The sequence below is a fragment of the Molothrus aeneus genome, chromosome 6, assembly GCF_037042795.1.
Source record: "Molothrus aeneus isolate 106 chromosome 6, BPBGC_Maene_1.0, whole genome shotgun sequence".
NCBI classification, from domain to species: Eukaryota; Metazoa; Chordata; class Aves; order Passeriformes; family Icteridae; genus Molothrus; species Molothrus aeneus.
In genome coordinates this window covers 32902149-32974237 of record NC_089651.1, presented here as the reverse complement: position 1 = coordinate 32974237, position 72089 = coordinate 32902149, and the positions used below count along the sequence as shown (strand labels likewise).

At 38.3% G+C, this 72089-nt stretch overlaps 2 protein-coding genes across 3 annotated transcripts; both read right to left on the bottom strand.

Moving 5' to 3' along the window:
• Positions 1–39278: 39278 nt before the first annotated feature.
• On the bottom strand, positions 39279–41287 carry LOC136558185 (ciliary microtubule associated protein 1A-like). Its single transcript, XM_066552503.1, has 6 exons — positions 41179–41287; positions 40863–41063; positions 40533–40634; positions 40058–40179; positions 39498–39635; positions 39279–39387 (listed from the first exon to the last, which is right to left on the bottom strand). Exons 1-6 carry the CDS (start codon positions 41282–41284, stop codon positions 39292–39294), a joined length of 765 nt encoding a protein of 254 aa, XP_066408600.1. The 5' UTR covers positions 41285–41287; the 3' UTR covers positions 39279–39291.
• A 1998-nt stretch (positions 41288–43285) lies between these two features.
• LOC136558194 (ciliary microtubule associated protein 1A-like) lies at positions 43286–47355 on the bottom strand. Of its 2 annotated transcripts, none has more exons than XM_066552514.1 (6): positions 47262–47355; positions 44859–45059; positions 44526–44627; positions 44057–44178; positions 43497–43634; positions 43286–43396 (listed from the first exon to the last, which is right to left on the bottom strand). In XM_066552514.1, the coding sequence occupies exons 2-6, from the start codon at positions 45052–45054 to the stop codon at positions 43301–43303; spliced, it is 654 nt and encodes a 217-aa protein (XP_066408611.1). In that variant the 5' UTR covers positions 45055–45059; positions 47262–47355; the 3' UTR covers positions 43286–43300. The 2 variants fall into 2 exon arrangements, with proteins under 2 accessions (XP_066408611.1, XP_066408610.1); XM_066552513.1 differs by lacking the exon at positions 47262–47355 and adding an exon at positions 45175–45590.
• Positions 47356–72089: the final 24734 nt, after the last annotated feature.

Genomic DNA, 72089 nt, shown 5'->3' with positions numbered 1-72089 from the left:
GTAGAGATCTGATACTGTCTAATTATTATGGGGAATCAGATTCTTAAACAAAATGCCAAAATCTGTAAGCATCAAGGAGGTAGGCAACACTGGCAGAAATGCATTTTTTGTTTGATTTTAACATAAACATTTGACTAAGCCTTATATTGACTCTTCAACAATAGGGCATTTATCACCTTAATCTAAGAAAGCGTTCTCTAAATTAATCTCTGATTAAATTAGTGAACAGTAGAGATGTTGGATAACTACACGGAAGTCTGAATTTCTTTGCACCATCATTTTTTTACACCATCATTACAAACAGTGTATTTTATAAAAAATACATTGTTTTCCTTACCTTTGTCAAAAGCCCATCAATATTGTTTGGATATGAAAAGGTTTGCCTTACTATGAGCACTTTATTGAGGAAAAAAAGCTCCTACAGTGTTCTGCTGATGCCCAACAGAAAATTTCTGCATAGAATAAGTGACTGACTCAGTGAATGACACCTGCATCAGCTTTTCCTTTCCTCTTCCTTGGCATAGGGAATGAGTTTGAAATAGCACCTTCTAAATCTGCACATTTCTTAAAAACTTGTCTGCCACGAGCTAAATTGCCTTTGATAGTCTGCAACTGCCTCTGCAGGTTTGATGGCAGTCAGCAATTCGGGAGAAAGGCGATGCCAGTTTTCACAACCAGTGTCAATGTTCAGGAATTTGCAGCTGCCCTATTCTCTACAGACCAAAACTTGTTTGATCTCAGTCTCTACCATCTGCTGCTGCTATCTCATGACCAAACCAGAGGAGTCATTTCCCAAACTAAGTAATCATCATCTACAATAATACAGACTTGTGTTGGTACACCCCAAGAGCATTTTAATCTTCCCAAAGGTCTGATATTGTACTAGACATAAAAAGGTTTTGTAGCTTATTCTTCTACACTGGCTTTATTTTTAGGAAGATGAAAATTGAAATGTCTTGGTATAAGCAAAAGCCTCTAGAGCTCTATCTGCTCTATATATAATCTGAACAGAGTTTAAGTGGTCATCAATGTCACTTTGTGCTGCGCAGACTTCACTGGTTGAATTCAGTGGTAACAACAGATGATCTTACTATCAGGCACATAAAAATACATCTTCTGAACAAGCTATGCATACAAATACATAGACCTGATAGAAATAAAAGATTGCCTCAATAATGTGCAATGTGTTATACTAATCCCTTCATGTGATGCATCTCAGCAAATATTAATAAACAACCTTGGGTATGCATCACAACACAATTTTTCATTTTTAGAATAGTTGTTAGCTTTTTTTCCCAAATTGAAAAATATTCACAAGAAATGCTTTTGAGTAAATCTGAGCAGTTTATGTGTTCATCAGCAAAGGATATTTGCAACCACATGGGAAACTATTTTTCAGGACTGCCATCTGATTTCGTAGACTTACCTGGAGATGTCAGATAAAACCACTGTATTAGAAGATCAAAACTCGAGGTGCAAGATCCAACAGGCAAAAGACAATTAAGAATGACTAAAAGCAATAGCTCTGTCTTTGCTAATATAATGCTTCAGTCCAGTGTAACAAAATACTAATGAAAACATTGCCGTGGCACTGATAGACAGATTTCACATTTACTCTAGGATTACACTAATAATTATCACTGAGGTCCAGGCTGAACATGCCCTGAATAATCTGGAATGCCTGGCTGTCAGGACTTTTTACATACCAGAAGACTTCCCTAACTAGAATAAAAAAAATAATTTAGGATGGTAAGATACTTGTTAATTGTTTTAATCCATTATGATGGTCCTAGAGCTATTGAACTCTGGGGCTGACTTTATACAAAGTATTGAGGCTTGGAGTAAAGCCCACTGATATAAGGGAAGTGCAGTGGAAATAAATGCTTTGCTCAAGGGAAAAAAGAATGACATTTGATCCCACTTCTCTGTTTTGAGGGCCTCACAAGGAGCATTTCCAAAACAGACCAAGTAGAAAGGGTGCTTTTTATGCCTTGGTGAAATCCCAGTAGAGTTTATCTGAGATTAGTTCATTTTAAAATGAGTGGAAATTAAAATAATCTTCAAGCATACAAAATATCAATGTATGTAGTACTGCTACATACATTGATATTTTGTATATGAGATATAATAAAAAGTGCTGTTTCCTGTATGTGTCTTGTAGATTGGTTGGTTACTTTAAAGATTTTTTAATGGACTTAAGAAAATAGGTCTGAGCTTAATCAAATTTAGCACCAACTATTTTTTAAGTCTGCAGTCTATGACACTGCCAGTCAAAGCAGGAAACAAACTGACAAAGAAAGCAAATTATTCATTTTGTCCATTCTTTTAACTTAAAATATAGTTTAATATATCTCTATAATGGGAACACATCTTTGCACATTTATAGTACTCATTGGGATTTTGAAGTCTAATTTGAAATTTCAGTTGTATACTTAAATAATATAAACAATCAAGCAATGTAAATTTAAAAGACTAATTTCTCTTTCAAATACATTTTCAAAGTCTAAAACATAAGAACAGTTTTGTTTCTTCTTGCTAGGGAAATATGTGAGATGGAATAAGTTGGAATAGCTATTTTATAACAAAATATAGCTGAAAAATATCCTGATACATAAAAAACTAAAACAATTCACTGCTATCAAGATAGGCTTTTGCTGTGACTCTTGCATGTCCTCACTGAGTAAGTCAATAATCTTACTTTAATATCATCACCACTCTCCCCCCTTTTGCCTTTTGTTTTCCTGTTGCTTCTGCATTTTCCTATGGAGGATTAGACCAAAATATCTTTGAGACAGGGTCCTCACTCTGCTTCTGAATACAAGACGCTGCCTTGGCCAAACAGGGGATGTGTGAAATAATAAACAAGCCGGTCAACCAGCCCTCACACTTCATCATCTCACAGTGGCTTACAATATTTGAATGCATTGTTCCATCTCATAAAATCTGGCCATAATACAGGACTTTGGGGAATCAGGAAGTAATGAAATTTCTGTCACTGTTGGCTCTCCCTACATTGTACAGGGGCTGAGTCTGATGTGGCTAATGGACACAGATACCACGACTGCTGTGTTTCCTCAAATAAAAGTAGACAAGACAGGTCACAGCTGATATTTTTCACAGACCTCTGTGATCTTCCCTCTTGCCCCTCAGCAGACTAAAGGCCTACCTAGCTAGTCAACCAGAATTTTACATTCTCTTGGTTTTCTTGTCAAAATAAAAAAAGGAAACTAAGCAGAAATTCTGATTTCTAGGACATTCCAATTAATAGCTAAGAGGTAGCAAGGAATAATATTGGGCATGGATTTAGAGCGCCTGCAACATGGTCCTATGCTGATGGTCATTGAATTAGTACAAACCCATGGAGAAATCATAAATTACAAATTAGTGGACAGGTTTTATTAATTCAGCTGTTAACTTGTTTTTGATCACATATCCCTGGGCAGAGAGTTGGCAGATGCCCTATCCCTGGAACTGTTCAAAGTTGGTTAGACAAGGTTCTGAGCAACTTGACCTAGTTGAAGACATCCCTGCTTGCCTATGTTTAAAGGCCCCTTCCAAACCAAACTATTATATGATTCTATGATTCTACAAAAAATGAAGCTAAGAAGCATATCTGAGGCAAAATATACAGTCTTATAGAAAATATACACACTAGAAGAGCTGTGGGTGGAATACTAATAATCCCCGAATAGTGTCTTTAGGAAAGATGTGGTGTTTTTCCAAGCTTTGGAAGCCATAGGCTTTCCTTCATTTATCCAAATGTTGCTCAAGAACACTGGAAAATCTAGAGATTACACTCTTTCAAGTGAAAAAGAGGAAAAAAAGTAGAAAATAATAACAAAATCTCCACTCAACTAGCCTTTCTCCCTCTCTCTCAAGTTATGCCTCAATAATTTTTCTTTCTTTCTTCCATAATAAACTCCTCCTTCTTTCTTAAAGCAATAATAAATCACAATATTCATTGGTTTATTTTCCTCACATAGAGGATTTTCTGAGCATACTTTTAAATGCCATCTTTAAAAAAGACCTATCTTCAAAATCTTGTACTTTTCTAACCATGTCAGAGGTTTCAGTGTAGTTACTAGTTTCTTAAGAGCCCAGTTGGGTTCCACCAGACAAGAGGAAAAACTTTATTTCAGCTGTGCCATGTTTCCTTTTCTCTTTGTAGTCCCTCTGGGCTGCTTAGAGACACAGCAGAACCCTATGCTTCCTCATTGCCCCCACTCTCTGCATCCTGAAAGGCCAAACACAGATATATAAATGACACATTCTTTGACTTCCTAATGAGCAAATTTATCTAATAGAAATGCCTGCACATACAACATTAAAGAATGAAGAGCACATAATGCATAAATAAACAATAGGTTCCACTTTATATACTCATGAATTTATGCATGGAGGAATCTAAACACAAATACAGCAAAGCTAGGAAAACATGAATCAAAATATGTAATCAAAATCTTCCCATTCCTCTGCCCCCCTGAGTTTTCTTTTAAGTATAGGAAAAGCTAATTTATGACCAAAAGCTTTTCCATAGTATTGTAATGCCACTTGAATTGGACTCCAGATCTTAGTTTGCATTTCAGTGTTTCTGGCCTATATTAACATGACAACACATCCAATTTCCCATAGTATTGATAGCTTCAACTTTACATGGATCATAGTATTTTGCATATTTCACCTATATGACTAAGTAAGTCTGATTTTCACAATCTTGTAATTTATATTTTAAATTGTTGGAAGTAGATAATTTAAATGCTTATAAGTAGTTCTACATTACATATGGATTCTGTATACCTCTGGATTCCATCTGTGGACATATTGAGACTTGCCATTTATTATGGAAACCTTCACCTTGCATAATATTTGGAGACCTAAATCATACATTAAAAACAAGACTGTACTTGCTTGCTCTCTATTTCTTTATATAGGGAAAAAGTTTTAATTTTTTTATAGGCATTCACCTAGATGATCACATTTTGCCAAAATCAGTAGATTTTTCTCAGTTCCATAAGGAAAGTAAGGAATTGCAAATAATCTAATTGCAAATTTTAAGCACACTGCTATCAACTATTTTGAAGATGAGAAGTCAGAATTTATTTCAGTCTTAACTAATCTCTCTTATCCATTGAGATGGGTCTCTTCTACAGAAAAATCTACTTTTCCCAATAAAGATACCCGAGCCATGTCACAACATGATGCACCACTAGTCATGTTTGGATTTAAGATGAGGCATAGCTAGCAAAATAATACTCTGTAACAATACCACACGTGAGTTATGTTTATGGTTAGCTATGGTCTGTTCCAAAGGAAGAAAATCAGTTGTACACTCTTATTTCTTAATATGCAGAGCTATGAACCTTCAGCCAGACAGGACTGAAGCACAGCTGTGCTCTGCAGGTACAAAGTAGCCTTTTACAGAACATGGTGTTATTCATGTCTTTCTTAAAATACAATATGAACAATTTAGCAAGCTTCTAATCTGTTTACTGGACTCCACATGCAGAGGTGTTATTTAACATTTATCTTTAAGCTGACCTGGCTTATAATGACATATCATATTGCAGGAAATGAAAAATTGTATTCCCCTGTTTTTTGTTGTGAAAATAGAAATTTATGTTCAAAGATTCTACTTTTCTCTACTTGCTACATGTAAATATGTCAGAGATACATTAAAATGGCATTCAATATAGACTACTATTTTAAAAACAAACTTGTCATTCTCCTCCTGCTGAATTGCTCATAAATTCAAGTATGAATAAAGATATCAGATTACATTAAATGCATTTTGTATCTGTAACTTTCTGCAATGAATTAAAACTGGCTGATCATGTCTCAAGTGCATTTCATTTTCCGTTGATTCATGTACTGCAATATAACCTTCAAAATTCCCTTATGCCAACAAACTCATTCAGATATGCTGAGTGCAGGAGCAGATTAAAGTGGCTATAAGATTGAAAACTACATCAAGACGTCAGAGAATGCAGTAGAGGTATAATGAAAGTGTAAACAAAACCTGTAAATATAGAAATTACCTTTCATATAATCCACTACTGAATTCAGTGGAGAGTTTTGGTGTAAGAAGAAGACATTAAACTAGAACAAATTGGTGCCATCACTATATTGAGACTGTTTCATTCTGCTCCATTTAAGAATTTTCACTTCAGGACTCAGCACTGAAACATATTTACTCTTCTGTTCTCTGAAAATAAACTGTATCCCAAAGTAAAATTTAAAGCTAAGGTGTTTTAAAGGTAGAACTAAAAGAGCATTGCATCTTTGTCATCTGGTTTTTTTGAAGTTACTTTCAAAAATAACCTTTCTTACTTTCCTTGTATACGAGCTTTTTGCTGCTGAGTTGTGAAATCCAATCCATCCTTTAAAGGCTTTTTTAAGCAAAAGTACATTATTACTGATTTAGTAGCTTCTATTTTTTCAGTGGTAGCTATGGCTATGGATGAATGCTTTCAAAAGAAGTTAAAAGAGAAAATGAGTCATTAATGATACCAAATCAGAGCCTTGTGTGCTTAGTGAAGCCTGACATAATCTTCAGGGTTCACTTAGCACAGAGAGCTTACACAGGGTCTTAGTTTTCCACAATGAAAATATCCACAAAAATGTTTTCTTTCATAACTTTTATCTCCAAGATTCTATCAGCAGAAGTTACCTATGACACTAAACAGTTAAATGACATGAATGGGGGGCGGTTGGAGATGAGAATGAAAAAAGAAAAAAAAAGGCACATCTGGCAGCAAGGAAAATAAAACAGTTTTTGTAATTCAGTATCTCTGTTTATGGACCTTTTGTTGCCATCCTCCTCATTTCCTGTGGACTTCTCCTCCCCAAAGATTGCACTCATCTAACATACCCAGACAGCAGCACTTACGCACCTAGTAAAGGATATGTTTAAAGAACTGGTTGTTCTTAATCTGTGCATTCATGTTAAACTGTGATAAAATACCTTTGCCTTGTAGCTGTGTGGATCCTTTGATTCTGAACTAGACTGTTTTTGCATGCATGGAGATGATTTGCAAGTGGGAGATTGGGGATTCAGACCAATGCATCTGCACCAACTGCTGGCTCAGGGCAGCTCTAACTGCCATGCATTTGACCAGCTTCATGCCACTGCATTTCTGAGCTAGTGTAGTAATGTGCTGAATCAAACCCACCATGAAAGGCACGGCATCAAAGGAGGAAATGTAACCACTCACCCAAGTGCCTGCCCTTTATATAGCTTACCTCCTGCACCAAGTAGATTAGGGCTGATAAATAGCTGGAGTGCAATTTCAGTCCTAGTAACATGCTATGAAAACATCTTGCATTCAGTGGCTAATCCAGACTTCTCCCTTCCCTGCCGGATCACAAACCTTTCATCATAAACTTCTCCATTCATCTTACACTGCCATGAAGAGGCAACCCATATTGGATACATCTACAGATGTTTTATTAGTAGCACATGCTTTGGATGCTGGAATTATATGAGAACATACTGTGATCCAGCTGCAGGTGTTTACTAAATAGGAAATAAGTAGAAATATCATGGAGGCACTCTAGGAATGGAGCAATTCAATATTAATTTAATTTACTCAGTGTTTATGTTAGCTGATTTAAATCTAAATCTGCTGTTCTTCTGAGTTTATTCCTATTTCCAAGACACACATTTCCCTAGACATGGTTCCCTCAGTCCCCTGAGCACCCCTCCTGAGCCACTATTGTAAGTAAGGAAATGCCAGCTCCACATGGACGGGGTGCTGACATGGGGGGTTCTGGGAGCCCCAGGGGAGGCCAGACAGCAACAGTCATGGCTGTGCATGTCCTCAGAGGCATGGCAGATGTTGTGCAAAAGTTTAGATGATTCTATATTTAGATTTATGTAAGTAATATCCGTTTCCTGATTTTTTTTTTATAAATGGTCTCTACATGCTAGACAGATAAAATTGGGTGAGGTGGTGTAGGGGGAGAGGGGAGTGAAAAGAAGAGTTTTAATGCCATTAACAGCTTATTGAGTTATGATTGTTTCTGTTTCAAAAACCCAGGTGACAAAAAGGGTTTTACAAGTGAAGTGTCAGGTAATCAGAAGAGAAAATATTCATTTCCTCTTATCACTCATAGTTGTAATAGCTTTATCCATTCTCCATGCAACTTTTGTCTTCTAAAACATAGCTGTTATCCTGAAGGAAGAATAAAGCAGAACCCTTGTAAATTTAATAACAAAAGGCCACGAATAAATATCATATCTGTTCTGGAATATACACTTTAATTTAAGAAAGACAACTATAAGCTCTTTAATAGCTGCTATCTTAGGTAACCACATAGGATATAGGGAAGAATCAAATACCATGTTCAAACTTGGAGCAATCCATGTTCAGATACAACACAAGAAAACCCAGTTATGAAATCAAAGCATGAAAGACAGCATTTCCTTTTATTTCATACTTTTAAACTTTAAAATCAGATTATTTGCAACAACTAAAAGTTTTTGGCCCTTAATTGTTAGCAAAATGAAAACATTTGTTTAATATGCTCATAATAGAAGGTTTATTTTTTCATTCACTAACAACATAGTTAAACACAGTTAATTTCAGTCACACTCCAAATTCAAGGAACATATATTAAGAAAACAGGCAATTTAAAATTAGACTCATTCTTATTAGAAGGTGCATCCTGTAAGCTGTCAAGACTTGTAAATATGTGACAAAACATACATCAGTGCAGGGAGGTATGTCAGAAGTTTAACAAAAACAAATTTCCTAGGGTTAAGAAGTGCTTAAACTGATGTTATTAATAATAACTTCTGATTATTTTATGAACACACAATAAGCATCTATACTATCATTCCTGAGACTGTGGTGGAACTGCACACAGTATTCAAAACAATTACTCTATAGTAATGATATTTGGGGCTTATTTCTATTAAGGTAATTTACCACAGTGTTTACCTTTTTTGCACCATGAATTGAGCTGATGTAAGCTGAGAAACAACTCCAGAACATCTAGAGGTGCAACAAGTATTTTATAATCTATCACTTTTATCCATAATTAGGTTATATATTTTTATGTGAACTGGTTTTATACAATTATTTTTAAATTCTTAAGCAGTTCTTTGAAGAGTTATCAATAACTGTCTGGCTTACTTAATTAGATATCCATTTTTCTCTTTCAGCATAATTTTTCTCAGTTATATGCAAAAAAATTAAACACAGGAAAGCTTGAGAAACCTCTTTTCATTTTGAACTGCTAATGAATTCCTAGTCTCTGCTTCCTAAATTTAGTATGTCGTCAATCTGTAAGATGACCTTCCTTCTTATGACAACTTATTTTCTGCAAAAATTTGTAGTGAGAGATTTTATCTAAAGGTGTTTTCTTAAAAACAAAACTAAACTTTAACAGTCCTATTATTCTTCACTGCTTTCTTTGTGTTTCTTCAAACATTTAATGATAGCCTAAGGTGTGACACTTCTTTACAAAAGCAATGTTGGCCTTTAACTGGCACATATTAATTAATGTATTGTAATTCTTTTCTAATTATACCCTCTGTATTTTACCCATGATCAAAGGTTTGTTAGTTGATATTTCACCACATAATCTTGTGATGCTGTTTAAGATCATTTGCCATCTTCTATTCGTCTCATAAGGTACATTGTTTCTGTGAGACTAGAAACAAAATCACAATTCATCACATTGCAACTTAAACCTAACAACACCTAATGGCTTTGGGACTCACAAGAAATATTCAGTTCACATTTTTCTCTAGGCAGAAAAATATTTATCTATTTAGCAAGGTAGTTACACATTGCTCTTTTGAGGACATTATCTATACTTATTGTCAGAAATACAGAACATTGTCTACTAAAACTATTTTGTAAATCTCAGTACACCTGCAGTTCAAGACTGAACAAAGAATGTTTAAAATTGATGTAAAGACACACTGTATCTATTTCCAGTGGGCTTTTCTTGTCTATATTTTCAGGTGACATATTAAAAACTATTTCCAAAGTATCAGTACTTGTGGTTGATGAAGATCATGTACCCTTTTATTCATAAAAACAGTGGGCTGACTTCCATAGTGACATTTCTTGCACTAATTGAGACCTATAATGTATTACACAGGAGTGCTCACCCAGGCTAATTTCTTGTGTCTAATGTGCAGTAAATATACACAGCAGATTGGTGCACACTAGCAGCCTCATGTTAGACAAACAATCTCAGGTAAAATGCAGAAGCCAAGAGTTTCTAGTTTCTAAAAACCAAATATGTGTCAAACAAGCCCTTTGTTCTATGACCAATAAAACCCTTGACTTTGTTCTTCTATATGACTCTCACTTCATTTTATGGTCTTCATTTCATTATTTCTAATAAATCAAAGGAGAGACTGACTCATCATGGAAAATAGTGTAAAAGTGGGACAAAGATAGAGATAAATCCAGGAGATGTGGATGAAGGAAAGAAAATTGATTTATTTGCAGAAAGTTTTCTGTGGAGTAAGCCTGGAAATGAGAATGTGTTGTGAAATGTGGAGGACATTAAATCATGTCTCAACCTAAGTTAAAACACCCAGTACACGGAACTGTTTTAAGTGAGTCACAAAACTTTCAGATGAAATTACAGTGCTAAAAAATACAGGCGAAATTAATGTGTGAAGGCCAAATATATGGTAACTTCACTAGAGTAGGAATGGTACTACTTCAAACTCTTGTCTTTAATTATTTGCCAAGTTTTACAGTTGAGTTGTATAGCTTGAAAAAAATGCTGACATCCTGCAAGTTTCTACTGCAGTCTGTAGGATGAACCCCAGGAAAATATGTATTGTGCTAGAGGTCATTTAACAAAATTTGATAGAGTCAATCTTTGGGGGTAAAATGCTCTAAAATCTTCCTGTCTAGGATAGATAGATAGATAGATAGATAGATAGATAGATAGATAGATAGATAGATAGATAGATTGATAATTGGAACAGATTCCAATGCCTTGCTGACCATTTGATATCCTTTTTGTATTGAAATTGGAAAAGTATCCTTTCTTTTTCTTTCTTTTCTTTTTCTGGTCAATAGAAAGTTGTTTGCAAAGGCACGAAACAGTGACGTTCATCAGTCATGTAGAGTACAATGTTCAGTATTTAGTATCATCAAATTACTTTTTTTTTTTAGCATTTAGAAGCATCATAAGTTGGTTTGGGGCATAATGGAAGCTTTATAAACTGTATGTAATGGAAATTATTAAAAAATAATTTCCTTATGTGATCTCTTTATAATGACCAGTGGTTCAGGTTCACTTACATGAGTTTTCTCACTTTCAAAGATAGTTACTAGGGAAAAAAACCCACAAACCATAAATAGTTTTCAAGTTATTTATTTGATGATGTATACAAAGGGAGACACAGGCTTTGGTAACAGCAAACACTGTAATCTCTGATGCTTGTGATTACCACTCCAGCTGGGCTGTTCTGTTCTAACTTAAACAAAATCAGGAATGCATTCTGTCCATTGATCTGTGCTTGAAGGTCTGCAAAGACACTAACATTTTATGCAAATATGCAATCTTTACATTTGAATTTTTGTCCATAGGTGTTGACATTATGTATCCAGGTAAAATGGCATCACTTGACTTCAACAAAATAGCTAATTCTGAAATTATAAATGTACAATGTACAGGGAGAGAATTGTATCGCTTATTTATTTCTTAAATATCCCACCTTAGCGTAGGTTAGACAATATTAAAATTAAAACAACGTCTTTGTTCAGGAAAAACTTTTCCTGTGAAACAAGTGGGATTCCTTGTGATGGAAAACTGCAAAATTGGGGACCAGCAGTAGAAAAAGGCTTTGCTCTTTGAATGCCATACATCCTCATGCCTCCACAAAATACAGGCAATGCATCCCACAGTACTCTTTTACACTCTGCCATCTTCTTACATTATTTCAGGCATTTTCAAGTGTGTGAAAAATTTTGCATTATTTCTCCTGCAAATCTTTTAGATGCAAAGAAGGTATAGAACCAGAAATAGTGTATCAGTGATGTGCTCTTTTCTGTTCACAGGGTTAATTTTTTGCCAATTGTTGATTTTGAAAACAAAATAGATCTTATTAGCACTGCATATATTCACTTAAATCTTGTCATGTACTCTCCAGTTCACGCTGTTCCCAATACCCAGTTTGCAATTGTTTCTGCTGTGGGGGGATTTGTAACAAACTGAATGAAGTTTTTTATTCAAGGAGAAGCATTTTTATTGGTTTTATCTAAACCTTATAGTAAGAGCTCACAGTGTTTTATAAGGGAATGAAATGTGAAGTGAAAATGCTTGATTTTTGTCACACATTTATGTGACCTGCTTATCTAGAACCATTACTGTAATTACTAGCATAACTGAAAGCCTTGCCTTTTAGGTTCATGTTTCTCCATGTGTAGCAGCTGTAAACCACAAGTGGAGTTTCTTATGTTAGACAAGGTGTAGCCATTAGTTCCGCTATAAAGCTCTAGCCACCAGTGCTCATTGATTTCTAGTTTCATATATCTTTAATGAGGAGATTAAATACTTGTTTAGGAAGCAGAGTCTGGCTTAAGTGGTGTTTGCTCATACAGCATGGACAGTCAAAGACCTCTCTAATATTTCCTTTTGGTAATAGAAGTGAAAAAACCTTTATTGCCCCAAATATAAACCATTTAGCTCATCCTGCAGCAGCACTGAATGTGTTATTATGGAAAAAAAGTAATTAGAGATTAAATGCTGCAGAAAAAAAACCCAACACTTTCTAATTGATAATAGACCTTTTCTCCCTGTTCCTTTAATTCTTTATGAACACCAGGGAGTATGCTAAATTACCATTTCAAATCAATAAAAGTAAAAAAAAAAAAACAAAATACAAAAAAAGTCTCAGGTAAGCTTCATTTTCTGGTGAGTCATTAAAAAGCATAAAGGCTCTGTCCCAGAAAAGTAAGTTTAATGCAGTTGAAGAAGTGTGGAGATGCATCAACTAGTTCTCACTGAGGACTTAGAGTGAGAAGAGTAAGGAAAAGTGGGACAGACACTGCAGTAGCAAATACTTCCGTAATGAGTGTCAAAATATAAGACTTGAGAAAAGCACAGAATCTCACTCTGTGGCAAAAAGCAACTAAAACATTCAGAATCTGATAGGGATACATGGTGAAAAAAAGTAGGGCTGTACTTTGCCTCACTAAATTCACATCAAGTTCCTTTGCTTAGGGTATCAAAAAGCTTTGGTAGTGACACAAAAACCCCCGACAAAATACCAGAACCCAAACATTTCTTTTGTCTGTATTATTTGCCCCATATCACAGCAATTTTCACACAGGATCAAGAAGTAGAAAATTGGTAGGGGAGAGGGTGAATCTTGGAGATCAGCATGCCACTAAATTGATACCATGTAAACACCATATAGTATTGGAAAACCACTGCTGGGGGTAAATGAAATTAATTCACTGGGGCATCTAATCCTATTTCTGGAACACTTAAAGTGTTTAAATGCACTGGAAAGCAAACAAACTTCAAAGTGATCATTATACCCCTGACACTAGTACTTGTGTGGCTGAAATCTTTATGAGATTAAACCCCTACAGAGAAAGGAGTTGAACACAGTCAAAACCACTTTGAAACTGTCAGGAGGATACCAGTTTGAAAGCTCAGTGTAAGTCAGAAATGAAGCTAAATGTTGAATATTAAAGACAGTTCAATATGCTGCGTGGAACTGCCTAATACACCTTCAAGAGCCATAGCCATAAAGTGAGCCACCTCCATGTCCACATTTTGTTCCTTACTGATTCTGTAAATGCTAACATCAACAAAAGCTGATGTAACATCAACAATTTCCTGCTAAGCGAGAAAGCTGGATGACTCAATCACAGTTCAGACTAAACACATACATACATGAGTTACCCTGTTGCAGTTCAACACTTTTTCTGTGATGAAAAAGCTTAAAAATGTACAGCAAACCCAGCTGAAAAGAAGCTATTAAAACACTTTAAAATCTTTCCACAATATTAGAATTTCAATGTTAAAAACATTTCCACTGAAGGCATAAATAAATTTAAATATTGAGCGCCTGGATTATATGTTTTTAGCATGTGTGCATATGTGTGTATGGGCTAAAAAAATCTACCACAGTTGTGCATAAAAGATATGTTTGCACCTTGAAAAACAATGAAACACTAGTTTATTTATTACTAGAAAACATGCTTCAAACATTTTTTCCAGCCTTTTAATGAACTGCACTTAATGTTCCTTCTGTTTTGAAGAGAGTGCTCTTTTTTGCTTTTCAGTCTGAAATCTTATCAATATTTGCTACTCTAGCAAAAAGTTTTACACAAATGAACTGGTGAAATGGAATGTTAGCCTATAATAAAAGTCTGTCACAAAACAGTCACACTGGAGGAGACCTACCATTGATTTTTCAATAAATACAGTGAACAGTGAAAAATACAGCACACATTCCTCAGCAGTAAATATCTTGGTGACTATTTTTCTTTTCTGCTATTTTCAGTTCTTTTGTCTTCTGGCAATACTTAATAAAATACGGTTTCTTTAAATATAACTTCAGTAATGTGACAACCAGTTGGGAGCTGTATGGCAAGAGGATAATTACCAAGCTACTCTTACTGCAGGGATGTTTTGCACTTTCATTCATTGGCAAAGCAAAAAATAACAGATTGTCGGTGATGTGGATGGAATGTAAAAACAGAAAAATCATATTAACTATTCTAAAAAGGTAATTTAATTGTGAGTAAGGATTGAAAATTTTTAACTCTAATATAACAGATTTATACTTCTGAAAACTGCATATATGCATTTTTAAACATTTGGACTATCTTCACTGATATAATACAGAAATAGCTATATATGTGTTTTTTTCATTTCCTATTGTACTGACTGCTGAGATTTTGGGGTCCAGATCCAAAACTCATTGAATGAATGAATGATGGACTTAGAAACCTCACTGAGCTGCAGATGTTGCTGCAGGTAGCCCCCAGTCCAGCCCTCAGTGTTTGGCCCCATAACGTGTCCGACTGCCCCTGGCGTCTTAGGGTATCCTTAGGGTCTCTCTTCCGTTCCTACAGAAGAGTTCAGGAGCTCTAGAGGGCTTCTCCTGTCTCTGAAACTCATACTGCCAATGCAAATTCCAAATTTTGCAAGATTCTTCTGGCCCTGATAATTTTCAAGGTTTAAATATTTGTGTAGATAAAATGCATGATGGTGCCATAGCAAAACTATTTTCAAGTGACAACTCCACCCCTCTATATACGTGCATAACCAGCTGTGTACACACGGCTCTTGTACACACTACTCCATAGATCCTAACTAATGATACAGTTGAAGCTTATTTGAAGGCCTTCTAAAGTGGACAAAAAAGCAATTCTTTTAAAATATATATAAATCCGTAATTAGCATGTATTATTAAAGGTCCCAGTGTATGCTATGGTGTAATGCTACTTGAAGTATAAGAATTTTTTTAGGTAATTTCCCTTAACAAGCAACACTTCTCTAAACTACACTTTAAGTGCATAAAGTGTCAGTAGAAGCATTCATTGCACAGGACTTGTTTTTCTATATGAAGAGGAAATATATTCTTTTAACAGGTTTGCTCTTCTGTAGCCTACTTGTTTAAGAGGTGTCCCATGGCATTCATTTAGCTACAATGCTTCATCATAAAAACACATGAAAACTGAGCCTCTTATTTACAACAAGGCCCTGGAGAGAGAAAACAAAACACAAGGGAACTACCATTAAGAACACTTCTTATCACCATGGCACAAATAAACATAAAGGGTTGGCATCTCTTGGCGGACTTTGCAAATTAAGAGATGATTGATCAGAAGCTATGTGTGTTGTCTGCAATTTAATTTCCTCAATATTCGTTGTATCTTCCAAGTCACTTGTGCATCATGTGTTTGTAATGATTAATTAAGATGAGTAGCGGCAGTAAGTGACGAGACACAGGAATCTAATTAATGAAATGGAAAAAATACAGTTCTTTCAAAATTTCTTTAGTTGACCTTTTCTTGGAAAAACACAGATATACACAGGATCTTTCTTCAAATACAGTGGCCTCTGTCACTATTTCATCTCTTGAATTGATTTAATCTACATAGTAAATACTATGGTAGTCTATGCCAAGCACTCTTCCATTGCTTTACAGTTGGATTATTCTGCAGTATATTTTGTAGTATAACCTGTTTAGGGAAAGACTAAATTGACGTAACTGGTTTGGAAGCGATCCTCCCTGCTGTGACTATTCCCAAAGGCTAACCTCAGCCTAGAAAGGACAATCTCTCCAGGCTCCCTCTAGTATAAATCAGGAGAGATCACTTGAGAGAGATCTCCTGCCTTAGAAGAAATAGTGCAGGAGCTTATATTTTAAATCATTGTCTAGAATAACCTGTCTGTCACCACTGACTGGAGGCTGAGGCTAGGCAGACTAGCAGCAGCACGCTGACTTGCGTCACTATGATCGTTTTAGGACTAGTGAACATGACTTCCTTTCTCCTGCCTCCAAAAGGGTAATTAAAAGAATACGAAACCTATTTTTATGTAAACTGGCAAACCCACACACACTTGTAGGCTTCGGAAGATAAGAACTTGGTGCTGACAGAAAGCTTCACTGTTCAAAATCATGGAAAATCTTCCTTGCCTAGGGCATCCATCACTATTAGAGTGGAAATCACAGGCAAGCCACCTTCCTGCTAAACAAATAAGGAAGTCAGCTTGTCCCAACTCATTGTTCTATACCTGAATGTAGAAAAAATGAAATACTGGCTTTTAACATCAAGATAAGAAGTGAAAAATCAAATCTCCTTAAAATTTGCACCTCTGTAGGTGTTATGTTGCTTCTAGCCTCTAGTTTATTTGGGTAGAGGAGACTTGGAAGCAGAATTCAGTACAGGATGAACAAGGTGCTTCAGCATAAAATCATGTTTGGAGCTAACTCTCTAAGCTCAGAAGCTCTTAATTGGAAGAATTGTGTTACAAGACACATTTGTAACACTGGTTGCAAATGGTGGGTGGCAAATGGAAGCAAATGCTCTCTATTTCAGTGGCTGGCTGTGCAGCCTGGTGTTCAAGTGTCCAGCTCAAGCTCATAGCCAGCTGGTAGCTGGCTTTCACTATTGTCATGCCTCACACACCACACAAGTCATCTTCTCTGCTATGCAGGTTTATTGTATGTCTTTTAATGCTGCAGAATTATTTCCAGAAAGTAGGCTCAAGCCCAGAAGCCATGTAGGAAGACATGGTATTAATTAGAAAAAGAGTACCTCTGGCCTGGTGTTCTGCTTCTGCAGTAGTCACAATCTTCTATTAATTCAAAAGTAATACAATCACTTTTATAGAATAATCTCCTTTTCAAAATCCAGCAGTAGAATTAGCTCCACAAACTCCTTCTGAAGCCCTCCCATTACTACGCCATCTATGCACATCGAAATTAAGAACGCTACAAAGTCAAAGGCTGTTCCTCATACATATGAGTTTCACAGATCTTAGCATTTCACTATGTTTAGAAAAGAACTTCTGCAAAAAATACTAAACACATAAGTTTTGGAAACAAAACCTAAAGAAAGTAATATTTTTAAGGGTTTTTCAAGTCCTCTTGTTACTGGTTTTAAGCAGTGTTTGGTATATCTTCCCTATTCTGTTCATCTCTATACGTCTTTGTCTTTACAAAATTTTGCTGCATTTTAACAATACACTCTGAAATGTTTCCTGCTTTTTTAGCTTTTAGGAGGGATGGTTTCTAGACACAGGTATTTAGTGTGAAGCTGTGCTATTTATTTTTTTGTTACAATTTTTTCTCTCTTCTGAAAAGTAGTTCTTCATAAATTGCTTGCTTTTAAAAATTTCACTGTATAAAGAATACTTTCAATCAGCTATTAAAATGATTGCACAGAGCACTCACTGCTAGTTCAAAAGCTCACTAAGCCCAGCACTTGTTGCATTTTCTTCAGTGTGTTTTACTTTTATGTTACAACACTGCACTGCCCCTACCATCACATTATCTTTTGATCATATCTTCCAGTGTATTCAAATTTTTTTTCTTTTTTGACCAATTTAAATATTGTGTCAAATAAAAAACTTCCTGCTTCACTGGTAGTCCTTTCCCATCTTCATCAGTCCTGAGATAGGATTTTAATATTTTCATGTTTCAACTGTTTGTTGCAACTCATCCTCTATTTCTCCACCTACTCACTTTTCTGAATCATTTATCTATGAGATTTTATCATAAGAGATTAAAACTCCAAATAACCTACTTTTTAACCCATTCTCTTTTGAGAAGTAGTTTTCTTCACTAATTTTGCTTGCTTGTCTTTGTATTCTAAAATATTTTGTTTAATTTTCCTGGTACTGAAAAAGGTGTGGATCTGTGTTGCCCTGCATGATTCTTCCTTCAGCTATAGGAGGAAAAAAAGCTGCTACCCTCTAATCCTCTAGCATAGTGACCAGTTTAAATCAAAGACTCTGTATTTATGTTAGAAGTTCAACCACTCAATCCTAAAATACTTTGGAATTCCTTCACTTAGAGTATCCCATTGCAAGTACTTTTCTTCCTTTAATAGATCTGCTTGATCCAGTACATTCCCAATTGAAATTTTAAATCCTTGACAGGCCTTAATTTTTCTTAAATGGAAACATTATTCTTAATATACTCTATCAAAAAAGACAGTTTATCATTTTCAATACTTTGATCCTCCTTAAAGTCATTATTATTCAATTTGCAGATCATCAACTCACAGTTTTTGCTTTGTTGGTTTTAATGCAGGTATTCTTTAGTAAATACAGAATCCACAGAGAATATAAAAATGAATCTCTAATTTACATCTATATTCAAATTTTTATTTTGATACAATTGTGTCACTGGTATTAGGGATTTTCTGCTTCAAAGGAAGCATTATTTATTTTTAAGTGTTTTGTGTTAAGAAAGTGGATGAAATAATTAACCCAAATATGAGTCTGGGCTTCCAAAAAAAATTACTCTGTGTTTTGCAATCCATAACATTCCATACATTTTTAATTTTCCAACTGCAATGAATTCTGTATTCAACTAACAAAGCAAAATATCATTCTAGCAGGTTGGTCATATTTTATGTGTCCTTGGACATAGAATGGACCCACAGGTTTTGTGTGGACACATCAGGGTTTTTTCTTTGGTCCAAAGGAGTTGCAGCAGCTCAGCTTGCAGTTGTGTTTTGGGGCAAAAGGAAGAACAACCAGTGTGAAAATAGTGAGTTATGTTCAAAACCATTGCTCACAGCAGGGAAAAAACAATTGCTGGTTTTCCAGTTCCTGGTGACTGGCCACATGTGCAGATCACAGATCATAGTACTATGGTGTAAACCCAAAATTACTCATTCAACATGGCTTCCTTAAGTTGTTGCTGGTTTCCAAAAACCAAGTAAAATTAACGAAATTACCAGATACCAGAGTCCTGTAAACTACAGCATGACATTGAAATGCTGCCTGTAATCATGAAACACTAAAACTTTACCCAGTTGATATTCCCTATGCAAAAGTATAGTTAGTTTGCAGCATCAAAAAGATTCAGGAGTTCAGAAGAATCACCAAGAAAATCTTAATTTTTAAGGAGACATCATACAGAAGAATTCTGTACAGTGTTTTTACTCCACATTTTGGTATTGAGGCCTTAGATACAAAGTGGCAGTTTTGCATTCTTTGCTTTTCATCTTCATTGTTTACTATCTAGAGCAAATTAGGCAAATCAGTCATCATTTTCAGAGCAGGTGACAAGGGAGACAGAGAGGTTTATTAATATTTGTTTGTAGAGAGATGTTATTTGGATTAACTTTTATCTTCCAATTTAAATAGGATTAAAAGGATTAGCTTCAATAATGGAGGCATACAGCACATTATAAATACTTATGCTTCTTTTAATTAATAGGTTTGGATATGAACATAAGATACATCAAATTATTCCAGAAAGGTCCATAATTACATTATTTTTAAATAATAGAAAAGAAACTCATGAGTCATTAATAAGAAGATGACTTTGGAAAAAGGTAAACTCATTCAGCAAATTTAATGTTTTACAAGTCATATTATCTATTTATATGTAGAGTTAATAACATCTATTATGAAGTCTCCAACTTAGAAGCCTGTGTTTGCTGAGAAAAGTACTTTAACAGATATTTAATGACATGGTGTGAGACTCCTCTTGGCTATATCAAGAGGGAGGAAGTAATTTTTGTTTTAATGAAACGTTCTGAAGGAAAGAAACAACTTTAGTTAAATATTCCACAAGTTTCAAGCTGTAGAAAAAGCATTTGGATTTCAGTTTGTTCTTCCTGACATACACCAGCATAAAAATGACTAAAAACTATGTTACATGTACCATATTATGCAAGATGACTGCACAATTTTTGTCTTCTTTATTCTTCGCTTCAGTTTTTTTTATAATGGAAAGAGTAATGGCATCCTGAAAACGTACTGGAGGGAGGAACATGTTCATTTTAAACAATCTCTAAAATGCTCTTACAGCAATTTTGTTAAACAAAGCCAGTGTAAGAAGAATATAGGAACCTGAGATAAGGATGTAAGATGGACATACCCATCTGTATTTTACTTTTTGTTAAAAAATTGACATAGCTCCCCATAAAGCATGTTGAGAACAGGAGAAATAATAGAAGCTCTAGACAAACCATATTGCAGGGTGCTTGTCATTTCTAGCAGTCCTTTGCCAGAGGATCACTTTGAGATGGTAGAAAACTATAATAAAGAACTTATGAGAGTAAAACCCACATAAAAAAGTGCATTTGGTTTACCATAGGAGGACTTTCCTCCACTGATTCACCACACCATCTTTATTTTACTTTATATCAGCTTAATTATCCTAAGAGATGCTGGAATAAGAAGCCTACTGTGAGTTAAGTGGAAGCAGCAGCAATATAAATTTTTTACACCATCCAAACCATCTGTTTCAATTCTGCTCAGGCAACACCAGGAGATCAAGAGAAGGATTAGTCCATTCTTCATGTCCTCCTATCTTCTGAAATTTCAAAGTTGTCACTTAGTGTTAGCTGTGGAGGAAGCTCATGGTGTGGTGGACTGTACAGTAGTAAATGCATCAGCATCATGAGAAGATTTCATGAAACAACCAGAACAGATGGAAAAAAATTTCAATCACTACGATTCTATGCTGGTTTTGAACCACTGAGCTAGAAAAAGGAGGAACACAGTTTCCTTAACTAGCCCCCTTTAACACCCTTTCCCCCCTTTTTTGTCTGTATTTTTATTATGAAGAATAGCTCAGTTTAAAAATGTGATGACTACAGCTGCCAATAAAAGTAAGGAGCTGTAGGAGTTGTGAGGAGCTGGCTTACATTTTCTTTCTTCTTCCACCACTACTTCTTTCTCCACTCACGTGCTGTGCAGTTCTTCATAAGGACCTTGACAGAAAATCATAGAATGGTTTGAGTGGGAAAGGATCTTATGGGTTATCCAGTTTCAACCCCCTTGCCATGGGCAGGGACACCTTTCACTAGAACAGGTTGCTCAAAGCTCCATCCTGCCTGGCCTTGAGCATTTCCAGGGATGTGGCTGTTCTCAATCTGGCCATTGCCAGCCTGGGTGGATACCAGGGGTAGTCTCAACTCAGGTGCAACACCCTACACGTGGTCTTGTTAAACCTCATGAGATTCCCATGGGCACACTACTTGAGCTTTTCCAGATCAGGAGACCCAAATGCTCACATATGGCAGCAACAGCTTCTGAGGGGAACCACAGGCTTCCCCAGTCTGGGCAGAGGGCATCTGCATCCAGCTCTCACAGGCCTGCTGTATGGTGCCAACCTTGGCCCTGCCTGTGGTGCTCATCTCCCATCCCAGAGTCCACCCTTGAGTCACTGCAGCAGTTCAGTCTCTCCAAAGAGGGGCAGCAGCTCACACAAACCAGCCCGAATCTGCCCACAGACCAGCCAGCTGTGGCCATCGCAAGTTACTGATATATATCAGATAACACCTTCTTGGCTGCCCCAACACATTACTCATTTCACTATTCAGCAGCTGACCTTTTATTGAGTTTTTTAAAAAATAAACCAAGTTTTAACATAAGAAAAAGGCAAACAAATTAAACTGCATGCTCAATGTAATCCTTTTCCTTACTTCTAGGTCATTTTGGATTCGTTGCTTTCAGTTGGATCTTGAGAAAAATTTCTTGCAAAGCAGTTTATGTAGCCACCTCAGATTCTTTTTTTTGTTGTTGTTCTGTGAGATTTTAAATGGTTTTAAATTAAGATTATCCACTTTAAATTCATAGGAGTGGATTGCTGAATGTAATCAAATGCAATAGCTATTGAATGTCATGTGTGTATGCAACAGTGTGCAATTAATTTCAGTAAGAGTTCATTAGCTGTTGAGTCTTCATTTGAAGCACAGCACTCAGTAAAATGTTGTAGAAAAATTCAAGACTTTGTGGGCATGCACAGATGCTCACATGCACACACATTCATGCATTCACACATGCAGAGTGTCCATTTTGCATTTCTGGTATTTCATTGATTCTCAGATCACACTGCCATGCATTTTTGCATTAAGTAATACATACTTTTTGAAATTCATTGGATTCAGGTAAAAGAAGTTTATTTTAAAATTATAAGCAAATGGTTTTGGCATTCCCATTTGCTTTAAACATAGACTAAAAAGGGGAGAGTGTATAGGGGGAAAATTCTCTGCTGGAAAATATACCTCCTATGATTTTGCCGAGTTTTAACCCAGAGGGAATTTCTAGCCCTAAGTTATAAATTCCAGAAAATAGGGGCCTATAATAGAAACACTGACAGAACCTTAACTACAGCATTGCTAAAGGCAACACTGCAATAAAATGGAATGACCTGTGAGATAAAATGTTTAATCTTTTGAGTGAGATGTGGCCTAATAATTCAGAGGCAGAGATGGGGGAGGATTCAGGCTCTTCCTTGCAGCCTCTTATATGCCCTTTATGAAATTCACTGTCACTCTCAGCTGCTTTTCCCTTTCAGGCTGAATTTTTTTTCACTCCATAACCAAATGGACTAGAAGGGTCATAAAGAACCAATTTATGGTCCCTAACTTTTCAGCAAAAACTATTTTTCAGAATGTAAATTAATGGCAACAGAAGCGGAAGGATCGGGAAAAACACCTTTGCACATTACACAAATAATAGAGAGACAGAAATGGAAGGTGCAGATGTGGGTTTGTGTTTCTCTACTATTTCCCAGTCGTGCCTTCCCAAGAGAGAAAATCTGCATTTGCAGCTTTCTTTATTTCAATGTAAACAGTTCTGTGAAACTTTCTTCTCAAGATCTAACTTTTGTTTTTGTGCTATTTTTATATCACAAGGAGGGCAAATAAAACACCTGCATATTAAAAGTTTTTTGAATTACATGATTGACATAAATTTTATATGACATATTTGCCTATGCTAGTAAGTGGAACTGGGCATAATGACTTAGGAAGTCTTTTCAAATGCTATGTTTCATCAAATAAAGAAAGATGTAATCAGTAGGCCTGTAGTGAACTCTGTCTGGTCAAAAATCTGAAATTAGTTAGAATTTTGCTTATTCAAACAGTGCCCTAGGCCAGGATAATGGAATGCTGCCAACATTACAGTGGTAGATTTAGATTTAAATTTTTTTGCTGTTCTAAAAGTAGGTAAAAAAGACCTACTCTGTCTTGATTGCTTCTAATTCATAGAATGCTTCTACCTGAAGAAGGTAGAAGGTCATATGAAGTAAATTCTTTGAAAGTTTGTGGGCAATTTTTCAGCTGTGTACATAAGGAATCATTATTATAATCATGATTCCATCCCATTAAGAACAGCTGGAATTATATATGTAATTCCTTGCATGCCACCCAGAAAATTTATCCATAGCCTCTAGTCACTTCTGTTCCCCAAACTTCCCTCAGGCTAAAATCACTATGAAGAACATCTGGGCTGTGTTCTTTGGGGATTTCTATTTTATTCTATCAATATTTTCCCTTGTTTTAACAAATGAAAATTGTAATTAGACATTCCCATATTAGGTATATAGGAACATCCATTGCAGATGATGCTCCCAGGAAAAACTGGCTTGTGAATCTCCAGTACTGGCCATTATTATAGCTGTCATTTCTGATTCAGTAGCATTTTGCACCTGTCAGTCATAGCTAAATGAGGCACTACATATTGAGGATGTTTTTGGTTGCTCCCAATGCTTACATGTTGCTGGATTGCACTGGCCTCCACAGGGGTGACTTACAAACTCACAAGATATTTAACTATCCAAATGCTCCCAAATATTTAAAGCAAAAAAACAACCAAACAAAACAACCAAACAAAGACAACAACAACAAAAAAATCACACACCTGTATCTGTAAATGGGGAATAGAGTGAGGCTAAAGGGGTTAAAAATTAAGATTATACTCATGATTTTGTATTACTACAAGAATAAATTTATTTTAAAAAATAACCAAGAGAATTGGAAAAATGGAGGATCCATAAGTAGTCAATAAGAGTTCCTAAATATTCATATACATGGAAGTATATTTTTAATATGTATTTGCAGGTATATATATATGCATATATGTTAAAATACGTTTTCTTTATCTGAGCCCCTTTACTATAACTGACCTGTAATTAACTCTGGAGATTGCTTTACTACTATTATACTCATTTCTTCTGCTACTTGGCTAGAAGGCTCTACTAGACAGAATGTCAGTGGAAGGAGCCCAATGTTTACCCTTTGCTCACTCAGAAAAACAGAATTGGGTCTTATTATACATAAGAAAAGGTAAAATTTTAGCTGTCTGAAAAGGAAATTTTTTCTAAAGGGGACAGACACATTGCAGCAGAATGTATGCTAACATTTGCCATTCCCTCAAATTTGAGTAAGATAGCTTCCAGTGTCAGAATTATGATTTAAAAAGATGTAGAAGGACCTATTTTGGTCAGTACTCTGTGTTTTCTTGCTTTGTATACTTAAAAATAAAATAATGCCAAAAGCCAGTTCTAATTAATGTCAATGTTTTTATTTCTCAGTTATGCAGACCAGTGTGCTATTCATCTGTGAAGATCTGATTGGAAGTGATTTCTGATTTTACCTGATGCAAAGGAAAAAAATACATAATTTATTTGCTTTCAGATTACAGCTTTCAGATCAGTTGTTGTTTTGCCTCATTTTCAAATTTTAAAAAAATGTACATTTTGAAATTATGATTTAAAAGGATTCTAAAATTATATTTAGAATTTTATCACAGTTGACCTTGGAACAAAATTTAATCATGTTAAAACACGACAGTTTGCACTGATGGACATCTAATAAAAAAATTCACTCCTGTCTGGAATAAGATTGTTTTCAGCCAATCAATGTTGAGTTATCGTACTTGAACCTCTAAATTCACCTCCAATCTGATATGCAATCCAAATTCTCTCAAAGTGTTGCACAAGTAAGTACAACATGCATACATATTGGTGTTATGTGGAAAGAGATTATCAATATTGACTTCTACATCTAGTGACATTTTATTTTATATGCATGACTCTAAAATTAATACGGAAAAATACCGAACTATGGAAATAGATCATAACCATGGCAGTCACAGCAGAAAACCTTTTAACTATATTTTGTAAAATTCTTCTGTTCAGCAAAGAGCTTGTGCAAGTGCAGCTCTATATATTCTCTACTTCAGAAAGCAGTTTTTTATTAAGATTACATGGAATCTTCTGAAATGAACAGTGTATGCGTGTTTGTATACACATATTTGTGTGCTACACAGGTTTTTGTATGAGCTTGGCATATTGCTTGTTGCAAGCTGCTGAAACATGAATAAAGACAGTAGGAAAAAGGCAATGCACATCCTGCTGGTAATCTAGGGAAGGAATTGCTGCACACTTACCTTGTGCCAAATCTCACGGTTCACCCAGAAACTCCCAAGATAATTTCTCAGCTCCTAGATTTTCATGTTGAATTATCTTTCTTGTTTGCTAAATGAACCTGCTTCTTATTTTATTTAAACCACATGAGGTAGGTGTATTTGACTTCCTAGTAGGAAATGAAATATTTAAGTAATTTTAGTATGCACAGCCATGAAAAGGTGAAGTATATTTTGTGAACATAATTCGGGGGTAATTTTAAATGGCATACCTTTTCTTCCAACTCCTTTCCACAGCCTGAAGCTGGAAACATAAAGTGTAGCTCATGTGCTCTTTACAATTTACTCCTGAGAAACACTGACCACAAAAGTCAGTAAACATTCATCATGAGCTTTAGGCTACTTTCCTTGGATTTGGCCTCAGGCTAAGCTGAGGGCTAGAAACATTTCATGAGGGGGTTACGGTTTTAAGAAAAATAAATATAGTGCTAGTACAGCATGGTTACTCAGCTTGGTCTCATGCTGTAAAAATTCCTTCTCCCAATAAATACACAAGATTTTATGTTATCCATCCACCACTTTATAACTGATACTGTGGTTTTAAATCACCAATATGCTAATCAACAGAGCTGTTGTGACCTACTTACCACATATTTCTGCCAGAGCTTCCCGTAACATGTCACATTGAATCCTCTCTTAGAAGTACAAACCAAATCTACTTCAACCCATTTAGCACAAAGATTCTGGGGAAGGGAAAAAAAAAAGGTAGGGGGCGGGGCGGGGGGTGGGGGGAAGAGGAGCACAGCAAAGCAAAAAAAGCTAGGTCAAGTTCTCTTGTTTATCCTGGGCCTCTGTGACACGAAGCCATGTTTGCCACCATCTACTGTCATAAGTAATGACATGATTTCTCATGAAAAGGGCTACAAATCGAGAGGACAAAGCCCCTATCTAATACCATTTCCTGTATTGCAGAGCAAAGTTGAAAGATTCCTCACTAAATGGCTGGCTGCCTTAGTGCAGTTGCTGATCTCTTTCAGCTAAACAATGCTTGTAATAAAAGGGTTGATGTTTTAAAAACATCATCTTGAAATTTTTGTTTAGTAAAAAAAACCTATCTAAGGAAGGTCTCTTTAACTTGAATGAAAAAAAATCAGAAAGAATGATGTGAAAATATATCCTTTTAACTTCTAGAGATTTTAATAATGTGTCCATAAAGTATTTTATTTGTTCTGGGGGGAGTTTAGCATTGCTTTTTTATTTTTAAGTCTAATATATTTTGCTTTCATAATATATTTTTAATATAGGAAAATTATATGTCATACATATAATTGATCAATATTTATTTATACATTGATCAATAATTATTTTACTGTTAATATTAATTTAGACAGTAACATCAATACACTGAACTTACATCAGGAGGAAAATGAGCTAAAATAAATTATAAAGCCAAGTCTTACCTCAGATCACCCAACTGATGTTGCTGGGGACCCTCACACTGTTCTGTTTTAAATCACTATCTAGGATATTAGAGATGTCTAGGATGGAATACTATTATTCTAGATGAAGTGAAAAAGGAGGTTTCAATCTGTAAGGAAGATCTCCTAGACCATTTTTACAGGACATGTCTTTAAACCTGCTTCCCTGGACAAATTCTAGCCTAGAGAGCTACAGCCTCCTTTCCTGAGTTCTGAGTCTCCACTGCACTCATATAAGAAGTGCACAGTAGAATGTACTTAGACACAATTTTATAGAATTGGAAATGCTGTTATTGGGTGAACACTGCAAAAGAATATCTGAAAATACTAATTACAGCTTAAAGCTCACTGTGTCTTGAAAAAGAGAACTAACTGATGCACAGTTCCTCTCCAAGTAATTTCTTGTTCTGGTCCTGATGGTCAGCCCCAATGTTGTGAGGTCAAATACAGTTTTCCACTGCAGATATATGACTTCTAAAGAAAAGAGAGTTTTACTTAGGCAGCAAAAAGCAGAACTTGTCTCTCTGTCTCAAATTGGGTGCTTTAAACTACACTGCAATAATCACAGATGCTCTGCTCTTGGCACAATGAGAAAAGCTTGATACAGATTCACAAAATAGCTCCATTAAGTAAAGACGCCATCAGTCTTTATTACCACTATTATCATAAAGCAAATTTCACCTAACACAATATCGAATTAAACCTACAAAAAGAATGAGAAGGAAGCTATGAATTAATATAAAATGACTAACAACAGAGGCCCAGGGAGTTTAAACCTTTATCAACACCAAAGCAAAGACAGGAATCAAAGATGTACAGCACCATGGTAATTTGTTCCTGTGTTGACTAGAGCAGCAAAAGTAACAGTCTATCATGTCAGCATCTGCTAGTGAGTTTAAATGCCTGTAAGCATAGTTTATAGCTGACATTTGTTCAAAGTAGCTTTTTTCAAGGAGATCGTTTAATACTTTAACTTTGCCCTCCTAACTCTATTTAATTTCACAGGTTATGTCCAACCTCATCAGACTTCTTTCCCCTCTGCTTAAAAGATAAAACAGTATGGTATATTACTTTCAAAAACTCTAGTTATTTTTAGAGTTAAATAAAATTGCTGGTTTTAGAAAGACCAGTTTTTTCACTCCAATGGCCATTATCATGAGATAATGTCCCATGTAGCCTAAAAGGATGTTTCAGGATTTTCTGAACTATGGGATATGGCTTGTCTGTCTTGCCCTATTTTCTGATAAGAAAGTACCATGTCTTATATATGTTTTGATGGGGAATGGAAGATCCTTTGCAAGTGGAGGCAACACAATATAATTTGTGAAACACTGCCTTAAAATTGTGATATTTTCAGTTGCCATTAAAGAACCTCAGTTAATGAAAGTAAGTCATTGTAAGAATACAAGTCTTCCCTCAAGACTCAGAATACTAAATAACACTTGTATTTATTTTTTTAAATTCATTTATTTAAAACAGAGAAAAGTAATTTACTTTTTTCCCTGGAAACAAAAAATATCTCGCTTACATATTCCAATACCTTGCCTAGGAGCAAACCTCAGAAGAAAAAGAAGCCATATTCTACTCCAGTTCTTCCCAGGAATCCTACCTTTTCTTCTTCTGTATCTCTGAAAGCTGCTATAATGGTAGCATAACCAAAAGAAGCAATCTTGACTATTTTAAATTTTGTTTTCTACTTACAGCCCAAATGATGTGCTAACATCTTGGAAGTGTTAGTCTTCCATCACAGGAAACTTTCAAGAAGAGGAATAAATATAGTTTGGCCTGAACATCTCAGAATATAATCCACTGTTCTATATCAGCTCCCGTTTCCAGTTACACCCTGGCTGTGTGCTAACCAAGACACAATTATTTAAACAGGTTTTATTGCTGAATTTCCACTCATGAAAAATAACGTGAAGCAAATTTTCAAGTGGTGGTAATTAATGGATGAACTTCCATAAGTGTAAATGGGGGAAAGTTTATTTATGCTAGCTGAGGCTGCAAGGACCTGAGGAATAGTACTTGCTTTGCAGAGTCCAGTAGCTGATTGGAAATTTTCTGATATGAAGTCTTTGGATAAATTCAAACAGGGGGACAGTGAAGAACATACCCGTGGGATCTATCACACATTTTATATTTTGAATGGTGCACCTAGGCATACCAAAGCTCACACACACAGGGTTCCTGAGACTGTGTATGTGATAGAGTACAATTACTCTCATGAGAAAACAGCTCTAATGATACCTAGATTGCTCAGAGTCTTACTAGACATATGGTATAAAATAATGTCTCTGAGCCTTGGGATATGATTTTAATCATTCCTACCTCCATTACTAAGAACGAACTCTGGCAATCTTCTTTTAAAGATGAACAAATATCACAGGGAATATACTACATGCCAGACAAATAGCCTTAGCTTAAAACCCTGCCAGATGAGTATGTTGCCTTTTATGGATCTGAAATGCATTTTAAATCCACAGCACCATATTACAATCTCATGAAGGTAACCATGGATTGGGACCACATAAGGAGTATTACCACTATGTCCTGTGAACACTAAAGCTGCCAAGACTGACTGAGATAGACAAGTAAAGGATTGCATAGTCTTAAAATACTATATTGAAAAGCTTTACAGTACTGTCCAAAATTCAGATCTTTAGTAGAAAGAACAATGAGATTAAAGAAAAAGATGTCAAGATATTTTCCTCAGGTAATAAATTACAAACACAAATGTCTATTTATAGAACAAAAATGGTATAGGGATGCAAATCTCGACCTTCACTTGCTTAACTGAATTTGGATATTCCAGTGGCTTATTTTCATTTCCTCTGTTTTTTGAAAATGAAAAAGGCAGATAGAAGGGCAAAGCAAAAACAACCATTATCCAAACCTTTTGAAGTTATACAGTTTTAGTCATGTCTCTTAAGATAAACTAAACATCTTATGTGGCAGGTGTGAAAGTCTTGATCAGAGTTAGTATACCATCCTGAAATTTATGAAAAAAAGACATTTTTTTTACATCCCATAAAAAACTCAGTCCTTATATCTGAACTTCATATTTTGCAATCAAAGAATTAACTTAATAAACTCTGATATAAATAAAGAAGCATCATCAAAGTACTATTTTACAAAGCATCAGCTGGGTCATACTTGGTATGGAGAGCAAGAATACATTTGAAATGTTGGATTATCATAGCCCTAGGACAACCCTGTTATGTAGAGCACTTTCACTACAAGCAATCTAGCCCAAGACAGTGAAAGATTCTGTCCTAAATCTGTGGCAGCCCCTTTGGCAAAGTCAACCCAGAGCTGCAGATCCTGGAAACCTGCCATCCTGGCTTTGGTTAAACCACAACACCTGCAAAACATGACAGGCAAACTCTGTAAAATCTAGATGTGATGGGATACTTTGAGGCTACGATACATTATTAAAGTAAACTCTTAACTGTTCTCTGGCTTTTAAATCAAACACCATGGCATGGTGTGTGTTTTTGAAACCAAACTTCCTCTCTTCTGCCACAATAATTTCTCATCCATCACAATGCCCAGCACACTCTCTGTTCCCTGGCCGAATGTGATTCCTGGACCTTGCCCATATCCTGACTAGGAAACTGCAGTTTTCCTGGACTAAAACCATGTCAGGGATCTTGTCTACATTTAAACAGTCTAAATGATTGCTAAATAATGTGCAAACACACGTCCCAGCCTTGTTTAATCAATATGTATGTGGAAGGTTGCAGACAGAGAGACATGGGTTTCCAAAGCCATGAGTCAGAGCTCTACAGGCCTCCATGCTTCTTGATATGGGATATCAGGAAACGTGCCAACAGGAAAGTCAAGAGTGTCTGGGTAACCTGAGTGCTAAGTGTGCCCCAAGATCTCAGACTTTTGACTCAGAACATCATGGGATAAAAAGTGATTTATGGACTACCAACCTTGCCTGTGCTGCTCACTCCAAGGGGGTCCAAGAGCCCTAGCTTGGCTGTTCTTACTTCTCACCACTTTTTTGGCACCCAGCAGTAGACATACAAATTCAGTTCACCAGTTGTCAATATATTAGCTTCTACTCTTTTTTTTTTTTCATCTTTTTTTTGGTCAGAAAATATTAAACCAAACCAAACAGTCCACAAACAAAACAATAAAGCATCATTTCCTTGCATATTCTGTTGGTAGCTCACTTCTTAGGACAAAATATGTTTGTTTCTCCTGATTGAAATTGAATGTGTGAAACGTTAATCATGAAAAATAAAACTTTTTCAAAAGACTGATGCAAGTCTGGGAAGCTAGCAAGAACAAAGTTTTAAAGAAGGATGCTAATATTAGCCAGATGGCCACAACAAGAAATTTGGACCTGTGTCTGGGTGTGAAGAATAGCTTTATTTAAAGCCAGATCTCTTACAAAGAAAGAATGCACCTCTGTTCAGTGATGGATCTAAACTCCACATCCCCCTCAGTGGAACAGGGGGGAGAAGCAAAAGTGAAACTTCTAGTTTGAGATAACAGTTAAATAATTGAAACGAAAAAAAATTATAATAACAGTAAAGAGAGATAACATTCAAGAAAAACAACTTATCAAGTGATGCACAATGTAAATGCTCACTACCTGCTGACCAATGGCAAATGCTGATTGATTTATTACTCATTTCCATGCACCAGTGCTTTAAATAAACAACTTCCATTGAGTATAAAAATTTTCCTATGGTTTTGAAGGGGATCTCAGCTTTTGGGAAGAAGGTTGGACAGACTGCAGTTCCATGGTACCTGTCAATCAAAGGGGCTGACACCTCTATTTTAGAAACCCTTCAACATTTTCACTGTCCAATTATAACAAGGAACTGAAGCTGTTGTCTGTGAGTGATTTGTGACAAATAACTGCTGTGTTCTTTGGTTGTGACAATTGTTATTTTTAGGGCTAAAGGAAGGAAGAGAAGGCGTTGCAGTTATTTTAAGACAGATTTAGTTTAAACAGTGAAGATGTAGTTGTATATGGATAATCCGTTTGGCAGGTCTGAAAATAGCAAGGTCACATTAACCAGATTTTTTTATTAATGTACTTTAACACAAAGAGTAGAAATTCATGGACAACCCCATTCTTTGAAGAATGAAGGGGTCGTTCAAAGAATGCGTGCATACATGTGCACACACTTTTTTTTAAGATGTTCCCAGAATGGACCAGGATTGTAGCACAGCCTTGAGAAATTTGAAAAATGTGTGTTTTGTTAGTCAAGATTAATAGACTGTTTTGAGATATTTACACCAAGGTACTGTGACACTTGATGTTGAATTTTCCTCCTTTAGGGATGCTAAAAAACAGGAGGAACAGAGGTGCATTTGGTTTTTTTTAATAATGGAGCTCTTTTACTTTCATGTATCAGCCCAGTTGCAGAAATTCCTATGATCTGTTACCTGCTATACTTTGCCTTTCAAGGAAGATTTTGCAGGAAGAAATGTCAGGTGTTCTAAGAATTTTACTTTTTTGATTCCTTTGTCCAGGCAAAAAAAATTAAAACCATTACCAGATTCTGAAGTAAACAAAGATGGGAAAACCAAGCGGTCTCTCTGAAAGCAAATAATTACTATTTTTCCTCACTGTACATCATTTGCTCATCTTTGAAAGCAAATCATTCATGGGAATATTATGCAGCTTGATGACAAAATTAATTGGAGGGGTGGGTCAAGAAACTCCTATGGAATTTCAACACACCTGACTATGAGGGTGTATTGCATGCATGTGTTTGTAGCTTAAGGCAGGGAAAAATCACTCCTTCAAGTAAGAGCTGAATTTAACAGGAATTTCTATTTTGCTTTGGGATAACATCTTCCATTGATTTAATCCCTTCCTGTATGTACTTGTATCATATGAGGTAGTTGTGGGTTTCATTTTACATTCAAGTCTATAGTATGATGAATAGCTATTGTCAGCTTTACTTCACCCTGACCAGTGGTTGCACCAGTGGAGGTAGGCTAGGGTCAAGGAGATGGCCTCAAATAATCTACAATTTTCCTAACCCTATCCCTATCCCCCTTTCCTTAGGGCCTTCCTTTATTTATCTTTTTTTTTTTTCTTTTTCTTTTAGTGCCCCATCTATCTTGCAGCTTACTGAGGCTGGAACTCTGACTAGAAATGACAGATCACTTCATATGTCACACTTTATTGTTTGTTGGACTTCAATCACATTTCTAGCATCTTCTTTCAAAATCAGCCCAACTCTGAGGTATATGCTTCTAAGTTACATTACAGAAAAATTCTGCCTCTTTTGTTCACATGGGTATTTCCCCTTGGTTAAATGGATTATTTACAGCGTAGTGGAATCTAGCACTTCAAGCACTGACTTCATATGATTTACTACACATTAGTGTTATTACTGTATTAATAAACTTGTAAAGCCTGGCCTTGACAGTATTTGATTGAAGCTGTTTTTTTCTGGAAGTTCCTGACCAAGAAAGTTACAGCTCTTCTCAGAATAAAAGGAGGGATAAATTCACTGCATATAGCTATTGACGAGAAACCAAGAATAAAAGCAGAAATATAACGTTAAGCATAGACAGGTAGGAATGGGAAGGGGAGAGAATATTAATTAAGTAACATTACTTGTTAGAGGAAGTATATACTGGGCATTTGAGACTGGAAATTCACATGGGTAAGGCTTGGACTTGTTTGGTGAGAAGGTTGGGAGGAAATAACAAGCTATTTAGAGTGGGCTGGACAGGTACAGCGACACTGCAAAGGGCTGCAGTGGAGGAAAGCCAGAGCCCAGTGAACAGCACACTTCTTTTTATGAAGCTCAGAGTAAAATTTGCTTTCTGGGCTGCATACACACATTGCTGGCTCATATCTAATTTCTGATCCAGCGGTATACCTAGGTCCTTCTCTGCAGGGCTGCTCTCAATCCATTCACCACCAAGCTTGCATTGAAAATGATGACTGCTACAACCCAGGTGTGGACCTTTTCACTTAGCCTTGCTGAACTTCAGGAGGTTCACACTGGCCCACTTCTCGAGCCTGTGAAGGTATATCTCGTCCCTCAAGTGTGTGTCAGTTAGGTGAGCAGTGATGCCTTGTGAGATAAAAAAGGGTTTCTTCAACCTCACACCACTAGAACTCATTAGATAGACCTAAAACAGACTTAGTTTAAAGACCCTACTTGCCATTGTCAGAACTGGGATTTAAAGATGTACCATAAACATAATAAGCAATTACTTGTATATAGACTGAAAAGACAATATTTTTCTATACATATGTAAACTGTGCCTATGTACTAACCAGTAAGCATCCTTGCCAGGCTCAAACAGCCTATGTAAAAATGCTAAATATTAGATGAGAAGCAAAAGGATTACTAGGACATAAAAGAAAGATAATTGGCTAAACATACCCCTGAGGCCTGCATCATAAGAATCACTATTTTATTGGATAAGTAAAATATTAGACCTTGTTCATTTTGAGCTACCTGACAAACTAGCTGCAGTTCTAGCCGATAATCACAGTCTTTAAAACTAATGGTTTTGATACAGATTCTCTCCTGCAGCCAATTGTTACAGAAATTGAAACTGTTAAGCAGCTAGTCACATTTTCTGATTCTGAGGAACTTATTTGCCGCTTTGGCCCAGACATAAGCAAAAACAGGCAAGGAGCTGCTTTAATTTATGCCACTGTCATACTCTCACGGTCTCTCTACCACTGGAGTTCCTCTCTGCCACAACCTTTCATGCTCTGACTAGGGATTTCCCATGCAAAAATATACATATGTGCAATGCACAGATGGTTTGCATATGCGCAGTAGGCTTAACATAGCTGATTTACTGTGTATGCACGGACCATCTGTGCAGCACATGTGCAGCAGGTCTGATGTGTACTGGACACATTGGACTTACTGTGCATGTGCTACACAGTTAATCTGCACACACACAGTAGCCACAGCTCTGACTGAGTTGCCAGACATCCAGATGGCCAGAGTCCTTAAATCCCTTCCAGAGAAAAAATGAAGATGGAATAAGGATGTTTGGTTTTGTTTGGGTTTTTTCCTGGTGTATAACATAGCTTGTCCTTTATCCTCAAATGTAGGAACATATTAAAGTGGATACACTACCTCATCACATTTTAAGTTTAAAAACAGAGACAGAGAGCAATTCCCTCTGGTCATGCATGTCCAAAAACAACTATAGAAAATAAAACAGAGCTGTGATAAAGATTCTTCTCTGTAAACTTTTACAGAACAAGTAAATCCATAACAACTACACAGGCTTTTCTTAAAGAGGACTGGCAGCCACTTCAGATTTTCTGACTACAAAAAGCTTTTCAATCTGGAAATATTTAAATTATTCAGGTTAATGCTCAGAAAACTCAGCAACCCAGATCAATCACAAGTCACAGTCTCAGGAAGAGAGTTAGTTGTCTTGGGCTTTGCCTTTTGGGTAGTTGAGATTCAGTGTCTTAAAGTGCACATGCTGTTTGCTTTCCTATCATTAAGACTGTGAACTAATAACAATGCCACTAATGTTTTTGACAAATTCCCCATCAATAACTCTTCCCTAAAGCTAAGATGCACTTAAACATGAAAAACACTTATTAGACCCACCAGTATTTTGATAATTGCTAAGCACACTGGTAGTTCCAATGTATGGAGAATTTATCTATATTTACTTACTGGGGAGAAGTCTGAAAACACTCTGCATCTGTGGCTGGCATCCAGCTTTTTTTTGCATGACCTGACAATGCATGCAGGAGTCTGCTCTGTTTCTTCTGCACTCTGGGGAAAGGCCTCTCTTGCCTTCATCTGCATGCTCAGGCTGTCAAACTCCCAAAAGGGGCAGCATAGAGGTGTTTTTCCTAAACATTATCTTCAGCAGAAAATTCTGCTTACAAACACCAGGCCCAAATCACCCTCTCCAGAAAAAAACATAAATTAAGGGACCGTGGAAAAATAAGACATGAAACAGAAGTCTGAGGCATTCAAATTTGCATTCATGTTATGTGACCCAAAACTACAAGAACATACAGCTTTTAGATAAAAAAATCACATTGTTTTTTCTCTCATTGCATGTTTCTGCCTTGCAGACATCATCAAGGTCTGCTTGTTGTGTTCTCAAGAGGAAAACATATTAGGTGCCTTACCCATAGGCACCAAGTTGTGAGGTGCACCAAGTTCTTCTCTACTCCATTCTGAACCAGTGCCATCCACACAAACCTTCCCAGCCTAACACTGAGCCTCTTAAGTTTGCCAGCCTGTCTCCAGGAACTCAAAGAGGACAGAATGCCTGAATGAGGCCTGATGAGTGCTGAGCAGAGAGGATCACCTTTGAACCTTCTGGGAATAAGAGAAAATAGGAGAAGACCCGTCAGAGCAAGCTCTTGTGTGGCACTGGGCTGGGCAGCACTGTGGTCCCAGGCTCCTATTCTTGCCATAGGCTTTGTAGACACCAACATGGATGGAGCCTGGGTGGGCACCTGGGGGTTTCATCACCCATATGGCCACATCATGGCAGAGTTCTGCACCCTGGGATTCACTTACACAATCCCTGAGATGACAGGTAAACCAGGAATAATGAAGGATGGGGCAGGGGCAGAAGGGGGAGAGAACAGCTGGGGGATCAGAGCACATCTGCTGCTTCCACTTAACAAACTGTAAGTTTAACACTTACAAGTTGCAAGGAGCCAAACATTCCATCACAGACAGCTGCTCTGCAGGTACTCAGCACTACATTCACCCCTGTATCACTGTGAATGGGAAGGACTCAGCTCCAGCACTGCACATCTGTGGATGTCCCAAGATGAAGAGGTCACCCTGAGTACCATTTCTCCAGCCTTTCTTGCAGGTGAGACAAGCACACCTTACTCATGAGGGCACAAAACCTATCCAGAACAAAATCTGTCCACTGCTGCCTCAGCACTGTTCCCATAGAGCACAGCATCACTGACCTCATCTGTGAATACAGGTACGATGAGATTTCTTTTGTAGATTCAAAAAACCAGTCATAAAATTTTCTTGCACCACAAAGGACAGAATATCCAGTCTATTAACCAAAGCTTCATTTGCCTTTGTCCCTCCCCTGCAATAGCAACTTTTAACAAATATTTTCCTGTTCTAACTTTGTGTTCTCCTGTAATCTTTCTAATTTACTTCGATCTTCATGTAAGTTTAGTTAAAACACTTCCCATTAACCACAGGCATTTCAAAATGAAGAGAAGGGCACCTGAAGCCCTGACAAGGAAGATGCCTGATCGGGGTTGGATTGAGAGGAGCCTCAGGCAATCAAGGTCCCCGCAGCTCCTCCTCAGCAGGAAAACAGGAACGGAAAACAAGGTGTAAAAGCTCGCGAATTGAGATAACGATGCGTGAAACGGATTCGGCTGGAGGAAATAAGTGTAATTTACGGTTATTTATTCAGATAGTGAGAAAATTAAACCCTAATACCACCCACCCACTGCTCCCCTTTCGCAGTCGGAGCTGCCTCCCATGGCTGCCGGCTCCTGCCCAGAGCCGCGCTCAGGAGCGCCAGGGCCCGCTCTGCCCAGGCTCCCGCCGCTGCAGCTCCTCGGCACACCGTGTTCCAGCAGGGCCCGCTCTGCCCAGGCTCCCGCCGCTGCAGCTCCTCGGCACACCGTGTTCCAGCCAGGGCCCGCTCTGCCCAGGCTCCCGCCGCTGCAGCTCCTCGGCACACCGTGTTCCAGCCAGGGCCCGCTCTGCCCAGGCTCCCGCCGCTGCAGCTCCTCGGCACACCGTGTTCCAGCCTGGGCCCGCTCTGCCCAGGCTCCCGCCGCTGCAGCTCCTCGGCACACCGTGGTCCAGCTCGGCACGGCCGCACAAGACCTACCAGGGGATGCCTGTCCGCAGAGGACGCGGCCGGCTGAGTGCCTCGGTCCCGTGAATTTGCCTTGCTTCTTCCCGCAATCTGGCACACTCAGCCTTTCCCTCGTTAACCAGGGTTAACCACAGGGTTAACCAGCACCCGAACGCCGCCGACCGGAGGTTGGGGCCAGCCGCCGGTCGGTCCGTGCTGCAGCACTGCCGCATTGCCTGCGGGGCTCCGCTGGGGCTGAGCATGGGGCTGCTATGGAAATGGCTCAGACAGCCCCAGTGGGGCAGCCCCAGTTTGTCCTAACAAAGACCTGCTTCTTCCCCACGCACAGAAGACAAACAGCAGAACCCTTTCCAGTCCAGTGGTGCCTGAGCAAAGGGTTTTTCTCTAATGGGTTGAGTCCGACTGAAGTGCAGGCCACAGAGCTGAGAGAGGCCCCTGCCTTGGAGCACCTGAAAAAGCTGCCCACTCCAACCATTCCCACCCTGTTCCCCAGCAATCAGGGGATTTTTGTATCCTTGTGGCATCATCTCTTAGCCAGAGAGGAGCAACAGGCTCCCCAGGAGCACAGTAGAGTCCCATCACTGGCCACAATCAAGTTTGCGGTTGGCTAGGTGCTGGCTAGTCTCTTCCAGGCTGCCTCTCCCGCACAAGGGCTGGATGAGGTCACCTTCCAAGGTCTGGAAGGTCTTCCACCTTCCAGCCTGGGCTGTTGCAGGATTCTATGGTGATTCCATTTTCAGACTGGGAATAATGGTTCTTTCTCCTTAGCTCTCAGTGGTCTGGGGACTTGCCTGTGGAAATGAGCCCCTCCCTGCCTGTGACAAGAGAGCATGCAGGGCAGATGTGTTTCTGGGCACACCTTGGGCAGATGCCACCTGTGTGCACTGAGATGGGCTTTGTCCTTGAGGCCAGCATGGGCCATGGGGCGAGAGTGTGCAAGGCAGGGCTGGAAAGCTTTCACAGTGTTTTGCTCTGGTTAGGTGAAATGGTGGTGTTGGAGATATCAGCGTGGCTCACGCTGTTACCTCACTGCTCTCCCCTCACCCTCATCCTGCCATGTTTGGACTGAGGCATAGACATGAGACAGTGAAGCCAGTGGTCTACACCAACTTTACCCCACCCTGCTGCAAAGGAGGAACAGAAAAAAGATCTCTTCAGGTGTCCGTCTTTAATCAACATGTGTTGCAGGTATTAAAGAAGCTTTGTAGATAGAATGTCGCAGTCCAAAACTGTAAGCAGGATCCCGGGCCTTGGTTACTGACAACTGGAAGAGGAAATTGGGAAGAAAAGACGTGAAGATAATGCCTCACTCTCCAGAGCTGTCCTCAAGTTAAGGTTGTGCAGCATAACACATTGATGGGCTGACTGCCTTACCTTTCCCAGGGTGTATTCTGCTGGACCTGGAAATGCTCCCTTTCCAGGAAGTTTTGTTTTTAATCCCATTGAGAATTTGGGAGCCCTGGTTTTGTAGACATCCAGATCCACCTTGGCAAATGCTGCAGGACCTGGCGTCTGCAAGAGAAGCAATGAGGTTGGTGGGTACAAGAGGCAGTGTGGATTCTTGCTGGGTGTCCATGAGTACTGTGCTGCTTTAGGTGGCTGGCCAGAGGAGTAGTGTGGGAGGCCTGGAGCCTTGGGAATGAGGGCTCCTTGGGAAGAGAGGTAGATTTCCCAGAGGATGAGGGGAGATTATTGCCATTAATGCCAGTGAGCTGTACTGTGCCAAAGCTGCAGGTGTGGAAAAATGGGGGGGGGTTCAGGTGTCAGTGTTACTGGTAATAGCAGAGCTAGAGGCCCTGTGGCTTCTTGTGCTTTGCTGCAGGCGCAGGGAAGCGTGCGTTATGTGGGGATACGGCAGGCACTGGGGCCCTTGTGCCCTAAGCAGAGCAGCTGCACTTCTGCTGCTGCTGTTAGAGAACAGAAGCACAGCTCACCTTTGCCAACTCTTGAAAACAGCTTTGGTATAGACTCTTCCCCTTCATGGAGTAGCATGGTTGAGCATGAGTGTATGCTGTGTTGGGTCCTAGAATCCTAGGTAAGGTGTAGGTGCCAGGACCTGGAAATGGAATAGGAAGACAGCGTAGGTCAGTCCTGTGGGAAAGGGTGCAGTGCCTGGGTGGAAGAGAGTCAGCGTGCCAAGCTGGCTGTGAGGAGCAGGAAGGGTATCCTGCCCCTCATGCCAGTGCCTCTGGCTTTTGTTGCATGTGGTGTTGCCTTGGCTGTTTGAAACCAGAGGTGCCGGTTCTTCTGTGAGATGGGAGAAGTTGGTGCTGTGGGACGGCACAAAGCCTGTTGAGCAGACACTGCGTCTTGCTGCCCAGGCTTTTTGCTAGGCCTGTGGAAGAAGCTGCAGATGCTCCCCGGAGGACACACAGGCTGTAAGAGTGTCTGTTTCCCCGAGTTCCATACCTGGTGTTCGGAAACCTTTTAAGTCCTTGGGTCGGGATGCCAGGCTATTCGCCGGTGCGGTATGGAAGACATGTTTGTTTGCAGGATCCGTGGTGTAGTCACCTGGGACAGAGAAGGAGACAAGAAAAGTGAAGATGGAAGCCTAACTGCAAGCCACAGAGGAGAAGTCAGGAGGAGGTGGAGGAGGTGCTCAGTCTTGCTTTTTTTCTGTCTGGAACTCTCTGAAGCCCATTCAGGGCATGAGCAGAGGGCTTTGTGCCCCAGTGGTACAGGGCAACAGTAAGGCCTGATTGTCTGGCCTGGATGAAGGGCTGCAGAAATGCTACTCACTGGGTCCAGGGGTGGCCAAAATCTTGCTCTTGGGACGTGCTGTGACAAGTGCTGATGGAGCCACCTGCTTCCCAGTCTTGGTGATGGATGATTCAATGAAGTACCGAGGACCTGGTGAGCAGCTGCTTGTGGAGGGAGCTTTGGTCCCTCGAAATGAGTATGCAGGGGCTCTGTCTTTCGTGGGATCATGAGCCATATGACCTGGGAAGAAAAGCCTGTGAAAGGGCCTGTGCCTGCTCTTAGTGTGGTGAAAGGAGGTTCCTAAGTGGAAGCAAGCGCTGTGCTGTGCTATCATGTCCCCTGATAGTTGGTTTACCTGTTGTCCCAGGGAGCCAGTACTTGGGACCTGGGGTGCTGAATTCTGCAAGGATTGGGCCCCGTCGGGGATGAGGTCTCCAGGTGCCGACCCAGGGTCCCTCCATGCTGGTGGCCAGAGAAACTAACGGAAAAACTGGAGAGCTACCAAAGGGCTTCTCTGACACAGCGCTGGTACAAAGCTTTCCTGTAGCCCAGAGCAGGAGGAAAGCAAACTAGCATCACGAGAGAAAGTGCAGAAAAGGGAAGAGCAACAAGGACTAGCAGATGGAAGAGAAGGAGGAATGGGGAGAAGCGGCAAGTTAGAAGCAAAAAATGCGGCAAAAACTCCTGCTGTGCCCTCCGGCAGCAATTGTTGGCGTAGAACGCAGCGCTGGCCTGGCTGGGGGTAGCCTCCAGCGCGTCTACACATGAATTTGCTCAGCTGGAGTGTGGCGTTGACTGGGTGATGTGCAGGGAGGGACGCCAGCCCCTCGGTGACATCATAATCCATTGCTAGGTGGATCCATCATCATTGGCATACATCACCAGGTGACATCCCAAAGTCACCCAGTGATTGGCAAAGCCCACTGTGATGTTGAGACCCTTAAGCTGTTGATGCTGCAGCACTGCCCTATTGCCTGCAGGGCTCCTCTGGGGCTGGGCATGGGCCTGCCATGGAACTGGCTCAGTCTGGTGTGGGGCAGCCCCAGTTTGTCCTCACACAGAGCTGTTTTTGTCCCCATGTTCCCAGAGACCCAGCACAACCCTTTCTAGTCCAGTGGTGCCTGAGCACAGGGCTTTTTTCACCAAACAGTGTGAAATACACTTATCCAAAACCAATTTGTTGTGACCAAGGAGACACTTCTGTATTTCAGTGCCAGGAAAAAGGGGGATTACTCCTCCGAATTTGTTCTGATTTGCAAACAAAATTCATCCATTTTATATGCCTTTTCTGCTGTGTCATTTTTACATCAGTTCTTTTCCATAGTATGCATCATCTGCCCATTCTCAAGTTTAACCTTTACAATGATTGGTTTCGCTAGTTATATAACTACAATAATATTCCTACCCTAAGACTATAATTGGCCATATCTACTGAGATCTACCGATTGGAATACTTGATAGTCAAATTAGGTTGGGAAGGGACGGGTTTTCCAAGCACACTAACTGGTGCTCATGACAATTTCCGTAGCTTCTTGAACAAGGCATATGATACCAGTCAACTTCTTGATAAGGTTTCTCTGACTGAATACTTTAAAAACAGCACTCCTAACATTCCTATAACATATGCTTCAGGGTTTTCTGCTTGTAATCATAGTAACACTTTTGTCTTTTTTATTATTAAATTATTTTATCAGTGTATTTGTGAGAGGCTGAGTCCGACTGAAGTGCAGGCCACAGAGCTGAGAGAGGCCCCTGCCTTGGAGCACCTGAAAAAGCTGCCCACTCCAACCATTCCCACCCTGTTCCCCAGCAATCAGGGGATTTTTGTACCCTTGTGGCATCACCACTTAGCCAGAGAGGAGCAACAGGCTCCCCAGGAGCACAGTAGAGTCCCATCACTGGCCACAATCAAGTTTGCGGTTGGCTAGGTGCTGGCTAGTCTCTTCCAGGCTGCCTCTCCTGCACGAGGGCTGGCTGAGGTCACCTTCCAAGGTCCCTTCCCGCCTGGGCTGTTGCAGGATTCTATGGTGATTCCATTTTCAGACTGGGAATAATGGTTCTTTCTCCTTAGCTCTCAGTGGTCTGGGGACTTGCCTGTGGAAATGAGCCCCTCCCTGCCTGTGACAAGAGAGCATGCAGGGCAGATGTGTTTCTGGGCACACCTTGGGCAGATGCCACCTGTGTGCACTGAGATGGGCTTTGTCCTTGAGGCCAGCATGGGCCATGGGGCGAGAGTGTGCAAGGCAGGGCTGGAAAGCTTTCACAGTGTTTTGCTCTGGTTAGGTGAAATGGTGGTGTTGGAGATATCAGCGTGGCTCACGCTGTTACCTCACTGCTCTCCCCTCACCCTCATCCTGCCATGTTTGGACTGAGGCATAGACATGAGACAGTGAAGCCAGTGGTCTACATCAACGCACACTTTACCCCACCCTGCTGCAAAGGAGGAACAGAAAAAAGATCTCTTCAGGTGTCCGTCTTTAATCAACATGTGTTGCAGGTATTAAAGAAGCTTTGTAGATAGAATGTCGCAGTCCAAAACTGTAAGCAGGATCCCGGGCCTTGATCAGTGCAACCTGGAAGGGGAAGAAAAGACGTGAAGATGGTGCCTCATTCTCTAGTTATCCTCAAGTTAAGGTTGTACAGCATAACATAAGGGTACACAGGCTGTCTTACCTTTCCTGTGTTGTAGTCTGCCGGACCTGGAAACCGATCCTTGCCAGCCAGTTTGGTTTTTAGTCCCATTGAGAATTTGGGAGCCCTGGTTTTGTAGACATCCAGATCCACCTTGGCAAATGCCGCAGGACCTGGCGTCTGCAAGAGAAGCAATGAGGTTGGTGGGTACAAGAGGCAGTGTGGATTCTTGCTGGGTGTCCATGAGTACTGTGCTGCTTTAGGTGGCTGGCCAGAGGAGTAGTGTGGGAGGCCTGGAGCCTTGGGAATGAGGGCTCCTTGGGAAGAGAGGTAGATTTCCCAGAGGATGAGGGGAGATTATTGCCATTAATGCCAGTGAGCTGTACTGTGCCAAAGCTGCAGGTGTGGAAAAATGGGGGGGGGTTCAGGTGTCAGTGTTACTGGTAATAGCAGAGCTAGAGGCCCTGTGGCTTCTTGTGCTTTGCTGCAGGCGCAGGGAAGCGTGCGTTATGTGGGGATACGGCAGGCACTGGGGCCCTTGTGCCCTAAGCAGAGCAGCTGCACTTCTGCTGCTGCTGTTAGAGAACAGAAGCACAGCTCACCTTTGCCAACTCTTGAAAACAGCTTTGGTATAGACTCTTCCCCTTCATGGAGTAGCATGGTTGAGCATGAGTGTATGCTGTGTTGGGTCCTAGAATCCTAGGTAAGGTGTAGGTGCCAGGACCTGGAAATGGAATAGGAAGACAGCGTAGGTCAGTCCTGTGGGAAAGGGTGCAGTGCCTGGGTGGAAGAGAGTCAGCGTGCCAAGCTGGCTGTGAGGAGCAGGAAGGGTATCCTGCCCCTCATGCCAGTGCCTCTGGCTTTTGTTGCATGTGGTGTGCCTTGGCTGTTTGAAACCAGAGGTGCCGGTTCTTCTGTGAGATGGGAGAAGTTGGTGCTGTGGGACGGCACAAAGCTTGTTGAGCAGACACTGTGTCTTGCTGCCCAGGCTTTTTGCTAGGACTGTTAAGAAGCTGCAGATGCTCCCTGGAGGACACACAGGCTGTAAGAGTGTTTCCCCGAGTTCCATACCTGGTGTTCGGAACCTTTTAAAGTCCTTGGGCCGGAACACCATGTGATTGGACGGTGCAGTATAGAAGACGTGTTTGTTGGCAAGTTCTGTGACATAATCACCTGGGACAGAGAAGTAGACAAGAAAAGAAGTGAAGCTGGGAACCTAACTGCAAGCCACAGAGGAGAAGTCAGGAGGAGATGGAGGAGGTGCTCAGTCTTGCTTTTTTTCTATCTGGAACTCTCTGAAGCCCATTCAGGGCATGAGCAGAGGGCTTTGTGCCCCAGTGGTACAGGGCAACAGTAAGGCCTGATTGTCTGGCCTGGATGAAGGGCTGCAGAAATGCTACTCACTGGGTCCAGGGGTGACCTCAATCTTGCTCTTGCCACGTCCCATCATAAGTGCTGATGGTGGCATATACTTCCCAGTCTTGGTGATGGATGGATGGATGAAGTACCGAGGACCTGGTGAGCAGCTGCTTGTGGAGGGAGCTTTGGTCCCTCGAAATGAGTATGCAGGGGCTCTGTCTTTCGTGGGATCATGAGCCATATGACCTGGGAAGAAAAGCCTGTGAAAGGGCCTGTGCCTGCTCTTAGTGTGGTGAAAGGAGGTTCCTAAGTGGAAGCAAGCGCTGTGCTGTGCTATCATGTCCCCTAATAGTTGGTTTACCTGTTGTCCCAGGGAGCCAGTACTTGGGACCTGGGGTGCTGAATTCTGCAAGGATTGGGCCCCGTCGGGGATGAGGTCTCCAGGTGCCAACCCAGGGTCCTGCCATGCTGGTGGCCAGAGAAACTAACGGAAAAACTGGAGAGCTACCAAAGGGCTTCTCTGACACAGTGCTGGTACAAAGCTTTCCTGTAGCCCAGAGCAGGAGGAAAGCAAACTAGCATCACGAGAGAAAGTGCAGAAAAGGGAAGAGCAACAAGGACTAGCAGATGGAAGAGAAGGAGGAATGGGGAGAAGCGGCAAGTTAGAAGCAAAAGATGCAGCAAGAGCTCCCTGCTGTGCCCTCAGGCAATGATTGTTAGCCAGGCCAGCAGCAGTGGAGAAGCACAGCGCTGGCCTGGCTGGGTGGTAGCCTCCAGTGCGTCTGCACGCAAACTTGGTCAGTTGGAGTGTGGCGTTGACTGGGTGATGTGCAGGGAGGGACGCCAGCCCCTCGGTGACATCATAATCCATTGCTAGGTGGATCCATCATCATTGGCATACATCACCAGGTGACATCCCAAAGTCACCCAGTGATTGGCAAAGCCCACTGTGATGTTGAGACCCTTAAGCTGTTGATGCTGCAGCGCTGCCCTATTGCCTGCAGGGCTCCTCTGGGGCTGGGCATGGGCCTGCCATGGAACTGGCTCAGTCTGGTGTGGGGCAGCCCCAGTTTGTCCTCACACAGAGCTGCTTTTGTCCCCATGTTCCCAGAGACCCAGCACAACCCTTTCTAGTCCAGTTGTGCCTGAGCACAGAGCATTTGTCCAATGGGTTGTGTCTGCCTGAACTGCTTGCTGTAGAGCTGGGATAGCTGACAGAGGCTTTTGCCTCAACGCGTCTTTGAGAGCTGCCCACTCTAATTCTCAACCCGCAGGGTTGAGATTCTAGGGTAGAATCCTTTTGACAGCTTCTTAGCCAGAGGGGAAAAAAACAACCTCCCCAAGAACCAGAAGAATTAAACAGGCTTTGTCTCAAAGTTCTCCCTTGTCTTGCTTTGGCTTTTCCATTATCTGCTGGTCTGGCAGGAAAGGAGTGAGAATGCAGCTGATGTGGCTTAGCTTCTGTCCAGGCTCAATAATTGAGCTTCTAATCTTATTTAACTATAATGTAAGAATGCCCTTCTTTGGGGCTGAAAAGATGTTGTGAGTTAGCTGTAACTACCACTTACTCTACCTGCAGTCATTTACAATGGGAAATCCCCTGAAATTAGCTGGGATGTTGATAGTGTCCAATGCCCAGCTTGTGCTTTGTATCTTTTGATACTTTTCCAAGGTCTCTGTGCTCTGAGCTTACTATTAGAGGGGAGAGAGAGAGCAAAGCTATCAATAATATCAGTTGTTCTGGCCTCTCCATTTGAGGGTCCCCAGTTTCTGCATCACTCCTCAGATGCTACTGATGTCTTCAAGCAGTTTTCTCTCTTTAATACCCACTTCTCTAGGTTATTTTGGGAGTTCATGGTCAACAGGATTTTCCTAAAGCAATGTTGATGCCTCAGGAACATATGAATTCTTTCAAGGTGTTCCTGGAAGGGTTGTACAAAGTTTCATTATTCTGATTTTGCCAGTAGTGTGTGAATCTCTATACCTGCACTATGAGTTCTCCTGCTAGGTTTTTCCTTCCCCAGATTTCCTGACTCTTTGTCAGTAATAATAGTCATTACCCATGCTTTGTTTAGTGACCCTTAAAGCTTTTCAGTCTCCAGGTTTTTATGGTTTGAGATCATTATGGCTTTTCTTCCATTGCTGTGCTACATGGGCTGTGGTTAATATAGCATCAGTTAGGAAATACATTCTGAAGCATATGAATTGTGATTTGAATGGAGATGCTGTGGGTGAGGTAAAACAGTGGAGTGGCAAACCAGTTTAGAAGACATAAGAATCCTTTAACACAAGCTGATTTTTGTAGTGAAGGGCACTTAAACTTCAAAGGAACACACAGATGGAATTTTCTCCCACTGGTCAAGTACTCATGCAGTATAACCAGCAGTTTTCATAGCACTTGCAGTCTTTGATATACTAACAAAATTGTATATGAGCTCGTTCTCTTACCTTAGGTGAAGCAGATATTGAGAAGACTGGCAGGAGTTAATACATTATCAGTGTAGCTGGCTAATCACATTTCTTGTTGGATTATTTAGAAATGCCAGCATTAGTTGATGAGTTCCAGTTCTTGTGTTCTTGGTGTCATTAACCTGAATCTTCTGCATCCATTTTTTTCCTCCTGCTTTCCTCTGTGTCCTGCATCAGTGCAAAGCTATCAAATAAGTTTTGTTTAGATGATGCTTTGGATCCTGATGGCTGCTCCTCCAGACTTGGGGCATAGTTTTCACTCTGGAGACTTAAAAAAAAGCCATTCCAGTAAACAGCCTTCTTGGGTGATGGTATTTTAACTGTGAAGCCTACTGATAACAGCTACAGATAAAAGATTTTCAGTGGGTTGGAGGTGTTAAAGTTGGAGCCCAATGATAACAGCTCCCCAGAAGCATCCCACAGAAGGAGGCATTTGCCCTGGAGCATACTGATAGCAATCCCATGAACCATCCCTTGTGGAGAACATTCAAAAAATGAAGAGGACAGCCCTCAGCCCAAAGGCTGTTTCCCAGAGCTGCCATCACTAGGCTCCAGAGCCTAGAATGAATGAAAGCTAGAAATTTATTCACATAGTCTGTGAATAGCAATAGGCAATGATTTGCAAAACAGGATAATTTACTGGCATTGAAACTGGCAGTGGGCGTAACATACCTGGCACATTATTAATATACTTAGCATATTTTATTTCAAACTTCTTAAAAGGATATGCTATAACTGATCTGTTTTTAGTGAGAGCATGGAGTAATGTTGCTGGAAGTTGTAGCCTGTATCAACACAAAAGGATGACAGAATTAAAAGAGACCTATTAAAATGATTAAACATTTCAGTAGTAATTACTGTGTATGACATATTATTTACAAATAACTGGATACCTATACATTTTCACTGCGTGTTACAAGATCTTTGTACAGTGCTCTTTAGGAAGTGACACAGTTGGCTTAATTAAAAAAAAATAGCATAACAGATTTTTTTACCTGTATGTTTCAGAGATAATTTCAGCGATGTGGAGAATCCCTGCTGTACCTACAGCTCCCAGCAGCCAAATATCGAATTGTATGAGCTGAAGTTTATGCCACACATGATGCTTTCTTTAGACAAATAAAAGGAAAAAAATGCTAAAAATGTCAGCAATTAAGTTTGATCTGGTTTCAACTTTTGATTTTGAAAGAGATGGAGGTTTAAATATCTATAAATTGAGGGCTTTCATGTCTGTGCAGTTTCCATTTTGATTCAGTTAAGGACAGAATTTGAGTCTTTACCTCTCATCAGCAAGGTCATCTTAACAATTAATTAAAATGCTTAGATAAATTTGTCTGGTTTTCTTTTTTTCTGTTCTACTCCATGGTGGACATGTATCAGTAGTACTCCAATGCCAAGAAATACTACTCAAAAGTTTAATTACATGGAAGTGGCAAGAAGTACCCACCATGAGCATTCTTTTGGTTCAGAGAACACAGACTAGAGTTATAAGATCCTGCTGTACCTCTCTTCTTAAGAAGAATGTTAAGCATTTTCATTGACATCGATTCCACTAATGTGTTTTGTGTCAACTGTGTAAATGCACTTAGAGGTCCTGAGGCTGTCTCTATAAGCCCTTCAAAACTGTAGAACTACTGCTTCAATCTAAGGACTCATATGTGGAATGCCTGCTGTATGACAGATGCTTTTTGACATCAAAATGAAAAATAGAAGAGAAACATAAGCCCCAAATCATTAATTACATTTTTTTCCTTAGAATATTAGATGATAACTATATGTTCATAGGAGAAATTAATTTGATCTAGCAATTAAATAAATGCCATGTATTTAATAAATCCAAACTGAACCTTTAAAACAAAAATTTGAGATTGCACAGGCATCAAAATCTGTGATATCACATAACTTATGGTTTATACAATCAGGAACTGGCTTGTACAGCTCTAATCCTCCAAGAGAGCTCATGGTAAATGAGGGATAACTATGAAAACCAGCATGGGATGGGAGAATGTGTTGTATAGCAGGGCTGTGTTTCTGTGTTTCTAGCCACCCTGTACAGGTGGCTAGCACAGAGAAAGGTGGAACTCTGGCCCCTTCCTCTCAACCCTTTATTGGGTTGAACTGAGTTGCTCTCTCAGGAAAGAAATGCATGCCAAGTACAGCTTGGCTCCAGTTTACCCCAGAGCAAGGGGATAATCCAAGAACAGATTAGGAGTCCACTGTGCAGCATCTTCATCTGGGCTTCTAGCTAGTTTATACCAAGGAAACCATTACACTAATTTTACTTCAGTTAACATTTTAACTTTAATTCTTCTGTTACCTTAGTGGGAATTTTTTTTTTATTTTCATGTAAAATAGCATATTCTTGAAATTAAGTCTGTGATAGGTAATTTGGGATTTTTTAATAATCATAGATTTATTGATGAACTTTTCAAATAAAAAGCAGAAAAAGAATAATATCTTATAAAGTAAAGAATATTATCTAAGGGGGAAAAAAAATTAGTTTGCAAGGAGAATATTACCTCCTATTTTTGGAATTTCTGTAAGATTCCTGTCTCGGCTGTATTTCAAGAATCTGTCTATAGGTTGCATTCCTGAGCCTATCAGCCTTACAAATCGGTTAATAAAAGTCAATCAGTGATTGTTTAACTTGCCTGCTACTGCCTGAAGCAGAATTACAAAAGCTAAATGTGTTCAAAACTCCACCAGGAGTTTCTGTCATCTTAAAACTCCAAGTGTATGACCTCATGGCAACTAAAAAATAAATATTCCACAACAGCTTGAAGAAACTTGCAGTTACTATGCATTCATGTCAACAAAATAAGAAATCATGCTTGAGGAATAGCAATGTTTTCACTTTCTGCTCTTAGAATGATTCATTTAGAAATGGAAACTAATGGCAAAAGGATGATGAATATGAAACAACTGACAAGTAGAAACTAACAAATGCAATTAATTAGAAAATAGTAATTTGATTGCTAACTGAGGAGGTTTATAAGCAACATAGAATTGCCATGTGCATTAATCAGGTTCGCTGCAGTAGCAATTAACTCTTCAATACTAAGACTCCTCACATATTCTGAATATCCTGACTGATTTACCATGAATTTCTACATAGTCCTGATTTTGAACTTTCATTAGTGTTCATTCTTCTGTATACTCAGCTAGGGTATATTTTGTTTCATGAAGATGACTTTCAAATGCACTAATTTGTTAATGCAAATTGTTTTTCTTTCATGAAGTCACACACAATTTTCGTTAAATGTAAGGAGAAACACTCTAAGTAATTGCTATAGAAACAAATCTGCAATCAGCTTTCATTAATTTTTAAGTGAATTGGGGGTGTGATTCTTATAATGAAACAGTATTATATCTTCTTAATCCATTGCTCTAATTTGTAACTTTGACCTGAGAATTAGTGAGAATATTTTACTCATGTAATGGGAATTGGAGTTAGCAAATAAAGTGATTTTTTTTAGTTCAATCAGGAATTTTAGTTCAACTATTTTAGCAATAGTATTTTCATATGCATTTTCTTTTGAAAATAATAGCACTTCTTCTCACCAACACATGTTCTAGAATCTTTAAGATTATATAAATATAGCTTTAAGATGTAAAAATTTGGAAGAAATTCTGTATCTTGGTTGCATAACCAGAAACCTATGCACTGTTTTCCTCAAAATCCAACAAAATTAGATGCTGACCTTAAAACTACATCACATGCTGTTCCTATTTTTCAAAGCTCATGATGGATCATGGTCTTGGGTTTAAAGGACATACATGTGAGAACATCTCAGGTTTTAGAAGAGGCATGGATCTGAACTTAGAGAAATGCTGAAGAAGTCTGTGTTGCTTTTAATGAGCATGGATTATTTAAATCTATTTAAATTTAAAAAGTTAGAGTATAATATTAGAAAAGTGAGACTTGAATACCCACACTGCTGTGAAATTCTGCAAAATGAGGAGTCAGACTTGGGCTCTCATCATCAGTTTCCCATTGACAGGCAAAGTGATTTCCAGTCAATGTAGATTTATTTATACACATGGTTTAATTTCAGAATGCATAGTTCAATGCAAAAGGAGATTGGAATATCAATCGATTTTAGTGCAGGTTTTTTTGTTTGTTTGTTTTTGTTTGGTGGGTTTTTTTAATATTTGGCTTGTTATGAGTAGGATTTTTGAAAAAAATTCTTGCAGTAAGCATCTCAGTAAGCAAAGCTCATGAAGGCTATCAAGAAATAGCCTTATACTTCGGTAGAAATAGAATATTTTCATTTCGTATGGCAATCAGCCTAACTCCTCTGAAGGCCTCAGAATCAGTTCTGCTAGTTTTTCTCTTTCCTCTGGTTCATTTCTCCGGAACTTCAAGGGAGTATAACCCAAATTGGTGCTACTGGTTCATTTTCCCCTCAAGCTTTTAAAGGAAAATGTTGAGATAGGTCAGGCCATGTGCAGTCTTGTTTTATACAGTTACCAGACTTGTACCATTAGAAAATGTGGTGCATTTATTTTAAAGCATCCTTTCCACTGCAGTTGTGTGGAACAATGATCTGCTGAATTTAATTCACAGATCAAAGAGGGAGGAAATTAACCAACACAGTAAATTGATTATTTCATGGGTGACATAACCAAGGCAATGATTTATCTTAATAAAGAGCAACATCCCTCTAGTCCTTAACTGAATTCCAGCCAATGCAATAATACTCAGTTGTTAATGACTTTGATGTTGATGTGGAAAAGTGAATGACTGTATAATCACTGAAATGAGACCTCATCACAGTTGGAAATGTTTAAGCCAAATCATTTTGGACTGTGAAAAGAGCCCTGAGTGGTATAGATTGGCTGGGTCCCAGATTTTCTGCCTTAACTAAACAGGGCCTGAAAACTTTATCATACTGCCATGCCTCAGGCTGGTCTGCAATTCTGACAGCCCCAGAGAATTGCAGTTTAATGTATATGTGTGGACTCACTGCAGAAAAAGAATTCAGGATGTGCAAAATGCCATGGAGGTACGTGAAACTCACCTCACGCAGGTAACGAACTCAAACTTTGACTCCCAAGCAAGTGCAACGGCCGAAACTGGCAGAGAGGGGCACCCACGACATGCTGGTGACACTGAACAGGCTACAGGCTCGGGCTGGGGCAGCTGGGGCACTGAACCCTGGGGAGTGTGGGTGGCGGCTCCCGGCGGAGGCACGGCCCGGCACAGGGGCTGCCCGCGGGGCCGTGCCGCGCTCGGGAGCGCTCCGGGCAGCGCACGGCGCTGGACCCGCCCCGGGCGGCTGGGTGCGCCTGCCACACAGCACCCGCAATAAATACCTGCCTATCAGCAGCTGTCTTTAGGAGAGGGAACAGAAGAAAGGAAACAGGAGTCAAATAGGAAAAATTGTACTGAGAGCTTATGTTTATATCCCACATCACTAAATATGGCTCAGGAGGCTGAAATGCAGCATTAGTCATTTGTAGCAGCCTTCACCTCCCCTTTTACCCTTCCCTACGAACTCTTACAATAACAAACCAGGCTAAAATTAGATCTGCTTTATAGTACATTAATTGGATCATCATTGTCTCGGCACTGATTGAAGCTCTCACATCAGTAGGAGGTATACCCTTTACATCTAGCTTCCCTGATGCTGATGTTCAGCTCTTGGATCCAAGAGGGAAGTCAGGTCATTTTTTTCTGCTCAGGTTTCCTTCACAACCACTCAATTCCCAGGGAAGGAGTCCTAGCATTGACATTACCCCATCCATGCCTTGTTAACTTTTCTTTTTTTAAAAAAAAAGGACAGGAAGAACACTTTGCATCCTCCTAGCCTGGCTTTGCCCCATACACACTGTGAGAAATCAAGAGGAGATGAGGGAGGAACATGATGGCAATTTACAAAGTATGCAAGTCCAGCTTTTCTAACCTCAGCAGAGATGCAGAGGCAGCTGCAGGTAGGTTTGGAGGAATTTCAAGAACTCACCCTATTTGAATACCACACAGCCTCCAGGCTCCAGAAACATGATACTCTGATGCTGATCATTTAAGGGAAAAAAGGGCTAAGGATTATTAAACCGCTCATCCAGGCCTGCAGCTGGGGGTGACTCAGAGTGCAGAGTTGGAAAAATGCCCATGTGGCAAGATTAGAAACTCATTTGTGTAGTTTATGTGGCCTTGCCAGGAGCCTCCGTTTTTTCCAAACCTTCAGTTTATTAACTTTAAAAGCACTCCTTTCCTGTTGGGGAGCTGGCATGGCTGCAGCCCGGCAGCTCTTTCTCCTTTTGCATTAACAACACTTAAAGGCTTTCTTTCCTTTTCAAAATCGACTGTGTGAGATCATCTGGAATTTTCAAATGTGCTCACTCTTTCTTTTCATTTCTTTCTTTGTCCCAGGGTTCAATTTAAATCCAAGTGCTTTTAAACTAACTGTATTCATCCAGCCAGCACTTTCAGGAGTATATGTTATGAAAGCAGGAAAAGAAAAGGCCTTCTTGTCATCAAAACCATAATAATTATGTGTCAAATGTAATTACTGCTCTGTGGGTAATACATCTAATACTCGGTGACAGAGTAAGCAGCCTGCAGAAGTAGAAAGTAACTGGTGGCAGGATCAAATTTGATATAAAATTAACCATCATGCTTAAATACTCTGTCTCATAAAGTTCTAACAAAAATGCAAAGGCAAGAAAAAAAGGGTTTTTTCTTCATCTAAAATTGTTAATGTGCAAAAGCTCAGTTCTCTCCACCTCCATACAATGAATCACAGCTCTTTTAAAATAAGAAACACTGCTATAAATGTGTACATTACAAGGATCACACTCTTGTGAAGGAGCTCATCTAACAGGAAGGAATTAAGTGTGGGAGTTCTCTGCTCTTAACCCATTATGTTTCCTCATTATTACCTTCACACTGCACGCTTGATTCACTCCCTAAGAAACAGGCTTTCCACATTTCCCTACCTTCTTTAAAATACACCAACTAATGAGCAGCTGGTGAAACTGACATGTGCCTGTGAATTTGAAGACTACTGAAATGTGTAGTCATATTCTGAAGGAGCAAAAAAGTGCTATGTCAGGAAACAGTATTCTAAATATGACAGCATGTGTGAGAAACTTGTCCAGTTTAAAAAATACATGTCCTCTCCTCCCAACACTCTTCTAAGTAGACTTAAGAAAATCTAATGTATTCAAAAAACACTTCAAAACGTAACAATTTGCTAATGTGAGTCTAGATCCTGAAAATAATCTTCAATAACTGTGTTTAGCAGTTATATTATGAGTAAAATTAATTAATCTAATTGTTACCTAAAGGCATAAGTTTTTTGTAGGATTGGTGTTTTTGATTGGAGCTAACATTATATATGCATGTTTCTTTACTATTTTGTGTAGGACTACATAATAGTAAAGTTAAGAAAAATAAGAATACATGAAGTGGCTCTACATTCTAGTCCTCAGTTTTACATGCTCCCGCATGATAATCAGAAAAACAGGATTTCTCTACATTTTCATTTCAGCTTTATTAACATGCTTTGATTTTCTTTACATTTGCTTTGTCTTTCTATTTCAGGAGTATTATGTTTCCTAGCAGGAGTACTTAATGAAAGAATAATAACATTAGAGATCTTTGAAAAGTTTTCAACATGTCTTTACATCAGAATTAATTTTTTCAATCTAAAGTTTCTTCGAAATTTTGTAACTTGAAATATTCATCAAGTAACTATTAATGGTTCATTATATAATGAAAATCCATGCATATAGTTTATTACATTGGAAGCCTGATTATAAAGATCACAGTTATCCAATTAAACAACAGTGTTTAGACACAGAATTAAAATCATGTTTTTAAAAATGCAGCACTTAAAAAGGTACTCCCAAAGAAGGAACTGACCAATATTTGGTGATTTTTACATTGCAGACTTGGGGAAAAGAAACCCTGGATAATGCTTTTAAAGATTCAGTATGAGATATTTATTCTTTTCTCTCTGGGCCTATTCACCTTTTTCCACATATCAGAAACAAAGCCCAGAGGGTTTTTTTTCTGGTTTGTGAACACTCCAAATGTTCTAGTAAAAACTATTTTTTAAGTTAAACCCAAAGTTTTTCTCCAATATTAGTTGTGAAAAAATAAAGGTGTCTCAGGAACTTGTTTTTGCCTACTCAATAGGCATGTTCAAATACTACTCTGCTTTTGTTACAAGACTTTAGAACACATTTCACTGACTACCAGACTATATGCATGCAGACATACTTAGCAGCATTTCCTATCTGTCTCAGTGCAAGAGTGTTTGTAAAAGTTATTGGTATTACCTAGAACAGGTGGAATATAGGAAACTATTTCCACAAATTAGCCTCAGTGTTCTCATGTGTTTATTTCCTGAAAAGATCTCACAAACCTGTCTCCTATAAATGGCTAATTGGCAGCAATTTTAATTTATGGAAAGTAGGCACTAGAAGGGCTCCACATTCAAGTTAGTAAGAGAAAGTGATTGTACCATAATGAAAGAGCAGTTCACAAGGGTTATTTCTTTAAAAACAAAATGCATCCTAATGGATAAAATATTTGGTGTTTGCCTGGTACACATACCTTGGGTCTTCTCCAGGGTGCTTCCTTTAAATTTCAGTAGTAATCCCAGTTCCACTGGATGCCCTGTGAAATACAAGCAGCGCTGTCTATACATATAATTATCAGCACTTGAGGAACACAGGCCCAAAAGCATTCTCTGACTTTCTTTTGATAAATAAGATTGATGAAAAGAATGGCTCAGAACTGCCAGTTTTGGTTATGGTTTCTGAGGAATTAAGTCAACATGAAAGAAATAATGTTTTCAAACAGTATTGTTCTCTTTAGAATGATCCCCCAATTTATTGAACTGTGCTCATTGGGTCCCAGGTTCAAATGCTGCTTCTGCTCATCAGTCACCACTTGTTGCTTGAACTAAACAACACATCTGTAATTTTCAACTTGAGTAGAATTAGCTCCCAAAAGAAAAAAAAGTTTCATACAATTCTGACTGGCTTCTAAATTGGACACACCTGTTAAGAGTTGTATCTTTTCCTGACATAAATTAGTGACGAGGAGCTCATATAAGAGCTGCAGACAGAAATATAAAATAGTACCATAAGTATTTCAAGTACAAGAAAAAGGATTGCTTCAACTGGGTAGGTATAAGAGAAAAGAATATGTGACCCCAACCTGCTGACTTCCTATAATACCAAAATAGATGCTTGATACCTCTGTTGTGTTAACCAGAAAATGACTGCCTGCAGCAAGATCAAATGTCTCATTAGCACTTATAATCGCTTCCATAAGATGAAAACAGATGAAAGAAGAAAGGATGAAATTCAAACAGTAGATTAAAAAAATGGATCCCTTTTGTTCTGTGGTGTGCCTTCTCTCTCAGATGGGCCTCCCTCATAATTAGCCTGAGCTCAGCAAAGTCATTATAAATGGAGTTCCAGAAAACCTGATCCCACTTTTCACACTGTTCATAAATACAGTGCAGGGTTCTTTGTATAACCACCAGTAATTACAATAAAACATAACATATCTTCCAGAACCAAATTTTAATATTACTGCCCTCCAAACTGATGACAGCATGTTCTCTCACTTCCATTTCTCTATGTTTTCAATGTGATAAAAAAATCTGCCTTAGAAAAGTAATGTTCTTCCAGAATTCTAGAAATCCACCTTGATTCCATCTTATCAGGGAAGTTATTACTTAATTTATTGTAATCTATGGGCTGTGATAGCCTATGAGATTGCAGTTGATGATGCATGAAGAATAATATTGATTCATATTACAGTTGCATAAATTTGATACGTGGCTAGACCTACCCACACACTGAATACATGAAGTAAGGGATAGCTACATGCAGTTGCTTGGCTACATTTAATGACTTCTGACATGTGTTCAGGAGCAGAATGCTAATAAGAATTCGTTTTTAAGAAGTGATGCTAAAGAGATGGAGGCTACTGCAGTCACTCTGCATAGTGCAACATAGTAAGGACCACCAGATTTCATCTTCCAGAAAAGATGACTGACAGACCAAAGCTTATGCCAGGTGATGCTGGGTGATGTTATTTTTCCATGCTTGTATTTCTCTTAACGGAAACATCCAATATTTAGTGGGGAAGCCAATTCTGTGACATTACTTACCAGAAAATAAAGGGCTCAGAACAGTGTGCTGTTATGAGAGAAAGTAGTTGTAAGAATCCATAATTTCTTCCCATTTAATTTGTTATGGTTTAGTAAAACACAATATATTTAGATGAGTGTAGGTACTGTTTTACTTTGTTGGTGCTTAGATTGCTGGTATTAGTTTCTATCCACAAACATAATAATTCAAATCTACTGACTTGACAATGTGAAAGTACTGTGTATTTGGACCTAAGTGCATTAAGACCAAGAAAGATCAGAAACAGTTTGAATATTAGCATTTCCTTATAATTTTTCTGTCTTCCACTTAAAAAAGAAGTCCTCAAATATCTCTGATAGGAGGATCACAAAAAAGAAGGTCTAGCAAAATCAGAATAATTTGCATTTAAGGATAAGGCAACATGTATGAAAAAGATGAATACCTTGATTCACATGATTTCCTTGGTGATGGAGTATTTACCTCCAGGTTCTCTAAGTCAGTATTGTTATGAATGATTTATGTACAAAATGAACTTTCAATGGGACTGCATAGGACCTTACAGACCTTATTTATTATATACAGTGGGTAGATACTAACTTCTTGTTTCGTATTATGAACTGACCATAAGTGGATATCATCACAGGAAAGTTTGGTTTTGTCAGAGTTTTAAGAAATGACTTGTAAATTATAAAAGTCTGAGAGTGTTCTCTGTGAAGAAGAGGTTTCTGTCATATTTACATGGCCACATTTATTTTGGTGACACCAGGCAAGAACTGTCTTCTGAAGTGGACCAAAATGAAAAGTTAATGATATGTAGGATATCTTGTGGTAGTGTGAAAGTGTGTGTGAAAGTGACAGCATTTACTTCACTGGATACTCAATGTAAATCCAAAAATTACATATAATCTTAACTGGTCAGTATCATTTATCAGCAGCTGTGAAAAATCCCACATATTGATGAAAATGCTGCAGAAAATGCACAAGTTCTGTAAAAGGTTGATGTTTTGCTGTTTCCCACTTGGATTTATTGCTTCTGATTGAAGGATGAATGTAATTCATGCTCTCCACAATGGGAAATTTTACTTTTGGTGTACTATGTTCTTCATGCTGACTTAGAAATTTCTTCCATACAAGCGATGCACTTACAGCAACTGCAAAGTCAGGCTGGAACTGCAGTGACCAGGGCTAAATTTAAGTGACAAAACTGTTGCCTCTGTTTTCCACAAAGAAGGAAATGTTGATTTTAAAAGTAATCTTCAGTTTATATCTCCCCATCTCTCACCACTATATGAATTTTCTAAAGTCTCCTTCCTTCCCTGTGCAATTCTGTAGAATTTCTTCTATCCACTTTCCTCCCATATATATAACATATATGTCTTTAATATTGAATTTTCTGTACTTATAAAACAAAGTGGAATTAAAAAATACATGCTGATTATCAAATTATTTTTCTTTTGCAATTGTCATAAAGTTTTTAATACCTCCATTTCCTGCCTTTAAAATCTTCTTCTTGATGAGAAATTGTATATGTATAATAACTAAATCAAGACAGAGATGACTATAAGGCATTAAGCATGTATCAGTTTTGCCCCTTAGTTCCACCATCTGCTGTGATACACACAGTGCACTTCCAAAAGAAAAATATTTTCTACTTTAAACTCATTATAGAACTGACAAACTTAGATAGGAAAATAATAATTCTCTACATTGTCGCTTTTGCTATTTCAACATTTACTATCAGCTGCTACTTAAATTCAGCTCATTACAAAGAGCTCAATCTTCTGCACAAAAATACACATCAGCATTCAAGCAATTTGGTTTGAAGTAAGGAGCATAAAGGACTACCAAGATATACCTTGGGCTGTAAAACCAAGGTTATCAGGTTCATAGGAAATCTGAAGTCAATTACACTTCTTAGAACATTCTGCATCTTTCTTCAAAGGCAGAAAATTAATGCAATTTCTTAAATCATGAAAATGTGTTTAATCTACAAAAATAATAGAGATCCACAGCTGGTATATGAGAAAAAAAATTACATTTTCCCAAAAAGAACCTATGGTCTCATTTTTATGGAGACAACACCTTAACAGAACTAGCAAGAAAAAAAAAAGACACTGATAAGTATGATAAAATATTACTACCATACTCTATTTTGGTATAACAGCAATATATTACATGCACATAAACTTAACTTAACCAGGAAGGCACATTTTCCAGAAGTTCAGGAAAACAAATTCAGTTTTATAAATAGTACAATCATGAAGTCATTCAAAACAATGGACCTTTCTCTCAACTATAAAAAGCTTCTAGATATGTTTTGTAATGTATCTTTATACAATCAGGTTAAAAATGGAAAAGGAAAAATAATTTTTATTAAATGTATGCTATTCATGCTGCTTCTTTTACCTTTACAGATGTACTATATGCATAGGAAGATAAATTATAGTATTATGTGCATCATAGAGATGCACAGTGACCAAAAATGAATTAACATTTATTATATACTTTGGTGAAAGCATTGGTATGACTTTTTGCATGGTGACATTCTGTTCTCTGTCTGGAATTCACCCCTCTCAAACCTTAGGAAATGCTGAAAAACATGTGGTTACTTGTCATCAAGTTTATATAACCTTGCCCTGCATGAGAACTGCAACTGCCCCCTCCAAAATAAAACAAAATAAGGAAGGGATACAGGGGTTCCCCTCCCCCTCTGCCAAATGAATACGTTTCTGTGTCCTGTCCTGGCTCCAAGAGAAGGAAGTTGGGTTCAGTTGTCAGAGTGCCAACGCTGTGGGCTCAGGAGAATAGAGCTCCCTTGCCTGTTCTTGCACTGATGTCCTGTGTGAACCCGGGTAGCTCACAGTTCCCTCCCTGCCCCTGGAAAACGAGAATAGCACTGTCCTAAAGCCAGCTGGGGCACTGAGAAATAAATACGAGGCTGCAAAATATCCAGATTGTGTGAGGGGTGGGAGCACAGGCACAGCAATAAAATTATTTCTGTTCTTCAGTTGGCTCACAGAAATATTGCTGCACAACATACTTGGAATATACAAATACACTTTCTCTTTCGAATTATCCAACACAGATAAAGATGTCTTATTCTAACCATTTCAACGTTTTTCTTTTCAGAAAACATAGAATAACAAAGTCTGGGAGCTTGGCATTGTGACATCACCACCTAACATTGCCCATCCATTTAACCATTATTATTAGACTATAATAAATGTTACCTCTCTTATTTCTGGAATAGCCACAGATGCGACTATGTTAGAGTATCCTAAACCTAAATATTTTTTGATCTAGGGATTTGAGATGTTTTTAAAATGTGTAAGGGAATAGTACTGGGAGGGTAGTGGTACTGCTTGTACATAACATATACTTGATTGTATGTGTGTTGTACAGTTCCAAGCAGAACTGCTCTACTGAACTCAGTGATCCACCTTCCGTTTTTGTGATTCTGACTTTCCTTCCACACATTCTTATGTCAATTTATTAAAAAAAATTAATACCTGATTTATTTAACTGAAACATATTCCTTTAATTAAAATTGGAAATACTGTTGAGAGTGGAAATACTCTTGAGAAGAGTACTAACTGTATTTCTTTTATAAGCTTATTACTTTTTATGGGAACTTGCAAAAAGGACAAAAAAGCTACCTAGCAACCATTTGAAATGAAATCACTTAGTCTTCATGGAAAAGTGTTTTCCTGTAAATATTTGATTCTCCATTTACCCACCACATGTCCAGTAAAAACAAGGGATGGAAAGTGGCCATTTCAGCGACCTTGTGTCCCTCCCTTAGAGGAAGACAGCTGACAGGTAGATATATGAACAGTTTGTTATTGCAGATTCCAGATCTTGTGATTATCTCTGACTCAACTTCTGGGGTTTTATCTGGAATTCCTGTGGCAGGTCAACTTGTGTACTACTCCTTGTCTTTACCTTGTAGCGACCTTAGGTTAAAAATACACCTTACAATAATACATAATAGTTTCCAAAGTTACTGTTTGAGTTGAAATAATGATGGCAAGCTCCAGACTTAGAATGATCCAAAAGATATGTCTCAAAATGTAGACTCCAGTTTATCTATCTGTGAAGATGTTATCATTATGAGTTTATCTATACTTTTTTGGTTTAGTTTTCAGCTTTACTTGATGCAATAGATACAGTACATAATTGCCATTCATTTTCTTAATGAATAAACCATATCAATTTTATCATCTTTCAGCATATTATGTGATACTGCCAGATGGCATATTTTTAAAATATCTTGTTAGAATTGCTTGGGACTTATTTGATGAGGAAAGATAAGTATTTACATCTAAATCTCTTTCATATGTTTAAAATATATGTCTATATTTATTCATTGTAAAATAAGAAAAATATAACTTATGAATCAGTGTCACTAACGTTTATAAAGTAAACTAAGTTCCTCTGGTGAATATTTTGAAGAGTGGCACACATTGGCAAATTGTTTCTAAATCTTATTGCTCTTTCATCCAATATCAGGGTATATTTCCTTGCCTCCCCCAAATAAATTTCAAATTCTACTATGTCATGTCCTTTGCTAATATTTTTTGCTACATTAGGCCTCTTCAAAAGCTTTATTATTTTCCTCATCAACAGACAAAAAAATAAAAAAAAAAGTGATCTTTTAATCTTTGAGAGCTATGGATTTCTCATTTTTGAATACATCCTAGTAACATAGGATAAGATCATTTCTAGCCTTTCTTACAGCAGAAAAATAAATGCTTTTTATCCCTCTTCCCCATTACTCACTTCTTCCTGTAGACAGTGTAGATGTTCTCACAGAGATTTGCTGACATTTTGCTTCCTTCTTATTAATCTCTATCTTCTGAGCCCTCGCTATAGCACACCTATCATTCTCAGGGTAGTGTTGCAGGATTTCTCCAATTTCCTGTGGGAATATCTTTCTAGCAAGACGCAGAAGCCAGGAGAGAATTGTGACAATGCACTATAAAGTGAACAATGCACATGTTATTGGAGGACTAAGGGAAGAACAGGGGTTCTGAACAGGACAAGGGTTCTGCTATTTTTGCTCATGTCTCAACACAAGATTAGCCTCTCCTGCACGTAAACACAGGAAAACAGGACATCTTCTCCTTCAAACTTGGACTTCAAAATGCAAGTTAGAGCAAAAACCTAAATTTGGGTGGTTTTCCATGACTCACTCCTATCCCTGTGCTATGATTTATTGTTTCTCAGTAGTATTGGCTCACTGGGATTTCCTCAAAGGTGCACAAGTACCAAGAAATACAGCAAAATAAATGGATCTGAAAAACAATATATAGACTTTCATTACAGATTGAATTTATAACACAGAAATATATATTTTTTAATTTTTTCCAGTTACAGTGGTATAATCACTACAAAGGTACAACCTTTCTAACCAGGCTTGGATAAAAGAAGCAAGAAGGAAATACATAAGGGGTCTTTGCTTTGACAAAGGCATGTGGATGTAGCTGTTGAGTAGATCTCTACTGTTTTAGATACTCTGCGGTATCAAGCTTGCTTCCAGCCACCACTCCAGAAGCAGTCAGTATTCCCATATGTCTTGCAGCACATGTTCTGTCTCCACATGAATATCCCAGGTACCTCAGAATATCTGTGATGATACCAGATGTTTGACTTAGACACTGGGGACCACCCTTCACACCTGCATGCTGGGAGCCTAATAGATAGATACACTACAAGCCCCTCTTACTGTGCAGGCAATGTACACCCAACTTCAGATTCAGTGTTTTCATGCTTCTCTGTTGGCTTTTGATGAAGACACTGTCAGAGGACAAAAGAATAATTCCCTCACAGCAAAGCTTTAGACCAATACCCTTTATCTTCTCAGGTTAGGAACACGATGATGAGAAGATGAAATGCACATTAAAGCAGCAATGCTTTGCAAATGGATATGGAGAAGGTGAGATCCATGCTCCTTAAACCAGCACTTCCCTTCATTGCTTCCTGTTTTCTCAGCTGCCATAAGAGGACTTATTTTTTAACTCCTCCCCATTTTCCATATGCCTGTGCATTACGCTATCTATAGGGCAAAAAATTTGAAGTGCATACAAAGAATTAACATATTTAATTCTTAGAAAATATTAATGTAACAATTCTTTGTTTGATTTAGAAAAGTGCTTATAGCCAAAGTGGCTATATAATATATGGTGGCTATAATTGTACCGGTGGTTATAATTATACCAATTACTAGCTCTTTCCCAGAAAAAGTAACAGTAAGTTATAATCCAAACTGTTTAGAGAAAACACATTGCTAGATGACCTGGGAAGCTCACTGTTGTGAATGTGGCTCTAAAATTTATTTTTTTTTACACCATACATCACTGGAGAAGTTAAAGTGCTGTAATGTCGTGGATGTTGACATAAGTGGAATAAAGAAAAATTAGCCTATGAAACAAATTATCTGGTATTTAATGGTGAATGATTGGTGAATGGAAGGTTAAGGATGTTAAGATCATAGCTGATAATGGAAATCTGGAAAACAAAAGAAGTAGCCTATGAGCTATGACTTTTAGGCATATAGGAAAATAAATCCCTGACTTGAAAGGTTTAATCCCTAACCCCTTTACATTTTGCAAGGGAAGGTGCTTAGAGTTGAACATTTTGTATCTCCACTCAATGGGCCAACATGCTGGCATACAGTGGCTGAATCAGAAATATGGATTCACTGTCTAACCAAAATATACTGCTCAACGTAAGGATCCTTGGTACTGCTCATGTTACCAATTTCTTTTAAGCTTATTTATTACATCTGTGGAAACACTAGCCTATTGTGTCAATAATATTAGTCTAATGATGGAAAGAAAAAATAGAACAATTATCAGGAAAATAAACATTTACAAAACAACTGGCTACGGGGAAGGAAATAGAACATCATGTAAATAATGATTACATAATATCTTCCATTTGACAGTCTGAGTTACTGCTCTTCCTTCACTTATAAAATATTCTCTCCAGTTTTGTTCCTTCATACAAAATATCCTAACAGTCTGTTTTTGGAAGAAATAATTCAGCTTACATGGTAACTGCCAGTTTCTTCTAAAAGTGTCTATAATGCACATATTTGCATAACACTACATGTTTTCAGGTGCAAAACATTATGGCTTCTGAATCAAAACACCACCTAACAAATGCTTAAGACCATCCTTACCCAAGAAATATCTTCACTGAGATTGAAATAAAAGCAAAAGGGGACGATTTTATAAATTGAAGCCTGACACACACATATTTTAGAAAATAATCTGTAGCAAATAAAAGTGCATCTAATAAATTAGGACATTTTCTTATTTACATAACCTGTACTGTCATAATTTCAAAATGCCTCAGTGAATTGAGGACCCTGTTGCTACAGATAATATGCAGATGAAGTAGGAAGCAGACCTATCTCATGTCTGCTTAAGCAAAGCAGGCTGTAAAGAAATATACAGAAATTGCTGCATGGAAGCATTAAGTACCTTATAACAGCAGGACAGTGAAAGTGTAGTCTGAACTGGTAAGTTACATGATGAGAATACTGAAGTTTGAAGTCCTCAGATCTAGCTAGATATCTGCTTTTGCTGTCCATTCAATAATTTTCTCTGCTTTTATCTGTTCTGTTTATACAGCACACACCAACATGGACCATTCTGGTCAACAGAAAAATGAAATATTTTTCTGGAAAAAAAAAGTACAAGTAAAATAAATGTTTCTCCAAAGGATATGGTTTTTATGGTTTTATCTGTTCCTTCAGAGTCACCATTAAGGTTATAAAATTGTCAGCTCACTTTTGTCAAGAGTTGCAAATGAAAGATTAACAGTGTGAGTGCCCAGACTCTTTTACAGAGAGTGTTCTCTGTATTATTGACACAACTGGGTAAAAGACTAATGATTCGAAGGTACTAAACACCTGCTTCTGGAAAACAAGCTTATTCAAGACAAGGCAAGATCTGACATCTTTCAAATAATTTCTTAAATCTTATTGAAGCTACATCTCTAACACAAATCACAAAACAGAAGTTAAAAATTCTAATTGTATAAGAACAAGAGATGTTTAACAAAGTCACATGAAACCAACTTTTCACATGCTAAATTTAACTAAGTGCAGAAAATCTGGAGTGGTTCCTCTCCAGGGATACAATGTGTTTTATGCTAATTTATTAATCACTCTTCTTTTGCTAACATCATCCCTAGGACATTATAACCCCCATATTCTTAAACAGGTGAGGGAGACTAACTGCACAATGTACGTGGTAGCTAACAAAATAATTCATGAATTGCCTAAGAAAAAACAGACTGAAGTAGAGGGTATGCAACAGAGAAAGACAGTTGACAAAATATGGATTTTTCAAGCACCCATTAATCAAATAAATGCAAATATTTGGTTAGAAAATTGTCTTTCACAGATCGAAAAGAGTGAGAACTATTGTCAAGCAACACAAGATGAGCATTTGGCTTGACATTAAAACAATTACTGAGAAATAGTCAGTGTAGTCTTTATTTATATTCAGGGCATCTTCCTTTATCGGGAATCCCATTCCAGCTTCTAGGACCATCCAGAGAGGCAGGTGCAGTGCAAAGGAAATAGGAATAAATAGGAATGGTTCAGTCTGCTCCTTGCTATCTTAGCTGGTATTTGGTGTGCCATTACCTTATGCTAGGAAAAACAAATCAAAGCAGGACATTTTGCCAGCAGATGATTTCATAGTTAAAGGAATAGCTAACAGTTGTAAGATGTATGTCAGCTCTGCTTGCTCATACTGCAGATGTATCCATACTTTCAGCCATATTATGTTCTCTTTTTTTTTTTTTTTGTACTGTAATTGGTATAGATGTCCCAATGGTCAGGATTCCCTGTGCCAGCAAATTCTAAAAGATATTCTTAAAATAAATACACAATGAATGACAAGTGGCAATAGAAATCCATATGCTACCCAGAGGATAATGTAGCAGTGTTTCCTGAGCACCGTCCATGCTCCGTTATGGCAGAGATTAGATGGAACTAGAATTTAATCTGCCTGGCAGCAATCACAAATGAGGGATTCAGCAAAAATTTGGCTGTTCAAAACAGAGAATTATGCTCACACATGTGTGTATACTCAGTGGAAAAAAAAATTTACAGTATGTAATATATATGCTTTAAAAATTAGTCATTCATTAAAATGTATTGCAGTCTTTCCCCCCCCCCTAATTTCTTCTTTTCAGCTGGCATTCCTTCTGTATAAAACTATTAGAAAACTTTTAAAAAATCAAAAGTAAGCAGGCTCTATTTTTTATATTTTGTCTTTCTGAGAATATCTTTACCTCAAAATGCCTCCACCGAAAGTTCCACAAGACAGTTACATAATACATATACATAAAACTTGATTTTAACAGTCCTGAAATATATGTAAGGTATTTTAAGTGTTTCTGCTTTTTTGATTCATTGTGCTAGAAAAGTTAAGTATCTTTAAGTAGAAACTTAAAAAAGGATGTTAATAAAAATTTAGATTGATAAAACAAAATACAAGGTCCAAAACTTAAAAAAAATTTTTTTGAAAGCAAATCTTTACCATTTCTTTAAAATTTGGGCTTTGTTTTACAATACATAAAATATAAAACTGATACAACTATTGAAGGTTGCTTTAAAAAAAGGTGGTTTTTATTTTAGGTCATAATTTCACTCTCTGTTTTGTTATTATTATGTCTTTCAATTGAGCAAATAAAATTTAAATCACATGCTCATATATTCTTTGCCCTTATTGGCAGTAGGGAAAAGCAGGACTATGTTTTTTAGGGTCTTATTTTTTCTCACACTTCACTGGATGGAAGTGCTGTTGTAGGTTAGAATAGAATAGAATACCAATACCAATGCCAATATCAATTACAGAATAGAATAGAATAGAATAGAATAGAATAGAATAGAATAGAATAGAATAGAATAGAATAGAATAGAATAGAGGTCTTCCTTCAGTTGTAAGGGACTTACAACAACCATCTAATCCAACTAACTGACCACTTCAGTGCTGACCAAGTTGGACCATGTTAAGGGCATTGTCCAAATGTCTCTGAAATACTGACTGGCTTGGGGGACCAACTGCCTTTCCAGGAAGCCTGTTCTAGTGTTTGACTGCTCTCTCAGTAAAGAAATGCTTCCTAATGTCCAGTCTGAACTTCTACTGGTGTAGCTTTGAATCATTCCCACAGATCCTCTCACTGGATACCAGGGAGAAGGGATCAGCACCACCCTCTTCACATTCCCTGTCCTCAGGGCTGTCCTACAAACACTCTCCCCATTTATACTTGTGCCCAGAATTACTCTGTGTTAGGTACAGAATCCAGCACTTAGACTTGTTTAATTTCATATCATTAATAATTTCCCAGTGATTTAATCTGTCTAGATCCCTCCATAGGGCTTCCTGGTTTGATAGCATCAGCAAACTTGCTAACAGCACATTCAACTTCTGCATCCAAATCATTAATAAATATATTGACCATGATTGGCCCTATAATTAAACCCTGAGGAGCACCCCTGGTGACCAGTCACCACTTATATGTAGCCCCACTCACCAGAACCTTTTCAGCCCTATTGTTCAACCAGCATACCACAAATTCACTCATCCCACAGTCAGACAACTTATCAAGAAGTGGCGGTCATGTAAGAGGCTGTATCAAAAGCCTTACTAAAGTCCAGAAAAACTGCATTCACCGTCTTCCCTTCAGCCACTGGACAGGTGACCTTATTATAGAAGGATATCAGATTAGTTAAACAGGAGTTATCTTTTGTGAACCCATGTTGTCTCTGCCTGATAACTTCATCATTCTTTAAATGCCCTTCCATACCACCCAGTATAAACTTCATAATTTTCACTGACTGAGGTTAGACTAACATGTCTGCAGTTCCCCAGGTCTTCTCTCACATCCTTTTTGTAAATTGGAATAACACTGGCTAGCTTCCAGTCTGGGACATTCCCAGACTCCCAAGATATTTGGTAGATGATCAAGATAGGTGCTGCTGTAACATTTGCTAACTCCTTCAGTACTCTATGATGTATCTCACAAGGGCGTGTGAACATTCAGCTGATGGATTCAAAGAATCATAGAATCATAGAATGGTATGAGCTGGAAGGGATCTTAAGGATCATTTCATTCAAATCCCCCTGCCATGGGCAGGGACATCTTCCCCTAGAACAGGTTGCTCAGAGCTCCATTCAAATTGGCCTGGAACAAAATGGGCCATCCACAACTTCTCTCGGCAACCTGTTCCAGTGTCTCACCTCTTTCACAGTAAAGAACGTCTTCCTTACTTCTAATATAAACCCAGTTGTTTTCAGTTTAAGGCCATTACCCCTTGTCCTATCACTAAATGACCTCATTAAATGTGCCTCTCCAATTTTATTATAAGCCCCCTTTAGGAACTGGAAGGTGCTGTAAGGTCTCCCCAGAGCCTTCTCTTCTCCAGGCCAAATAGCCACAACTCTCTCAGCCTGTCTTCATAGGAGAAGTGCTCCAGCCCTGTGATCATCATTCGATGAACTATTAAAATCTAACAGCAAAAGATAATATTTTTTAATTCGCGAAGATGATGAAACGTGAACTACATCCAGAAAAATGAAAAAAAAAATCTCCTTGTGTAGATGAAATTGAAGAAAAACAAAAATATACTTGACTCTCTGAAAACTATATCTAGATTTTTTTTACACCTATTTCTTCACTACTGCCTTCGTCTACAACCCTATCTATAAATTACAGTTTCTCAAAAGACTGAACTGGAACTACATCTGCAGAGAGCAGAGGAGCCTTTTTTCTTCATGTAATTGCAGAAATTGGAGCACCAACAATAGGCATGGGTGCTCAGCCCACAGTAGGTCTTTTCATGTGGCTTCTTCTCCCTCTGACCACTATTTCTGTAAAACTACAGAAGCAAGCCATTGACAACATCCAGCACAAGAAAGCAGAAATGGCCAAAGCAGATCATTTTATTTGGGCTAAAAATATGGTTAGATGTTTGGTTCTAACTTGTCCTTCTGTCATAGTGGTTTCATCTCAGCTGATCTTGGCACTGATATCAGTCACCCCATTCTCCATTTCTGCACCTTTCTAGTCCCCCAAATAGAGCTGCAGGAGCAATTTGGAGGTGGGGAAGGAAGTGTGTAGCCATGAGGCTGCTCTCCAGTGTCATCATCGAAGGTATTCACAGTGCTGCAAAGTGCTAAGATCACCATCACTATGTGAGATGTAACCCACCAGTAAACACTCTAACCCCTCCCTCCTTGCTTCCAGCAAGAAATTATGGAACTAGTGCAATGTGTGCTGCCATCACATTTTTCATGCTACTGTTTTATGTTATATCTCATCATTCATCCTGTTGATTCAGATTATAAACTCTCCAGAGGTGGGACCATCTGGTATTATCAGTTTGTAGAGAGCAAGAGCCTAGCAAATAAAGTCTTGCACACACTGGTCTGGCACACACAGTCTTAAAAAAAACCCCAATAATAAATAGTTTTACTTAACCAGTTGATTTTTTTTAATTGCCAGTGGACACTTTGTTGTAATATGGATATTAAAAAAAAGGGAAAATAAAAATACAAGATGAGGAACAAATTCAGATTAACCTAGTCACCTTTTATCCTATGAAGTCTCCTGTTTTCTATTTACACAATAAATAACAGTTTTAATATGCTGGTTAGATTAAATCAGATGTGAGATTATTTCCTCCATCTTTTATATACAGAGGTGAGGATCTGACTAAAACACATAGAATCCACACTAAAAAGTACAGTCGTGACTAATTAATTACATCATAAGGTTAGACAATAATATAATTTTGCTAATTACAGCTTGGGGCCGATTTCTCAGTGTAGCGGACAACAGCATGTGTTTATTCCCCATAATAACAATAATGGGATACATCATTAACCCTACTTTATTCTTTCTTAATTTTTATAATACCAATAACAAAGATCATTAACCTCTGTTCTGTTTAACATCTAATCAGCCATTTTAGTTAAATAAATATAATATGAAACATTAAACATCCCTTTGTTTAGCTAGATTTCCTCTCAGGAGGGGAAATTCTCCTAATGTTATATTAATACCAGTTGACTCAACAAGTGTTAAAACACCAGGGGCAACGTGATGAAAGATCCATTGCAACTCTCAGTGTTTAAATGAAATCTGTTTATTCATAATTATTTGATAAACATTTTCTTAAAAAAAGAGCAACTTTTCCATTACAACATATATTGAATATATTTAATACATTTTCCTTTTGATCATTCTGTTATGTTCTAGAATTCTAATTTCACTTAGATTCAGGTATTTATTGATGTAAGGTTTTTGTTCAATCCTATAAATCATCCTTTCATTACAAAGGTAAGAGTAAAATCTACCTCTGATACTAGAGGTACAAGCAAATTAAGAAGGGGAAAAAGAATATATTTTTGATGAGGAGAGTCCATTTTACATAAATGTCCCAGGGTGCAACACCATAATACAAGTAAAATCATATAACCAATAGTTTGAATCACTATTTCTAATGACTTAAAAAAGATAAAAGAGGAAAATTGTGATATATTAGTAAGCAAGAGGTATGGTTTTGAATTTCAGGCTTGGATATTGAAATATATTTGTTTACACAGGTATAAGGGTAGCATTTAATAAGGCCTTAGTTTTTTAGGTGTGTAACCATAACAAGGTAGTAGGAGATATAAGCCAAAACAGGGATGAAATGACATAATTTTGAAAATTACAAAAAATAATTTGGAAATTACTGAAAAAGGTTAGAGCAGTTCTGAATATTGCTGTTGAGACTGGTGGACCCCAAGTCTTTTCTTATATTTATTCATGTATGAGCATTGCAAGCCAAGACCATCTTTTAGAGTGATGTCATGTACAGATCGATAATCAGTTGATTTGAAGAGAGCATCTGTGAAGCCTACACATTTAATATAAGGGTTATGGGATATTACTTATTTAGAAGTGATCCAACAGGAATACATAACCATTTGTCATTTTAAGGCCATAGAGAGTTCCCAAATGCTCAGATCTATGGGAACATGTTGACGTTAAAATCCTATTTGATTTTTGATGAATATCTGTTGGGTCCGTATGCAGTACCTCTCTGCCTTAAATTAGATATATTGATTTTTTTCACACTTCTGCAGAACTTCTGTAGTATTTATTCCATATTGGCACCAATAGTCCTCTTCACCACAAATTAAGCATTCAGAAAATAAAAAATTGTTATAAGAAGTCAGAATTACAGCAGAATAAAAAAGGGCATAATGAAGTACAAACCTCTATTTTGAGCTTCTTTCTGCTATATTTAAGAATGCTAAAGGTAGCACCTAAGTTTGAGTTAAGCTATGAATCACAAAATAAAGATTTACTTTTCTTGAATTTAATGAGACTCAAAACTAATTTCAGTGTAACTTTTAAATTCTTGCACTGCAAGTCATGTATATTCTGAACAGTTTCAAGTAAGACTTTAGATTAGGAAGGACGACATTTTCAATTATATCAGCATAAGAAGACACTGCTTTAATTCTGTCACAAATGTTTACACTGCTACAAATCTTTTGAGAAAGGAAATAGAAGGAAGTCATTCTCTCTCACTCAAAGATACTACTTCATTCAAGATGTCATTTAAGAATACCATTCAGTTGCCACTGAGGTAAAGTTCTTTCCAAGGTGGTACTG

Bases quoted from the DNA above. Each gene is read 5' to 3' on its own strand.
- LOC136558185 (XM_066552503.1), bottom strand. From the start codon at position 41,284: ATGGAGGGACCCTGGGTCGGCACCTGGAGACCTCATCCCCGACGGGGC. The intron at 41,064-41,178 runs GTAAACCAACTA...TTTTCTTCCCAG, and splicing joins CTGGCTCCCTGGGACAACAG to GTCATATGGCTCATGATCCC. The intron at 40,635-40,862 runs GTGAGTAGCATT...TCTCTGTCCCAG, and splicing joins TTTGGCCACCCCTGGACCCA to GTGACTACACCACGGATCCT.
- LOC136558194 (XM_066552513.1), bottom strand. From the start codon at position 45,280: ATGGCAGGACCCTGGGTTGGCACCTGGAGACCTCATCCCCGACGGGGC. The intron at 45,060-45,174 runs GTAAACCAACTA...TTTTCTTCCCAG, and splicing joins CTGGCTCCCTGGGACAACAG to GTCATATGGCTCATGATCCC. The intron at 44,628-44,858 runs GTGAGTAGCATT...TCTCTGTCCCAG, and splicing joins TGAGGTCACCCCTGGACCCA to GTGATTATGTCACAGAACTT.